This window comes from Fulvia fulva, chromosome 6 (assembly GCF_020509005.1).
Source record: "Fulvia fulva chromosome 6, complete sequence".
Taxonomy (NCBI): Eukaryota; Fungi; Ascomycota; class Dothideomycetes; order Mycosphaerellales; family Mycosphaerellaceae; genus Fulvia; species Fulvia fulva.
The window spans coordinates 969705-1039234 of record NC_063017.1 but is presented as its reverse complement, the minus strand read 5'-3'; the positions used below and the strand labels follow the sequence as shown (position 1 = coordinate 1039234).

Genomic DNA, 69530 nt, shown 5'->3' with positions numbered 1-69530 from the left:
TAGATAGAAGCTTGCATATTATAGAACCGTAGCCGGCGCGTAAAGTGTATTAGATTGTACTTTTCTAGGACAAACCGAGCCCCGTGCCTCCTAGCCTAGTCCTCGTAGATCTTGTACTTCTCTTCTAGTAGCCTATAGTTCTCCTTAGTCGAGGAAGACTACGCTAGGATGTTTGTGTCGTCTACGAAGCCGCTCGTAGCGGTGTTCTGGGATTCTAGGGCTAGGAGTAGCGTCGCTATAAAGAAGAGGAACAGAATAGGTGCTAGCGTTAAGCCTTACGGGATTCTAGTATAGACTACTTGAAATAGGCTTCTGTACTAGCCGACTAGGATCGACGTACTACGGTTTTGGAGGTAGGACCGTACGAAGTTGATAAGCTACTTAGGGAGTCCTTTCGACCTTAGGATGTAGAGAAGCCGCGGGTATGACACGTAGTCGAAGGCTCCCGATATGTCTAGGCTAAGTAAGGAAGCCACCTTGTCCCTATTCTTATACTAGATGGCCTTTACCTAAGAGGTGATAAGTTCTATCGCGGATAGCGTCGATCGCTATAGGCGCGTACCTATCTAGGTGTCCGGGAGTAGGGAGTGTTCCTCTACCGCCTCGGAGAGTCTCGTTATAACTAGCTTCTCAAGCGCCTTCCTAAGAGTGTTAAGGAGCGCAATTAGGCGGTACGACTTCACCTACGTATAGTCTTCCTTCTACGGCTTACGTAGGACTACTGTCGTCGATTGTTTAAAAGCTATCGGGTAGTATCCGGTCTGTAGGTAGGCGTTAAAGATCGCTATAACTGCTAGGGCTAGTTGATCTCTATACTTCTTTAGTAGCTCGTTTAGGATCCTATCCGGCCCCGGGGCTTTCTTCGCCGGTAACTTCCTTAGTATAGCGGTAACTTCTCCCTCGGACACCTCCTATTAGACCGCGATGCTAGGGGCTAGGGGAGTAGAGCTGTTTATGTCGCTTAGATCAGCCTCAACTAGGGGTAGGAAGAACTTGCTAGCTAGTAGACGCGCCTTGGCCTCGGGGTCGCTAACCGGGCCACTAGGCGATTGTAGCGCTAGGATAGAGAAGGAGGGGCCCTATATAGGGTCCTGTCGGGCCCATTTCGCTAGCTTCTACATCCTCTCTAGCTTGCCGGCGATTTCTTCTACTATAGCCCTCTAGCCGACTGCTTTCTCCCTCCGTATTATAGCTTTCTTCTGTTAGTATGCCTCCCTATATACGTTCTAGGCCTCCTCGCTATAGCTGCTCGTCTATACCCGGCGGGCTCTCCTTGCTTCTCTTACTACCGTAGTACACTCCGGCGTCTAGTATAGTTTAGACTATGTCGTTAGTTAGGTAAGCGGAACGTGAAGTAAGGTCGCTTTTCTTATTTCGTCTGTCAACCCCTAGACTGCTTCGTCTATCTCGTCTTTACTATTATATTGCTACTACGCGATCTAGACTAGCCTCTTAGAGTCATCGAGGTACGCCTAGATGTTGGCCTAGTAGGCCTTTCCCTAGTTTGGCTTAGGGGTTCTCGCTAGTATACGTTATATCTATGTCGTAATAGAGGTCCTAACTAGTATATAGTCTAACGACGCCTCGAGTTCATATTCGATCCTATAGTAGGTTACCGTATAGTAGTAGCTATCGGAGATCTAGGAGAGGTCGATCGTGCCTTAGAGTCCCCCTCTCTTCTAGGTGCCTAGGTCCTTCGGGGTATTAAGGGCAATTACGTTACTCGCTATCAAGTCGAGTACTTCGTCGGCTATAGGGTACGGCTATATAAGGCTTTCCTAGGAAGGGTAGTATATGTTGAAGTCTCCTACTACGATGTGGCACCCTTGTCTCTTAAGCGCACTGTCTAGGTGTCTATAGACCCCTAGGTCGCGGCTAGACCTCGAGGCTAGCGGTTGTATATATAGGTTGTGTATCTAGGTGCTACCTACGTAGAGGGAGGTAATATCGCCCCCGCCTTCTTCGTCTACGTAGTACACTACCTCCTAGTCGGATTCTAGTATGTCCTTGCTGATATAGAAGCACGTACGGGGTCTGCCGTCGCCTCGTAGGCATGTCGTATAGCCTAGTAACTTATAGGTCGTTAGTCTCTTATAGTACGGGTTAATCTATAGCTCCTAGATTATAAGGACGTAGTAGACGCGCGGGTCCGCCTCGTATAGGAAATGGTTCTATACTATATCCTTGCTATAGTTGACGTTATACTAGATAATGCTAAGCGTGTCGAGGCTAGTCATCGGCATCGACAATCATTTCCTCTATATCGTCCTATGTCCTACTGCCCTATACGTCCTAGTCTACGCCTATCGGCTATATACTAAAGGGGAGCCGGGCCTAGTTAGATTCCCTCGCCGTAGCTAGTAGAGCACGTGGCCTCCCGTACGCCCTAGGCTACGTATCCTTTACATCGTTCTCGGCCCTAGGGCGCTTATACCCGACCGCCGCTAGTTAGTTCCGGTATAGGCTAGCCTTACGGTCGCCGTAGAATCTTAGGGCGACGGTTCTGTTTGTGATTGCCTTGTTTTTCGCTAGTTTCCGCTATAGGCATTCCGTACTATACGATAGGTAGTGCCCCGGACAGTTCGCGTACCGTCTCGTAGTCGATATATAGTCCCTAGATATATAGTCTCCTACACAGTTCGAGCAGGCCTACTTGTTTGTGCACGTATAGGTTTGGTGTCTATACTGTTAGCATTTGAAGTATTAGAGGACACGAAAGGATAAGGAGTGCTTTTCTACTGTCTTAAGGCTATATTGCTAGACTAGGCCTTGTTCTATCGCTAGATCCGCCGCTTTCGCGTCTTGTAGCTATACTATTAGCGCCGAGGCCTTCTTGCCTTCTGGCCATTTCCTATAGAGCCAAGTCGCCTTCTAGATTAGAGAGTTAAGAGTGACCGGGTTGTCCTCTTAGAGAGCGCGTAGGTGACCCTAGTTGGTTAGGTCAAACTCCTTAGGCATGTCGTAGACTAGGATCGTAAATTGTTTCGTTAAGACCTTCGCTAATGCCGTAACCTTAGATGCCTACTATAGCTATGCCTCTAGGTGCCTCCTAGCAGTAGTAGAGCTAGTATAGATCTATAGAGTGCCGTTAGACTATTAGTTCACTACGACCACCCCTAGTTAGTTAATTCGTTAGGCGAGCTCCTTGTTCGATAGCTTCGTAACTTCGGCCTAGTCTTCCTTTACTACAATACGGATCGTAACTATATCGTACGTTAGGCGGGGGCCTAGTATCGATGCCGCGACCGATACCTAGCTATAGGGGTGTTGATTCCGGGTGGCCTTACTAATCGCCTAGGACGTCGTCCTTATTTCTTGTTACCCTCGGTAATACGACAGTATAAGCGCCGTGCGTAGCTAAGTGATTATTACCTATAGAGACCGGTAAGGGAGCTGATCGTTAGTTTCTATGCTTTTTACGTCCTCTATAAGTTGCTACTAGTTGTCTTAGGGGGCTTCGCCTATAGGGCCGTAGGCGCCGTTAGTGCCGTAGCCTAGGCTACTATTGCCTAGGAGTTGCCTAATGTAGCTAGGCACCTCCGCGGCGTTTAGAGCTGAAGAAACAGGGTGAAGAGAGCTTCAAGCTGTCCAGATTAAATGAGGTAGAACTCCCTTAGTCCTAGGGGCAGTGGCCTGCTTTTTATATCGTTAGAATAGCCTTAATAAGAGCTTTCGAATATGTCGTGTTTTGGCGTAGAGATCGATTAGTAGCCGCGGTAAATAGAGGACTGCCGCTCGATAATACTTAATACGAGTACGAATATTAAAAGTTGAGATAGTGCTTAAGCTAGACAAGGTGGACTAGAGGATGATATAGTTTTCGTAGATATACTACTATAGTGACAGAGCCGTCCGAGGACAAACAGCGATCTAAAGGGGGGGTACTGTCACGGTTCACTACTACCGTGACGTCGCGCGCCTTAGCGCTTCCTTATATATCTCGCGCGCTTCGCGCTTCTCTTTCGTAGCCTTACTAAACAACGCTTGTTTTACGGCAACCCTATACTATCGTCTTATAGATCACTACCCGTAATAGATGTTAAGGAATTAGTACTTAGGTAGTAACGTCTATTCTTAATACTATCTTCGTAGGTCGTTATTGTTTATAGGGACGTCCTATAGCCGCCGTATTAGAGTATTAGGTTTGACATTCGTCTTACTAGGGATATAGACAATCTTAAAGTAGAACTACGATAAGAACTCGGACTAACGTACCTAGTGTTCATTTAGGACCTTAGTACTCGTGAACTATTTAAGGTTCTTATAATCGGAGTATACTAGGATTAGCTTACCGCTTTCGTCGGTAAGGTTTTCGAAGTTGGCCTTATCTCTATTAATGTCTCTAGACCTAAGCTCTAGCTTCTATTCCTTAAAGGCTTTTATAATAGCGAGTAGTTCCTTATTATAGATATTGTAGTTATATTCTTACCGCGATATCTTCTTAGATATAAAAGCTACTAGGCGCTATATACTGTCTTCTCCTCGCTACGACATTACTATAGTAGTGACGAAGTCCGACGTATCCGTTTCGAGCTTCATTTTTCGCCCGGGTACGAAATGTACGAGCATAATATCGTCCTTAGTAAATACTTATTTTATGCGTTCAAAAGCGTTCTAATATTCGTTACCCTATACCTATAGTACGTCTTTCTTAGTAAGCTATATTATTAGGTAGGCGATGCCTAAGTAGTTACGAATAAACCGCCTATAGAAGTTATAAAAGCTAAGGAAGGACAGAATATCTATTAGGTTACGAGGGGTCTCCTATTCTTAGATTACGGCGATCTTGTCCTTATCTATCTTAATGCCGTCCGCGCCTATAATTAAGCCAAGGTACTTCGTCTCTTAGACGTAAAACTCGTACTTATTAATATCGAGTTAAAGTCCTACCTCCTATAGCTTCGCTATAACCTTCTCGACATAAACGTTATACTCCTCTAGGGTATCGCTAAATATAAGTACGTTATCGAGGTACGCGGAGGTAAGATCGTCTAGGTACTCTCGGAGCGCGTTATTAATATATAACTAGAAGGTACCGGGTATATTATAGAGACTAAAGGGTATTACTAGATATTCGAATTGACCGTAGCGCGTAGTAAGTCCCGTTTTCTACTCGTCCCCTTCCGCGATACGTAAACGATTAAAGGTAGCGATTATATCGAGCTTAGTAAAGTACTTCTTACTACTAATCCGGTTAAGGGTATCTTAAATAAGTAGGATAGGGTACCTCGATTTTATAGTAATAGCGTTTAGGGCGCGGTAGTCGATATAGACGCGTAGTCTACTACCTAGTTTACGTACGATAATTACCGGTAATACTATAGGTAAGTTACTACGTTAGATATTACCTTTCTAAAGTTAGTTATCTACCTAAGCTTTTACTACTTCTAACTCTCTATTCGAAATCGAATAGGGCCGCTTAAACGGTAGCCGAGTATCCTTCTTTAGCTTAATCTTATAATCTAGGCTAGAGCGATAAGGTAGTAGCTTATCTAACTCTAACTTTAAGAATAGAGCTTACTAATAATAATATATAGCCGGTAGCTTACTAAGTACGTCGGGGTCCTTCTACTTCCGGTATAGCTTTTCTATAAATATGTTATAATTAGCTATGTTTATCGCGTAGGCTTCTACCTAGTACTCCTATTAATAACGGAGCGTTCTATAGTAGCTATCTTTAATATATATAGCGTACGTAAATATAGCGTTACTGCCTATAACCTTTCGTACTATTATAGTATAAAGCCCTAACGCTTATACTATAACTAGATCGGCCGCGCTCTTAGCCGTATATACTTCGCGTAGGTTAATCTATATAGTATATACTTCCGTACCTCTTATACGATAGAGTCTCCGGAGTTCGTATAAGTTGATCTACTTAATATCGTCTCTATACCTAGCCCTAACTCTTTCGGCGCTAACTTCGAGGGGCTAAGGGACCGGTATATCGCGGATATTAGGTCACTTAAGGCTATCGTAGTCGGGTACCGGCGTTAGTAGTAACTCGGAGATAGGTAACGTTACTAGTAGGCTAACGTTCTTATAGAGAGAGTAATTCTAATAGTTAACGTCGTTAAAGGTAAGCACGCTTCGCTTCTAGTCTTTATAAGGGCTATACTTCGCGTACTATCTAAGGCTAAGGACTATATTGTAGTAGGTATCGGTAACTAGGTAGTTAACCGTCTCGATATAGCCTTAAAGGTTCAGTTCAATATTCATAGCTTTAGTAATAATTGTTAGTACTTACGAGCTATTACCTAGGCCTAGCGTAAAGGGCTTAATATCGTAGAGCGGGAATCTGGGTTTTTACGTAAAGGAAGTGTTTACGAGTTTAGAGTTAGTACTATTATTAAGGAAGGTATATATATATATTCTATTTGCCCTATCCTCTACTTTAAAGTAATGCGAGACTTCGGGTCCTTTATCTACTTCTATAGAAGAGGGCGTGCTCGCTCGGGCTTATAAGGAAAACGCCTATACGGTACGGGTATATTTATAAGGTTCGTAAGGGTATTAGTTCTAGTATAAGACTTCCTAAGGCGGACTATTATCTATTACGCTTAAATAATAGCTTAGGTATTTCCCGCCGGTACTTTAGTAACCGTAAGGCCGTTATTGTTAGCCTTCTTCTTAGGACGCTCGTATAGCTTAAGTAGGTAGCCGGCGGCGCCTAAGACGTAGCTAGTACCCCGGTAGCGTAGGTAGCTACCGCTAGCGATAATCTAAGTACGCTAATCTTTAGTAAGTTATATAAGGTTCTTATACTAATTAGGGCGGTCCTTCTACGGAAGGAGCGGCTAATTAGTATAAGGAGAGCGGCCGAGAGGTATACCGTTATCTAAAGGGAGTACCGGTAGTATAATCTACCCTACTATAGGAGGTACCGATACCGTACCGTTACCCTTAGGTATAGTCGTCTTCTTGTCCTTCTTCTCGTTGTTCTTAGTACGTAGTAGGTCGTATTTAAGTTAAGCTAGCTCGCTCTCTAGGCGGTAGTATTACTAAGTAAGCTCCTTAACCGACTTCGCGTTAGGTAGTACGACTAGTAGATTACGGTACTTAAAGCTTAGCTTCTTCTTAAGCTCGATAACCTCGTACTTACGGCTCGCGCCTTATAAGAGCTAGGCGCGCTTACGTTAGAACTTAGTATAGAACTTGGAGAACTTGTTATTCTCTACTATCTTAAGCGCGTCTATATTATTACGCGCGGTGCCCTCGGGATTATAGTCGCCGAAGTTCTTATCTAGGAAACGTAGGTATTTCCTTACGCTCTTAAATAGCCGGCTCGCGGAGGGAACCTTAGAGAAGACGATCTTCTAGGGAATATAGTTATAGAGTATAGAGTATACTAACCCTATAGTAGTTTCTTATACGAAACGTAGAGCGGATAGTACGTCCTAAAAGATAGAAGCGGTAAGCTTATTACCGAGTTAAGTAGTCTACTTATTAAGTGTCGGCGAGTCTTTACTACCTATATTCTCTCCTAAGAATTTAGGCTTAGGTACTTCGATACGGAAACTCGTCTTAAAGTCTTCTACTATAGTTAGGTTATAGCGTACGATATCTACGCTACTATCTATAATCTCGAAGTCGTCGTCGTCGACGATAACGGTCTCTTATCTCTTTCTCGATCTCTTGTCCTTACCCTTACTCTTACGGCGCGGACGCTCTTCGAAATCGGAATTAGAGTCTAAGGACGAGTCGGAGGAATCGGGGTCGGAGGAGTTATTAGCGAATCGCTCCTTACGTTACTTCCGCGTAGGCTTCGTAGCGGGTTATTCGGCGGGCTTCTTAGCTAGTCTATCGCCGCGTCGACGTCGTAACTCGGAGAGGGAGCGGGCGCTACGCTCCTTAGGTTTCTCGGTAGTGCGGCTACGCTTAGCTTCCTCGAGATCCTATTTAAGCGTAGCGATAGTATACTATAGCCCTACTACGTCGGTAGCCGTAGAGGCGGAGTCGTCCGGTACGAGTGTTTCTAGTTTAGCGACTTTAACCTTAAATATATCGACCTCCTTTTCGGCTCTCTTAGTAGAGCTATACTAGTTATTAGCCTGCTTCCTATACTTAGTAACGTCCTAGTTAGCCTTTATAAGGTCCTTATTAGCTTGTTCTAGGTCCTACTTATATTCCTACTTATACTTTTCTATATATTATAGTTCGGTATATACTTCCTTAAACTTCTTCTTATTTAGCTCGTTAGCTTAATATAGCGCCGCTATATCTAGGATAGCTTGGCGGTAATTAGCCTCGAGTTTGCGAAGGGCGTAGGCAATTGCCTCTAGTTAGTTCTAGACGTAGTCGTAAAACTAAGTCGCGTTAAGTAACCGTAGTTAGTCGAGTAGGATACGGTATATCCCGGTACGACCGCGGTAGTCTATATAGTTAATAGTAAAGTCCTTACGAGTATTGTCGGTTGACCTATTCTTATTAAGGTAGTCTATAATATCGCCCTTATAGAGTAATACTACGAGGTTAAAAGTATCTATAATTTTAGGTTAGGTATTATCTCCTTCCTCCTCTTCTAGAAGTCTATCGAGAACCGCGCGTTCCTTATTAGCGTACTTAGTAAAGGGATCTAGTAGGACGGTATCGTCGGACTAGGTATACTAATCGGATCGCGTAAAAAGTTCTAAGTTTTAAGTTAGTCGCGCGCGGCGCTCGATACGTTAAGTATTTACGCCGCCGCCGCCGCTAGGGCTACCGGTACCCTATAGCCTAGCTATAATATAGTGATACGCCTTCTAAGCGTCTTAATCTAGGGAGAAAGAGAGAGCACTACGCTACTTTTACGCTAGTACGAGTCGGAGATTTTGAGGAGTCGTAATATCGCGATTTCTAGAGTCTTAAGCGGCGCTAAATATAGTAGCGTCCTTAATATAAGCTATTAAAGTATTACGAGACTATAGTACGAGAGTATAAGGGTGTAGTATTAACGAAGTCGATAGCTAAAGAGAGAAGAGAGTCTAAGAACGAGGCCTATACTTAAAGACCGAGGTGTTAGGCGTTAGTATCGGGCCGAGCTTAGTTATCCGGGTTACGTAACCCGGGGTCACGTAATCAGATTCGAATCCTTTACTTACGGAGCGGTCGTAATAGGTTAAGTCGCTATACGTTAGGATATTCGTATCGTCGATAAAGCCTATATAGGAGTTAGTACCGCCGGCGCTACCTCTAAGTAGCGGTAGGAGTATAGAGACGAAGAAGAGGAAGAGGATTAGGGAGAGCGAAGAGCCCTACGAGATTCCCGTTTCTATAGGCCGTATATAGGGTTTACGCTACTCTCTAAGGATAAGCTTCGTAGATCGGTTAGTAAGGAAGGACTAGACGAACGCGACGAGCTAACTAGGCATACCTTTCGCTCGGAGGTTATAAAGTAGCCTAGTATAGGAGACCTTATTAAACGCCCCTAAGATATCGAGTAATAGTAGGGTAGCGAACTATTATTAGCGTATTACCTATAGTATATAGACCTACTCCGTAACGAGTTCTAGGGCCGTCGTAGTAGACCGCCCTAGCCGGGCTCCTATCTACTCGGCCGGGAGGAGCTAGTACTCCTCGGCTAGCTTAGAGATACGGTCGGCCGCGATACGCTCTAGCGCCTTCCTAATCGTACTTAGTAGGGCTATTAGGCGGTAGGCCTTCCCGACGTCGTATCTAGCCTTACCCTCCTTACGGAGGACGACTATACTCGAGTATTAGAAAGGGGTCGGTATATAGGACTACCGGAGGTATATCGTAAATAGCCCCGCGAGGTACGGAGCGAGCGTCTAGCGGTAGTATTTAAGGAATTGGTTCGGGATCTTATCCGGTCTAGAGGCCTTATCTAGTAGCGCTACTTTTAGTACTATTAGTACCTCCGCCTCTATTACCTCTTAGCTAGTCTCGAGCTCTATTAGGTATATAAAGCCCTTAATATCGTCGAGCTTAGCCGTAACCGGAGGAGGGAAGAAGGCTTCTACTAATACGTCGGCTCTACCTTACTAGGTTTCCTAGAGGATCCCTTATCTATTATAGATAGGCGGGAATTATAGTAGTAGCGGCGGCGTCCCCGGCTTTCTCGTACGCGCCTACTTAGTAAGCTTCTAGACCTTACTCTAGTCTCCTATAGCTTTCCTAACGGCGTCGTACTACGCGATATTACCCTAGCGCCGGATAATCCTACTCTTCTTATTATCTAACCGGCGGTATCGGGCGTATATAGCGTCCTATTTCGTCTCCTTCTACTAGCGCCTCGCCGCTACCGTAGAGCGGACTACGTCTACGTATTCCTATAACTAGGCTAGCGACGCGTACTTAGAGGGTCGGGCTTAGGGAATCCTATCCCGGATTACTCCCGCGATATACTACTATAGGTTCTCTACTACCGCGTCGAGTTCTACCTCTAAGTAGAGGGGTACCGGCGGTAGGAGGGCCGTTATTCGTTTCTTTAGGGCCTTAATAACCTCCTTCTAGTCTATACGCTTCTACTAGGGCCGCGGTTCGAGGGCTAGTAGCGCTTATAGGTATACTATATCGAACGTCTTACGGATAGCTAGGTAGTCTAGGTAGCCGGTATCGAGTTCTAGCTCCGTATTATAGAAGACTATCCGCTAGGCTAACTATTAGGTCGCGAAGGTTAGGTTAAGCGTCTAGGTCGTATTTTACTATTAGTACGTAACTATACCTACTAGGAGTACTAGATTAAGGCTAGATACTTCTATTAGGCCGATAAGTATATCGGCGGCGGTATAGGCCGAGAGTACGCTATCCCCTCCCTATCTCGGGTAGTAGAGGTTAAGGTTACCGACTAGGATATATATATCGACGTCCTCTTAGAGGGCTCCTTAGAGCTAGTAGAGGGTAGCCGACTAGCTATCGTCTTCTATCGAGCCCGGTACTAAGTACGGGTTATAGGCGTTATAGATAGCTACTGTCTTACTATCGGTAAGGCGTAGCGTAGAGAGGCTATATCGCTAGAGTAGGTATAGGTCGTCTACGTTATTATCGCGATTTCTTTACTTACGTAGAAGTAGACCCGCGCTACCGGCTAGTTACCTTAGGATACTATAAGGTAGTATCTCGGGTCTACGAGTATCGTCTTTCCGTTTATCTACTACTCTTAGATAGCGACTATATAGTACCGGCTAGGGTATAGTAGGCTAAGGAGTAGCTTCTAGGCCTTATCCTTACTCTTATTAGCGTTATACTATATAATAGTTAGTTAGGTAAGCGGATTATTTATAGTAAGACTATTGTATTAGCTATAGTTCTCCGTTCTATCTTCGCGGTTAGGCCGCTACCGCTACCGGGGCTACTAGTAGGAGTACGTTACCTCCGTAAGTACGGAATATCGTCGTATCGAGGCGCGTCTATCTAGGGGCTTAGGCTTAGGAGTCGGTAAGCGCTAGTCGACCTACTCCGTATACTAGGCGTCTATTGCCGTTCGGTCGCCTCTTCTTACCCCCTCCTATAACTAGCTAGAAACTATCGGTATCGACCCTCGGTCGGTATAATACGGTCGCTATTTCTCCTCCTACCTATCGTACGCCTAGGCGCGCTCCTACCGCCTACTCCGCCGCCTACCTCTTTACTCTATACCTACCTATCTACGCCTTATAGCCTCTACTATAGTTAGCGTACTTACTTATCTCGGGTTAGGGGTAGTCGCGGATATTATACGCTATTACGTAGTATAGATAACTAACTACCCTAGTAAGTAAGGGCGCGCCTAGTTACCTTAGGATAGCTTACGCGTAGGTATATATACTTACCGGTCCGCGGGCCGTAAAATGTATAACGTACTTTACTACCGAGCGGGCTATACTACCGAGCGGGCCACTTTTACTAAGAACTATACCACTTCTATAGATATAGCTATATAACTACTATTATAGCGTATATTGTCTTTAAACGTAGCCAAACTGACCTTAGCTGTCTAGGCTACGAAACGCGACGCGATAATTACGAATCGCCTTGCTATAAAGGTATACGACGCGTCTCGAACTATACTAGGGTATCGATTAAATAGACGACCTCCTCGGGGTGACTACGAGCCTAATTCGAAGAAGCTTATAGAGCTAGAAGAGAGGGTAATACTTAAGTATATACTCGAGCTAGATCTTAGAGGTTTTCTACTATTAAAGGCTAGTATACGAGTAATAGCCAATTTATTACTATAAGAGAAGGGTCTTAAGCCCGCTAGTCTTAACTAGACAGACAGGTTTATTAGGCGGTATCGTAAGCTAAAGGTTTGTATAATATATAGATACGATCGTTAGCGAGCCCTAATAGAAGATCTAGACGTTATCGAGAAGTAGTTCTTACTTCTACGTAATATAAAGGAGAAGTATAGCATTCTTAACTAGGACACCTATAACTTCGACGAGATAGGGTTTATAATAGGTGTCAATACGTCTTAGAGCGTCGTTACGGGTTTAGAAAGGCGTAGTAGAAAGAGGAAGGTCGTTTAATAGAGCAATAGAGAGGGAGTAGAGAGATAGCGTATTAGATAGCTCTTATACGAAGCGAGATTAGTAAGCTATATAAGTCTAACGAGGCCCTTATATAGCGGAAAGCACGAAAGCGCAAGTATATTCAGTCTAGAGGGTCTCTAACCTTCGATAAGGCGTCGCAATTAATACCTCTAGAGGATACTAGGAGGTAGGAAGTGAGTAGAGAGTCGCTAGATAGTGTTCGGCTAGTACTAAGGCTACGACGCTATAAGCGATATAGCGAGTCGGGGCATAACGTACGTACCTATTAAGTAGACTCGCTAGATAGTAAAGAATCTAAAGAGGAATTGTCCTCCTAGTAATAATTCTATAGGATGTCGTCGTATTAAGATACCGTCGTAATTAAAGTAGAAGTAGTATAGTTCTTAGTAAAAGTAGCCCGCTCGGTAGTATAGCCCGCTAGGTAGTAAAGTACGTTATAGTAATCCTAAAAGATAATAAATCTAAATTCTTAGATTCCCGTATTTTTACCTTATAGAGAGATTCTTCGTAAATCCTACCTTCCTACTAAGGTCGCCTCCTAACTATATATCCCTACTATATAATTAACCGTTTAAGGTTAACGAGATTCGACGCGTAAATTTTAGGGTCTAAAGGGGCCCTCGACTCGTTAATATATCCTCCTCTATTATAAGACTATCCCTAGTTTTACCTCTACTACGCCTAATATAAACTAAGAAACTTGTTACGGATAGCCTACGACCCCTTACTATAGCTACGTCGGCCCGGGTAAACCGCGGACCTTCCGTATCGGGTTAGCGCGGCTTAGCTTTACTTTATAACTTCGCCGCGCCTCGCGCTCCTCTTTCGTAGCTTCGTAGAATAATAACTCTCTTATTCGGACCCTACGGTACGCGCGCCCTTATAGTTTATTCTACTACCCTACCTAGATCGCGGATCTAGGTAAGGGATGCGTAATAATAGGAATAGATAGAACTATAGAACTCGAAGAATGCGTAGAGTCGTATTAGAATATAGAATATAGTAAGGCGTATAGCGCGTAAATGCCTAGAGAACGTAACGCGGCGACATTATTAGTGGGTACTCGCGCGCTCGTAGATAGTTAGGAAATAGGTATCGTTACGTCTCCCCCGAACCTAGACAATATAACTTTATAGACGAACGGCGGTATACTACCGCTACTAAAGCCTAAGAGTAAAGGTAAGTAGCGTATATCTCTTTTCCTTGACCTCTCCTCTTTTCCTTTTATAGTTAGATATAGGACGATAACCGGCGGGTTATAGTAGACACCGGTATCGCGCTATAATAAGAAATTGATAAAGCTTACTAGAAAGCCTTTAAGCGAGAAGAAGGTAGTAAGATTGACTTTATAGAACTGTTCGAGTTCAAGCTTGAAGAGAACCTAGGCGGCGACCTAGACGAGGTATACCTATTACTCGACGAGGTAGAGCATATTCTCGTATCTAAATACTAGAATATTATACTAGACAAACTTACGACCCTCGTATCCTAGCACCCGAAGACTACCTACGACTTCGTACTATAGGTAGTGAATATAGCGATTACTAAAGGTAGACAACTCGATATAATAGAGCGAGCTAATAACCTCTAGAACACCTAGTATAATACGCTATATACCAAGTATAGACTTATCTAGGACGAAGGTAATACCTATAGCGGACGAGGACTATTCATTCGATAGCCCTTATTAAGGCGAGCAATCTACTTAAGTAGTAGCGACCCGCCTACGCTAGCGGCGGCGCAATCGTAGTATAAAGAACCCTAAAACTAAGGTTCCGTTCCCCTAAAGGCAGACCCTAGAGTTACGGAGTTACGGAGGACAACTGCCTAATTAGGAAGCGCGACCCCGAATAGTAGTAAAGGATAGTAACTAACGAGAGCTATAGCCTTACGAACACTCTATACTAAGAGTCAAACCGGGGAACAGACTAAGGAAAAACCTAGGACACAAGCCAAGGCCTACTATAAAGAAAGTAGAGGCTAACGATAAATAACATAGCGTAGACGACCCTATATACGGAGGCGGAAGACTTACTAGGGGATAGCGAACACCTAGCCCGGATATATAAGAACACTATAGCATAGCTACTAGGAGCGCTAAAAGCGCTATCACATCAAATCCCGAAAACAATCTAATAAGCAATATAGAAGGTAGCCTAGAGACTAACTATATAGGCAATAGTAGTAGTAGGTAAGAATTAACCCCCTACGAAGGTAAGTAATACGGTACGCCTATATACTACTAATCCGGTAGAGAAATAAGAAATCGTAGCCCTAATAAGCAAGGAGATTATCGATAGAATCGGCCAAAAGGAGGTAGTTAGAGCGAGGGTAGAGGTAACAGGCGTAGTAAGACTCTTTACCGTATAAGAGTCTAATAGATAAAAGCTAGAGACCTATAAGGAGTGGACTACTAAAGTCGCGAAGTCGGTACGAGTCTCCTACTAATAGTATACCGTCATCGCCTACGGGGTCCCTAGGACATTCAAGGTCGAAGACCTTCCCTACCTCTAAGTATAGAACTAGAACACCTCCCTAGGAGTACGACTAACGAAGGCGGTATAGCTATATAAGACAGTAGACCGAGAAAAGACATACTTATCGCTTATTATCTAGGTAGAGATAGCGGAACAAGCTAACTAGATACTAGACAATAGGCTATTCTAGAACTACGAGAGAATAGACACGGAGATCTATTAGAGTAGCTATAGGGTACTATAATGCTTCTAATGCTAACAGTACGGTCATATAGCCCTAAAATACGGAGAGAAGACCCTCAGGTGTCCTTACTACGCAGGCCTATACTAGGGAAGGGAATGCCTAAAAAAGGAGAGTAGGTATATATACTACGGTAGAAGGCACCTAGCGTATTCAAGCTAATGCCTAACTAGAATAGTAGCATAAGAACGAGCGAGACAAGTAAGGATTTCTATACTAGCTAGGTACCCCTAACGGCAGTAGGAGGGACCTACCGTATATAAGGGCTTCGAACCGAGCAAAAGGAAGAGGGCAGAAGAGACGAACAAGGGAACCTAACCGTAAACGCATCTACCTCCCGGTAGGCCTCGATACCTTAACCGGGCCGCTAACGAACTAGGCCAAATGTGAATCTTTAGGGCGCCCTAGCGGCCCTAGGGCTAGCCGGACAGCGAGATATAGGCTTAGGAGACACAGTAGGTTAGTACGGAAATGGACCTTAGGGATAACGAATAATACTATACGACGACATTACTATCGTACAGTACAACGTAAACAAAAGTAGGGACAAGGTCTAGCGCCACTTTCTATAAGAGCTAGACCCGCTACGGCACTACGTTATCGCGGTACAGGAACTATAGGTCAACCCCTACGAAGGACTCCTAGCTACTTGTAATGACCGGAGATACTATACCGTAATCGCGGGCTAACGAGGCGTTATCCCGAGGACATGTATATACGTAAGCAAGAATATAGACCTTGAGTCGTAGAAGGTTATACTACCGTAGTAGGGTAACCTAGGAGACATAACATCAATCTAGATCGACACGACACAAGGCCCTATCTAGATCCACAACGTTTATAACCCGCTACCGCGGGGTCGGACGAGTAGGGAACTAGGATCCCTCGCCTACCTAGAGCGGACCCTAAGCTAAGACATAAAGCAAGTACTCCTCGGCGACTTCAACCTCTACTACCTACGGTAGGGACTCGAATTCACTCCCCCGTACGCGTTTCTAGGGGAAAAGCTACTAGATATAACCGTACGCTACGGAATGGCCTTAGTAATACTAAAGGGAACAGAGACGTAGAAGGCCCGTTCAAGTATAAGCACGATCGACCTATGCTTTCTATTACGAGAACTTGAAGAGAGACTAGTCTAATACCGACCGAACTACGCGCTAGAAGCCTCCTCAGACTATATCCCTATCTAAACGACGCTAGGGGTGAAGGCGATAGAGGAGCTAGCAAGCGAACTACGCCGTAACTAGATAAAGGCACGCTAGGACGACATAAGAGGCTTCCTAATAGCGAACCTACTATAGCATAGAGAACTCGAGACGACAGCTTAGCTAGATCAAGTAGCGGAACAGATTACCTCGGTTATATAGTAAGTAGCGGAACAATATACGCCGTTACTCCGGCCCTTAACGTAGCAGAAGGCCTTCTGGACCCCTAAATGCTCTACGAAGGTAAGGGAGGCTAGAAGGGCAAGGCGACAGTGGACGAAGGAGCATACCTAAGAGACGTAGGAGCAATACTGTCGCGCGACACAAGAGAAGAAGGCACAGATAAGACGCGACAAGCTACAGGACTAGAGAGCGACGATCGGGCTCGTTATAGAAAACCCGGAACAGATGTAGAGACTTACTAAATGGGCACGACTACCTAAAGAGCAGCAAACCCCTCACTTCCCCCCAATCGTAGACCGCGAAGGGATTGCCTAGGCTACGCCCCGGAGCAAGGCAAAAGCATTAGCCGACCATTTCTTTTCGACGCAAGTAGAGGCAGACCTTACGGATATCGACCCGAGCATATACCCGGAACCCCTGGACATAGATTGGGCGGTTAGCTCTAACACAGTAACAGGAGTCATAAGTAAGCTAAAAGGACGGAAAGCCCTAGGCCTAGATAGGATACTAAACATACTGCTAAAAGAGTGTAGAGAAGAGATCGCGCCGAGCCTAGCAAACCTGTTTACCGCGTGCCTACGGCTAGGGTATCACCCGAAGCCGTATAGAGAGTCTATAACAGTAGTACTACGTAAGCTATAGAAGGAGGACTATACTTAGCCCAAGTCGTATAGACTAATCGTACTTCTAAACACGATAGGGAAGGTCCTAGAAAAGATAGTAGCCTAGAGACTTACGTAGCTAGCCGAGGACAACTACGTACTCCTAGTAATATAGATAGGGGGAAGAAGCTAGCGATCGACACTAATAGTAATAGAGCTAATTACGGAGCAAATTCAGACCCTCTAGTACTACGGCAGGAACCGAGCGGCGTCCTTACTATCCCTCGACATCGTAGGAGCCTTCGATAACGTCTTATACTAAAGGCTAATATATATCCTATAGTAGAAAGGCATCCCCTAATAGGTAACGACGTTCGTCTACTCCTTTCTCTAGGAACGGACGACATACCTAGTCCTAGGAAGGTACACGTCCGACCCGGTAAAGGTAGAGACTGGAATACCTTAGGGATCTACTCTCTCCCCTATCCTATTTCTAATATTTATGTCTGATCTAATCCCCCTACTCACCTCTCCGCAAACCTTAGTATCGGGGTTCGTAGACGACATAAACATCCTAGCCTAGTCAGACTCGATAGAAGAGAACTATCGCCTCCTCGAAGATAGGCATAAGAAATACGAGGAGTAGGCAAAGAAGCATAGTGCCTAGTTCGCCCCTAAAAAGTACCAACTTATACACTTTAGTAAAGCGAGAACATACTATAATATAAAGGCGGCGGTAAGAATCTAAGGCTACGAGACAAAGCTATTAGCGGAGCTACGAGTACTAGGGATCTAGCTCGACCCGAAGCTAAGCTAGAATGTATAGGTTAAGAAAGCCTAGAGTCGAGCACAAGTTAACGAAGCCTCGATAAAGAGACTTACGGCATCTATATAGGGAGCAACATTCGATAAGGTAAGAGTAATGTATAAGGCGATCGTTAGACTAGCTATACTATACGGGGCATAGATTTAGGGAATAGGAGGCGTAGGTAAGCCGATCCCGAAACGGATAGAGCAACCCCTAAATAGGACATAGGTAGGCAACCTACGTAGGGTACTAGACGTATATAAGACAACGTTAATAAGTACGGTAGAAATAGAGATAGGAACACTACTAATCGGCTAGTATATCCGGGGAATGAGAATTCAATACGCGGTAAGGACGACAGGTTACTCAGTACAAACTACGATCTAGGAGGCAAAGAATAAGATAGAAAGCTACTACCGGAGAGGGGCCGGACATAGGACAAGCCAAAAAGAGGATGATCTTACTACCTTTACGGCTATATAGACAAGTACCGAATAGCTAGCACGAAAAGAGGAGGAGCGTAGGACTCGCTAGGCCGGCGGGAGCAAGGCTAAGACCTAAAGCCTAGCGGAATAGATAGCGAGCTACCTATAGGAGCAGGACTAGAAAAGGAAGCCCCCTAAGACAATAGGCCCGATAGCGCTCCGAGCCTTCTAGAGACACAATTACTAGCTATATAGGGACCTAATAAGGGCCGAGGCAAGCATAGCGATCCAAATCAGGTCCGAACATATTAGGTTAAGGGCCTACCTGTTTAGAAGACGCGTACTAGACATCTATAGCCTAGCCTACTAGTATAGCTACCTATCGCAAAACCTAGAACATATACTACTACGATGCCCGTAGTGGGCGAGAGGCAGGGGAAATTAGAGGCACTAAGCGGGAAGGAGAGACTATAAGTCAATCATTAGGGACAAAGGCAACATTTGCCGAATCTCTCGGTAGATACTATAGTAGGGATACCTCTAGCAGTTTAGCCTCGCTAGCGAGACGGAGGAGTAGATAGATAAGAGGCGGAAGCTAGGGGGTGGCAGATAGGGTAGTTATTAGGGTAGGCCTATAACACTAGCGTACCCCTAACAAGGGAAAATTAAGACAAAAACTAGGAGGAAAAGACAGGCGGGAAGGAGGAGGGGTTTTCACTAATACGGTTTCCCCTCTATATATACGAAAACAAGATAGTATAGCTATATAGGCCAAAGGGCACTATAACAGCTTAATGAAATATCTATCTATATACCGAGTATAACCGTACCTATAAGATGCTACGAAGCGAGGAGGCTATAATATAGAAGATAGCCGTAGACCTAAAGAGTAAGAAGGATCGTGACCTAGTAAAGTTATAAGAGGTAGAGAAGAAGTATAGGGAGGCTAATAACCTATATAAGCAATTTAGCGAGATTTACGAAAAGGAGAAGAAGAAGGTATAGGATGCCGAAGCTAAGGTCTAGGTTCTATAGAAGGAGGTTAACGATCTAAAGACTCGACTCTAAGCTACTAAAGACACTATATAGAATAGAGGCCGCTCTAGTCGCCGACACTCCTATTTACCTCCGCCCGAGACTTTACTCGAGTAGCTAATACGTAAGTATCGTAAAGCTACTAGTAGAGGCGGCGGCGGCGGAGGCGGTAGTAACGATAATATCGGTAATAGTAATAACGACCGAGGACGTAATAGAAACCGTCTACGACCTAATAATAATAACGGTCGCGACTCTCGAGCGCGTAACACCCGTATATAGACTCCCCTAACCGAACTTTTAGAACGCCTATTTACTATTAACCGTACTCTAATACGCGGTATCGAGGTTAGTAAGGGCGTACCTAACCCGAAGTACTTTAAGAACGATAACGACCCTAACTTCGACAGTTAGTATAGTAGCGTACTTCTTAAGCTAACTATAACTACTTTCCGCTCCGAGGTAGACGGCCTACGTTTTATATATAGATAGACATAGGGTGACCCTTAGAGAAGTATTAAGCCGAGGATCCCCGTGCCTAGATAACAATTATTTAACGAGTTCAAGACTAGTAAAGAACTACTAGATTAGATAACGCGCTAGTACGGCACCCGTAACGAAGGAACTAAGGCTATAGTTAATATCGCTACCTATAAGTAGGAGTAGGGCGAGACCTTTATTACCTTCTACGCTCGCTACTCGAAGCTACGTACTTAGATAGAGTAGACCGACGAGACTAAGCTAATACTATTTCGTAACCGCCTGAACCGTAAGTACCTTATTAAGACTTTCGGCGATAGGGAAGTAGATAGACGCTTATACGACATATAGGATGTTATTAAGGAATATACGGTATTAGATAAGAGCTTCTACGAGACCGACCGACTATATCTATAGAAGGAGCGCCTACGTAGCAACCCTAATTCGATCAATAACGGCGTATAGGGCGGTAGTAATACCGTAGGCGCCGTAGCTACTAGTACGACCGCTATAATTGTCTAGCGACTACTATAATACGTAGGTACGAAGAAGAAGGAGGACCTACCGGTTTACTTATAGAATCTACCTTTATTAAACCGTAAGTAGCGTAAGGACCTTAAGAAGTAGGGTAAGTACTACCGCTACCGTATAGACTCGTACGTATTAACAAACCCCGAATGCCCGATATATAGTTACGACGGCGACTACCGCCCTCTACGCCTACGAAACAACCCGAACCTTAGCTCTCTTACTACCGACCTATAGTAACAGGGAAATAGTACGACCGCTGCCTAATCGTAGTAGATAGCGGTTAGTAACCGAACTTTCTAAGATAGAAATAGTATAAGATTAAGAGATATAGAATGTAAGAGACGGACTATAGTAAGGAGCTTAAGATATCGGTATATATACTAGATAAATAACAACTAGCTATATACCCTTATATAGTATTACCCGTAATAATATAACATAAAAAGGCTCGCGGCCTTATAGATTCTACCTCTACCTCTCTCTTTCTTAATTAGAAATTTATACGTAAATATACAACCCCCTTAATCCCTTTGACGAAGAACAGACGATTAATAGTAGGAGATAGATCGGCTACAGCGCGTCAGATCATATATATAGCCCTTATAAACGTGGTTATCGGCGGTTATTACGAGCAAATGCTATACTATATTACCGACCTCAAATACAATATCGTCTTTAGACTACCGTAGCTCTCCGCGTATAACCCGAACATCTTCTAGGAAACTAGTAAGGTGGCGTTCAGATCTAACTACTACTTCGGTCACTATCTATATAATAAGATATCGATAATAGTATAATCTCTAAACTATATCGGTAGAACCTAGTAAACGAAATATAGACTAAAGCCCTTTACTAGCGAATTAGTAGGATTTATAGCCGGAGGGGCGGAGCTAAATGTGTCCGCTCTAGAGGTAGATAAAGAGGTGGATTACTAGGAAGTCTCGTAGCGCGTATAGGAGATGTACGCGTACCGGCCTAGGGCCGAGTGCTTCTATATTATACCTACGGGGCGCGAGGATAACGATAATAACGATAATAGCCTTAAACTAAAGCGCGATAGTAGCTAATGACCTAGATCAGTTCTTAAATAAGCAGTTTAACTACAATCCTAAAGAGAAGCTCCCGCCTATATACTACGACATTGTAGATACTTTCTTAGTAAAGGACTACGAGGGACTCCTCCCTTACCGACTAGGTATCGACTACGAGATTTATATTAAACCCGGTAGACCTTAAGAACCGCTATATCGAAAGCTATACGGACTAGCCGAGAAGGAGAATGAAGCCGTTAAGAAATAGTTACTCGAACAGACTTTAGAAGGTAAGGTACGTAAGGCCGGTTAGAAAACAAGCTAGTCACCGGCACCGGTATTAGTAGTAAGAAAGCCTAGAGGAGGGCTACGAGTATATATTAACTACCGTAGGCTAAACGCTATTACTATTAAGAATCGCTATCCTATTCTATTAATATAGGAAACGCTTAACCGTATATACGGAAAGAAGTACTTCACGAAACTAGATATTATAGTAGCCTTTAATAAGTTACGTATCGCGGAAGGGTACGAGTAGCTAATAGCTTTCGTAATACGCTACGGTATATACGAATGCCTCGTATTACCGTTCGGCCTCTATAACGGACCCGTAACCTTTTAGTTATATATTAATAAGGTTCTATAGGAACATCTAGATGACTTTGTGTTAGTATATCTAGATAACGTCCTTATCTTTAGCGATACTCTAGAGGAACACGTCGAATACGTACGAAAGGTATTAATTAATCTACGAGATACCGGGCTTACTATTAATATCGATAAGTCCGAGTTCTACTAGGAACGTATAAAATATCTAGGCCTTATTATTATACCCTAGGGCATCGAGATAGACCCGGAGAAATTGGAATGTATATAGACCTAGGAAGTACTAACTAATCTTAAGGATGTCTAAGCCTTCCTAGGATTCGCGAACTTCTACCGTAGGTTTATTGAGGCCTTCTCTCGTATTACATCCCTATTAACCAACCTAATAAAGTCAGATAGGCCTAGTAATAATAAGAACCGTAGAATCAACTAGACGAATAATTGCTAGAGGGCATTCGAGGCGTTAAAAGTAGCGTTTAGTAAGGCGGGTATACTAGTATACTATATACCGGGTAGGTAGACCGTCGTCGAGACTAACTCCTTAGACTTTATTAATATAGGTGTGCTCTTATAATACGACGAGTAGGGAGTGTTGCATCCTATAGCTTTCTATTCGAAGAAGCTAAGCCCCTAGGAGTATAATTACGAGATCTACGATAAGGAACTCCTCGCGATTATTAAAGTATTCGAAGAGTAGCGCCCGGAGCTTACTTACGAAGTAGACGAGGACGGCGATCTAGTCAAAGTGTTTATAGACTATAAGAACCTCGAATATTTTATGACTACGAAGTAGCTAAATCGCCGATAAGCGCGATAGGTAGAATTTCTATTACAATTTAACTTCTAGATTATATACCGCCTAAGTATATAAGGAACGAAGCTAGACAGCCTAACGAGACGTAGCTAGGACCTTCCGTAGAGGGTAGACGATCCGAGAAATTAGTACTAGCATTAGACATTACTTCCGCTAGAGCGATTCCTTAAGATCGACTCTATACGAGCTACTATCGAAGATACGCCCGAAGAAGAAGAGACGACTCCCCCAAATCCTAAAGTAACCGAGTTTATTCTAGAACTAGAACAGGTACTACAAACATAGCTAGTACTAGCTTCGGAAGCATAGACTACAAATAAAGCCAAAGTCGAAGCTAAACTCGAGTACCGTATAACGACTACTTACGCCCTAGACTAAGAACTTAAGGCGGTAATTAAGATATTACGGAAAGATAGTGCTATCCCTCTACTCTTATAGAAGGCGAAGATACACCCTACGCACTATAAGGTAGATAGTAACATATTATATATACGAAACTAGTACGATAGTTAGAGCCTATAGGTACCCGATAACTAGGCCCTACGGACTCGACTTATTAGAATAAATTATAACGCTCTAGTAGTAGGACATCTAGGACGAGCTCGAACCTATAAACTCGTAGCACGAGAATTCTATTAGCCTAGCTTAGTAAGATTAGTACGTAGATATACCGCGAATTGCCGTATATACCGTACAACGAAATCTCTATACTCCTAGCTACCTAGATTATTATACCTACTTTTAGTACCGGACCGACCTTAGAGGCACATCGCGGTAGACTTCGTAGTCGGACTTCCTAATAGTACCCTCGATAGTATAACCTATAACAACATTATAACCGTAATAGATAGGCTAACGAAGGAAGTCGAGCTAATTCCGATCGGAGCGATAACTATATAGAATACGGCAAGACTTTTCCTTAAGTATATGTTCTCCCGACGCGGATTCCCTAACACTATTACTTCAGACCGCGGTAAGTAATAGGTTGCTACCTTCTAGAAGAAACTTTATAAGATGCTTCGTACAAGTCGTAAGCTAAGTTCTTTATACTACCTAGAAACTAATAGACAGTCGGAACGTACTAACTAAGCAATAGAATAGTATCTCCGTATATTTACTAACGAGGTATAAGATGACTAGGTAGAATAGCTTTGTCTAGCTTAGTTCGTAATTAATAACTACCTTTCCAAAACTACTAGTATATCGCTATTCTACGCTACTTTAGGCTATAACCGTAAGTTTATAGAGCGCGTAGACCTAAGCGCTAGAAAAGAGGGAGGACTGACTACTCTCTAGCGACTAGATACGCGATCGGCTAAAGCCTTCGTACGCCGGATTTACGACCTTTATAAGTACCTCTACGAAAATATAAGGATATTATAAGCTCTCTAAGCTAAAGTAGTAAACCGCTACTAAAGCATCCCGCTAGACTATAAAGTAGGCGGCTAGGTATACCTAAGCACTAAGAATATTCGTACGACTTAACTATCTAAGAAGCTCGATAGAAGATACGCTAGCCCGTACTAGATTATAGAAGTTATACTAGCTAAGCTCTTATATAAACTAAGATTGTCGGACGCTATAGTAGGACTCGACAACTACTTTTATACCTCGTTACTTTAGCGAGCCGATCATCCCGACTTCCTACTACTCGAAGGCTAGTATCTAGTACTACTCCCGCTAATAACTATCGAGGCCGATACTACCAAAGCCAATATAGTCGCTAATATAGTCGTAATACCTATATATATATAAGGTAGAGAAGATCTTAGATATATATACCCGTAAGCGAGTAGGCAAAGTAAAGAAGGGGTAGAAGCGTAAAGTAGACACTTAGTATAAGGTAAAATAGCTTAGATATTAGAATAAGGAGGATAGTAAGACCTAGTAACCGGCTAAGAACATGTTTAAACACGCGGCCGCCGCTATTATAGACTTTTACTATAGCCGGCCGGAGTTGTCTACGCCTATAGGCTTCGTAGCTCTATCTAATTAGGTCTCCCTAAGCATTTCTCGAAGGGAGCCGGTCGCGGATAGGCTAGTTATAGATAGACTAGATATAGATATATTACTAGACGATAATAAGGCATTAGAGGATAATTAGACTTTTATACGGTTATAGAGTAGTACGGGTAAGTAGCCGTATAAGATAGATAACGCTTAGAGGACTAAGACGCGTTTTAAGAGGGGGGGTACTGTTATAGGTAGCCCGCGACCCCTTACTATAGCTACGTCGGCCCGGATAAAGCGCGGACCTTCCGTATCGGGTTAGCGCGGCTTAGCTTTACTTTATAACTTCGCCGCGCCTCGCGCTCCTCTTTCGTAGCTTTATAGAATAATAACTCTCTTATTTAGACCCTATAGTACGCGCGCCCTTATAGATTTTAGTGCCTTCTTCTAGTAAGTTATTAGAGCTAATAGACGAAACGAACGATATATAGGATAATAAAGCTTTTATATTTACGCTAAGAGAGATTTAAGGATATACGCTTTGAGACGAAGGTATTTTAGAGGGGGGGTAGTATTACGGCCGCTCCGTAAGTGAAGGATTCGAATCTCATCACGTGACCCCGGGTCACGTGACCCGGTTGACTAAGCTCGGCCCGATGCCGACGCCCGATACCTCGGCCTTTAAGTATAGGCCTCGTTCTTAGACTCTCTTCTCTCTTTAGCTATTAACTTCGTTAATACTATACCCTTATACTCTCGTACTATAGTCTCGTAATATAACCGAAACTAACTATTACTAACTCGAAGCGGCGCTCGAGATATATAATGACTAGGCGGAGCGGTACGGGGCGGTCTTTATACCCGAAAAGTACTAGATAATCTACCTTATAAGGACCCTAAAGAAGTATAACCTCTAGGCTACTATTAAGGCCGGAACCGGCGGAAGCTAGATCACTCCGTAGCTATCTATCCGAGTCCTAGGATTCTAAGTAGATACGTAGCTCCGGTAGTACGCCTACCTAAAGTAACTCCGGTAGCGTAGGGACTAGAACAAGGCCTTAGTTATACGTCTCGCGGCCTCTACGTAGGGTATAGCCTTTATAAAGGCACGCTAGCTATATAGCTCTATCGTCCGGCTAGTAATTACCTTTAGGGCGCTAGTCTAGTATCTCTCCTACGCGACTAGCTAGCTAAAATAGATCTTAAACGTATAGACCGAATACCTCCGTAAAGTAATAGAGGTATACCGTACTATACTAACGTAGGTCCTAGAGGCGGATACGTAGATCGCGCTACTAGACCTCTACCTCCGACAGCTCGCTATAAGCTATACGCTATAGACGGCGAATAGTAAGGTAGAGAGCGATATCTACGCGGTATACTAGGCGATTGCGATACGCCTTCGACCGGTAGCGTATAGATAGAGGGTACGACTATAGCTATAGCTATAGCGGCGGCCCGAAGCGTAATAGACTCCTAGAATAAAGTTCTAGGCATAGGCCCTAGTAAGTAGTATACCCGTAATAGGAGCGGGATAGGGACGTAGAAATCGGAAAGCTACGGTAGACGCGGTCCGCGGATATATATATAGAGGATATAGAACGAGCGCTAGGAAGAAGGCGAAAGGTACCTAAACGGGTAACTACTACGACGACGAACGTATCGAAGGGAGGACGAGGTAGTAGCGAAGATAGGACCTATTAGCCGAAATTAAGTAATACTCTTCCGAGCTCTTACCCGCCCGTAGGCTATAGTCGCGATACTACTCCGCTTAGAATATATCGGCTTTAAGGACTACCTATACCGCCGTAAGATACTAGGTATCGATAGTAATCTATATAAGTACGGACGCGTCTAAACGCTAAAATATGTCGTACTATTCTACCTACGCCTCGTAGAAGCCCGGTAGGTAATACGCCTCGAAACCGGGGTAACGAACTTCTAGTATATAATAAATATAGTAAACGGGATACGAGCGGCGGCGAGGATAGTAATATAGACTAGCCTACTCTAATAGTTCTAAATAGCGAATAAGATAGTAGTAAGGGCGGGAGAGGTAGCCTAGGAGGAAGAACTCTAGGAAGCCTACGAGGGTATCCGGCCTACTAATTTAGTAGGGCGCCGACGACAGTACTAACAATCCCGCGAGAGAGTAGACTATAGTACGCGGCGACCCCGACCGCGATAGTAGCTATTAAGGGAGGACTAGCCTAGAGCGACTAATAAGTTAGCGGTTTAGCGACTTAAGCTCCGCCTAACGGGCGACCGGCTAACGGTAGGCGAGTCGGTTAGCTACTAACACTTTCTCTTAGTACTAGGTAGATTAGTACTCCGGGGCGGCTAACCGCTTAAGAGCTTTCCGCTTCTAGTATAACGGATCGACCGATAAGTAATAGAGAGAACTTACTAATCCCCGAAGAGGGTTTTACTCCGTACGACGGTTTTCCCCTCTCTCTTCCTTAATAGCCCCTAGCCTCGTAGACTATTTAGGAGCTAGATAGGCATTATAAATTTATTATTATTATGATATATCGATATCGTACGAGGTCGGGTCGTCGATACGTAAAGTCGCGATGTTATTATCGCGGTCAAGTCTTAATTAAGCTTACCAAAAGACGGCCCGTTTGACCTTAGACTCCCTACGCGAATTAAGTCAACCGCCGTCTAATTGGACAGTGCCGCCCCACAATCAATTCTCGCAGCGTGTCTGAGAAACTGAGGCAAGTGCTCTGCAGAGATACGATGCGTGAGGACATATCTATCCTCGTCGATACTTTAGTCAATTTCTTCTCGAGATCGTGTTCTCGATGTTCCTGTAGTATTGTGCTTCTCACCGGTCTGTGGCTGTTTTCCTAGTATCTCGACCGCAGCTTCCCTCTTCATCATCCGCCGACTGCGTCTCCATGACGATCCCGTGCGAAGACCGCTTCATTGCGCAAGCATTCCCTCGTATGCCTCATGCCCTTCTTGGTACTAACGCCGGCTGTGACGCTCAAGCATCATTGCGGAAGTCCGCTCACGGTCTCCGTGATTCCAGAAAGCGATCCCAGTCCAACCAGGACTTGGTGCTGGTATTTCGTAGCTCGTCCTTGTGGGTAGTCATTAACGGGGTCATGCTACTCGTGATCTTCTCTCAGTCTTCCTTAGTAAGTGATCACCCAGCCTTAAAGTCCAGCATCTCTCACTCGACAGCAGTATAAACGTCTCATACCTCATCCCGCGCTTGACCCTCTGTCCCGTCACCGCTTCATGCCACAACCTCGCCGGCTCAGAGACCGTTCCATACCCTCTCCACAGCGCTCGCCAATAACAAGCCTCCGCCGCATCGGTCAAGTCCCTTTCACGGAAAGTCCTCACACTGTTATGCGCAATCATTTCCGCTTTCTCAGGATGGTCCAGTAAATCCCGCATCTTCACATCCAGATCCGAGAAATCTCGCTCCACTTCGACGTAGTTCTGTTGTGGCCCGCTTGATACCAGGAGGTAGTGATGGTGCTGGATGTACGACAGCTTGTGCGCTACGACCACAGAATTGCAGGCTTGTCGATACTTCAGCGACGCAGAGTAAGATCGCCCTTCCACGTGCGCGATGAATTGGTACTTGTAGTGATCCTCCAGTGTCAAGTAGTTCTCCCGGACGTCCCAGTTCAGCTCCTTGACATCGCTCCATTCCCTGTCACGACTAGCGTCCAGAAGACCTCGCCGCAGCTTGGGCGCGAAGCTGAGTTTGCCGCGCCATACGAGTTGTGGTATCTTACTCGTGAAGGGCGTATTCTTCTCGATCGCCAAAGCCTTCTCAACGATTTCATCGTAGGGTCCGATCTCGTTATTCTCGCCTGTGATGATATTATCCCATGCCCAGAGTCCAAAATCCGGGACGAGGAAGAAGGATTGCTCATCAGCTTTGCGAGCAACGACCCAGAGCGGCTGCATGTGGCCCCCTGTCACATCTGAAGCTTTGTCTTCAACGGAGAAGACAAATTCGATATCTGGTATCGACGCCTTGTCGTGCGCAGCTGCCAGAGCGCGATGCATAGCGCTCAAGACTGCGACGATCTTCCTTCGATGGTCCTCGGCTAGCTATTTTGTTGCAACGATATACAAATGCCCCTCGTAGATCAAAGCTCTGGTCATGCCATTCTCCAGCTGGATAGCGTTCAATGTCACAGCGGGGACCATCTCGTTCTTCTTCCAGTATGCAACACCTTGATCAACATCCTCAAACAACCCCGGAAAGGCCGAGGCGCACTGAGTATCAGATAACCCTTCGTTACCCGCATCCCGAGCATACTCATATGTCCAGAGATCACTTTCCGTCTGATTGACATATGCCATCACCGGGGTCAAGCAGCTCGAGCACTCAAAAGTCGTCGAACTCTTGCACGCCGCATGTCCAGCCGGCAGCAGCTGCGTGAGTAAAGGCGGAATGTCATCGCGGTCAGAGTTGGTGCCGTACCAGAAAGTCAATATGATCACTATTGGCAAGACCAGTCCAAACAAGAGTGAAACTAGGCCTCCTTGTCCAGAAGGCATGAACGAGGCGTTGGCAAGCATATTGTTCGAGTGCGAGAGAATGCTTTGTCCTTCTAGCTACGGGCTTGCTCCAGAGTTGTAGGGTTGAGTATATACTTTGGGAGTATTAGGCAACAGGTAACAATTTCTCCGCAGTCCCAGGCCCGGCATTTGTCGACATCGTGGGGTACACGAATCCAGGTGTGCATATTGAGATTGGCAAGTTGTTGTGAAAGATTCGAAGTTGGTGCTGGTGGCAGGTTTCACACGTTGCTCTCGTGCTCTCCTTAACCAGGATCTCGAAGCTGCGCCACGTCCTCGGCCTCGGCAAATGACGGCAGTCACGTCTCACATGCAATGCATACTGGGGCCTTGCGATCCCACTGCCGATACGCTCAATGATCCTTTCTCTCACTATCTAATGCCATGAATCTTCCCAGCCCGCTACATGCAGGCTGTTGTCCATCACTAGTGCTGCACCTCAACGCCACGCAAACGCAATTGTAGTACAACAACTCTAGCTCAACCCACAAAAACTCCTGCCTCTGCCGTCCACTCATGTTCGCCGTCGCAACCGCATGCGAGTATCTGTACAATCGTCAAATCCAGCGTGCGTTATCGATGCACGTTAAAGCCGCAGCGCCATCGCAATGCATGGGCTATCTGATGCTATCTGATGTTCAAGCTCTCGTATCTCGCCCAGTTGTTGCGGTTCCTGTTGGGATGCTCCAGGCCGAGGTGATCATCTGGGCTGAGCTTCTCTGATAGGATGTCTTCTGCAAAGGTGTTAGTACTCTGTCGAATGATTACATCAATCGGCAGGCTTACCATCTTCCACCCACTGAGGCCGGCTATAGTTCTGGCCTCCCTTGATGACGGCAAAGCGCACCTTCTCCAGATTCTTGCCCTTGATACCAGTGCGTTTCGAGATGCGCTCCTTGGTCTCCTTGAAGACTTCACCATCCTTCAGCAGGAATATGAAAGGCACTCCATGCGATTTCGATGGCTCCTTCTCGAAGTGGAAGCAGTAGAGTAGACGGTCGCCCTTTTCTTGATCGAGCTCTTTCTCCTCTTCGGGTATCCGCTCGGCATACACCGACATGAATTCATTGAGCGCAAGCACACCGTGAGTCCGAGGAATAACCTTGTACACCTTGTTGCTGTGCACTTCGTAGAAACGGATGTGATCGATAATTTCGTCTGGCAGCTGAAGCTTCTTGTGAAGTGCATCGAGCACGGCATCGAACTGCGACTGCTTGTGTACTAGCAGGTCGACTTGCTCTTCCTTAGTGATGCCTTCCGACAGCCAGGTGATACGAATGTTCTTGCGCTGCTCCAGATCCGTCAAACTCATCTCCAGTACTTCGTAGAAGAGATGGTCAGGTGCCTGAGATGGTGCGTAGGAGTAACCGCCATACCCGCTGGTTCCCAGGAGAATCGTACTAACTGTGGCCCCTTGCACTCGCTTCACCACCGCTCGGGGCTTGCCCGACTGGATATTGGTGGTGGTAAAGCGCAGATGTGTGGGGTCGACAGGCGTTGCGTTGACTTTTGACAGATATTCGGCGACCTTGTGGGCAATAGCGTCGTAGGTGTCTTTCTTCGATAGTGCGAGTTTGAACCTCTCATCACCTTCGTTCTTGACTTGTAGATTCTGCACTGGCAGTGTCTTTGGCGTGAATTCGACAAAGAGGCGGTTCATCATGAAGTCGTAGTAAGCTGGCGCAGATAAACTGGCGCCAGGGCTCTTCGCTTTGATAGCTTCCGCTTCGGCCTCTTCAAGGTGGCGCTGGAAGCAGATGATGTCTCCATCTTGTATCTCCGAAGCAATCAACGTATTGCGTGGCTTCATAGGCTCGATGTAGTTCTGCTTGATTTCCTCGAACAGCTCGAGATGGATTGATCCAGCTTCCCACTTCATGATCTCCAAAATCGGCGTCGCCAAGTCTTGTGCTTTGTCGAGAGGGCTCATATAGACGTGGCCGACGCCTGTAAGAAGCTGCTGATCAACGTCAAAGTACTTCAAGAACAAAATGATTGGCTTTTGTTGTTTGGCGCCGTTTCCATTGGTTAGGTGGACGGGTGATGATGGCTGAACATGTTCTTCGTCATCCGGCCACGCAGGCAAGCCCTTTTCGTCCCGAGTGGTTTGTTCAACGAACACGCGGAAGCCACTTTGCCTGGTGCTGAACTTATCCGCCGCTTCCTGCAAGGTCATATCCGGCCAGGAGAGCGGATGATCGGGACGCACAGTACCGTTCTGTCTATTGACCATGATCCATGGCCGTACAAGATTCTTTTCGAGCCCTTGTTGCTCCGCGAGGAAAGTCGTGAAGTCTTTGATAGTCATGTCCCGCAATAATCTGTGCACCTTGGGTGCTGCTGGATCATCGGCCTGTTCGCTGGCCCAGGGAATGAGATCGACTCCTTGATATGCCTTGAAATTCGTTTCGGTTGCTACATGGACGTTCATGTAGAGGTGCGCTTCTTCTTTCTCCTTGCGACGTCTCTCGTTCTGTTCACGTTCCTCTGCAATCTTGGCGGGTAGATGCTCAGGTGGCTTGACTTCAGCGTCGGGAAGGAGTATTTGGTCGAGTCGGCTCTCGCGGACATACACTAACATGTAGGCATTGTTCGAGCGTTTGGTGGACCATTGCCGGGTGTACGGGTTCTGGCCTTTTTGTCCGTAGGTTCCGTTAGCACCATAGTCACCACCAAAGTTCTCGTCGATTGCCTCTCGCTTCGTTGCTCGAGTGACACGGTCGTCGTCGAAGCGATAGAACTCGCCGTTCTTGTCCGGCTTCAGAAACGCGTAGTAGTGGCCAGCGTTCAGGTCGCCTGAGTGCACCAGGACACCATGTAAATGGTAGACGTAAGGTTCTGACTTATCTGCAGTCTCGTCAAGGTATGGCGTTGCGTCGAAAACCTCGGGGAACTCATATCTGTCGTTGACTTTCATCATGGCATCCCGCTGGAAGTCGTACTCGAAACGCTTGAGCTGTAGATGCAGGACGTTTGGAAAGCTCTCGAAGATGACTCCCTTCTCGGCATCTTGGAGTCCATAGCCTTCGGCGGCGTACTTATTGTCGCCTTCCAGCAGTTCCTTCTGGATGTAGTCCTTGAAGCTGTCGTCTAGGCTCTTGCATCCGGACACGTTTAATTGCAAGTCCCAGAACTCTTCGATTCTGCTTGATTCGTAGTCGACGTTAACGCACTTGAGATAGGTCTTCATCTTGCCAACGAACATGTTGTTGAGAGCGTTCTCTGCTTCGGTTCCTTTCATCCGTGTCTCCAGCTTCTCCATCAAGATCCGGGACAGTTCCTGGACATCTTGCTGCTCAAAGATTTGCCTGCTTTCCCAACCGAACGAGTGTGTGAGCTCCTGTGTACCGACGGCGGTGGCGTCGGCCTGCAAACGGTAGAACAATCTTTGCAGTGCGTAAGCAGATTGTGACGCCTCTTTATCTTCTGGCGTCTCTGTCGGTATCTGGTATACTGCTTTGCGGAAGGCACCAGTGAGGTATAGCGACTGCAGAAGCGAGTTGAGGTAGCAGGTAGCTCCCTGATTTCTCAGTCCAACCATGCCGGTCTCTTTCTTGCTGTCGTAGTTAACGAAGTTGTGCCACAGAACACCTGTTGGATCCTTCAGCACGCGCACGTAGGCCGTCATCCGCGCTCCGTCATCCTCTATTAGCGGACGATCCTTGTCGTCGAACTTGGCCGCAAAGATCCTGTTCTTGTCGGCAAATCTGGTGAAGCCCCAATCGCCTTCCTCCGCAGTAAACCGATGGTTCGCTACATGGTGGAGGTAGATTGATGGATCTTTGGGGTTGTGCAGTACCAGCATGAACTGAGCACATGCATACCAGTCTTCGGGTGGCTTCTCGTCGCCGAATCCTTGCTCAAGGTAGAAGGAAACGCTTTCCGACGCAGAGTTGCCTGCTGGAAAGAAAAGGATGCGCCACGGGTGGTTGCCACAGTGGAACACGGGACCATGTGTCCGCTTAGGAAGGGTCCGCCAGTTTGTGATGTCCCATGTGTGAATTGTCTCTGCTTCTGTCTCGTAATCTGGTGACGCCGGCATGAAGCGGGCCATCATCGCCTCGTGGTCATCGGCGGGCGGTTGTGCGGGTTCGGCGCTGGGGTCGGGGTCGTCGACCATGCTGTCGGCGTCGTCGGGCGATATGATGGCGACGTTGTCGTTGTCATCGTTGGGTGTAAGGCGCTTCTCATCGTAGTCGGAGTCGAGCAGCATGTCGCTGCCGAGCTGCTGGAGCGCCGTTACGTCAGCTGGATCGTGGTATGTGGTGTTTATGTGGGTGTGTGGGTGTATAGGCGCGAGCGGAAGCGTGGGAAGTGCTGTGAGCAACAGAGTGGGCAGTCAGAGCAGCTTACCTGGTCCATTGCGACTTCTATGCGTGCCTGCGTAGGCTGCAGGGAAGGTGCTGCTTCCTGCTTCGTACACACTATGCTTGCTGTTTGCCGCGGTTTGGCAGCTGCAGCTGGTGCCAGCAATTTGTATGCGCCGGCGCGTGATGATTACGTAGAGCGGCGGGATATGTCGAGATCGCACTGTTCGAGCAGACGCGCAAGCATGTAGAGAGGTACATGTATGAAGAGTGGTGCCTCAAACTGTGTGCAGCGCCGGAATTCATAGCTCTGTCGTCACTGATTGGCTCTGATTGGTTGTCGTGCTACAGTTCGAACAATGAAAGATTTCCTGGCAGGCCACACAAGGAGCAGACATGCACGTGATAACCGGCAGCATTCACTTGCTCATGTCGAAGCTCTTCAGCCTCATCACAGGGCTGTCGCACCTGTTACGGGAAGGCATGCGTCAAGGTGAGCATGAGACAACGTGTTTGTCAATACATGTAGTTCTAATCATGGGACTCGGCAAGCAATCGCTCTTTGCCCCGCCATTGAGGCAAAACTCTCGGTCGCGACTGCGCCACACTTACATTCTTGCCTGATGAAATGTACATGTAGCTCTGTTGAACGGTCATATCATGCCTTCAAGCTTGAGACATGGCGAGGTCTGACTACAGACCGACGTTGACAAGGCATGTCGGTGAGTGAGGTCGGGACGGCCACCTGCACGTTCCACGAGGACGCCACATGTGGAGCTTGACTATTTTCAGCCCACGCGTCCAAGCTTGTCAAGGTCTCTTCAACGTTCTCATGTCTGTCATTAATGAACTTCAATCAACTTCAATGATCTTTTGATGGCAGGACCTGCCAGCGTTGGAGCGCTCGGTCGCCTGCCATCATCGATACGAGCAAGGGCATACGCAACTGCAGCTGCTGGACTTGGCCATGCGGATGCGTCACAGAGAACCTTCCCACCTCCCTGGAGGCCATCGACTATTCTGGACGACTGGATTCAGCGCGAAGCAAGGCCCGTCAGTTTACGGCAGCTCACTTTCTTCGGTCGAAGCCTGACGGAAGACCGCCTGATCACCTCTGCCAACTATGCCCGTCTTGAACTACCGACACGTATCGCGCACAGATTGCGTAACATGCAGACGCTTCCATACTCGGCAGTCACAAATCAGCACATCAGCCATGTCTATGAGCTGTACTACCAAGCTTTTGAACGATTCCGGAAAGTACCCGAAGTAAGCACGCTGGAGGACAACGACAAGTATTGCGAAGTGCTGAAGCAGACGCTGAAGGAGCACATGACTGTGATACCGAGGCTCACCATGGGCATTCTGGAAATCCAAGACGCGGTCCCAGGCGAAGAATGTGATCGCTTCATGACCCATCTACTTCGTTCTCGCATCAGTCGGAGAGTCATTGCAGAGCAACATCTGGCATTGACAGAGACCTTCCACTCGCCGTGGCACTTTCCCGATGCCAAGAAGACTGGAGGCGCTGAAGATGAGTTCGTTGGAGAGATCTTCCTCAAGTGTAACGCTAAGGAGATAATCGAGAAATGCGCTGCTACCGCAAGAAAGCTCTCTCAGCAGGCTTATGGTCCACATGTGACTATCCCGGAGATCGTGTTGCAAGGCCACATGAACACAACTTTCCCGTATATCCCCTCTCACCTCGAATACATACTTGGAGAGCTACTCAGGAACAGCATACAAGCTATGGTCGAGCAGAGAGGACTCAAAGACCCACCACCGATCGAAGTCCTGGTGTGCGAAGCAGCGCAGCATGTTATCATCCGCGTATCGGACCAAGGTGGTGGTGTCGATCGAGAAGTTCTGCCTTATCTGTGGTCGTTTGCCAAAGGACCTCGACGGCACAACAGGCTTGAGAATCTCGGAAAGGTGCCTCGTCTTGCGGCGACGATGCAGGAGGTACAAGTGCCATGCTCAGCCGTGGATGTTAGCAGCAGACCGCAGGAAAAGCGACCTGACGCGTCTTTGGCCTCACTTTCAGGACGGCCACCAGATCTGAAGCTAGGCATGGGCCTACCGATGAGCAAGATCTATGCTGAATACTGGGCTGGTAGTCTGGAAGTTCATAGCTTGGAAGGCTATGGTTGCGATGCTTTCTTGCAGATCAGCAGGTTGGGCAACAGGAATGAGACGCTCAGTACGCGGGCGGCGATGGACGCTGTGTGAGAGCGACGCGCACAGGTAAATCATGCGCCTTTCGCTCCAAGCGGCGGTTCAGCTCATTGTACGACAACTGCTGCGCCACAAACGCGTACGCCACAATTTGCAAGCGCATAAATCACCAAGGATACGCGCCTGTTTGCTGGTAGACTGACATCATTCGCCCTTCGGTCGGCGCACCAACACCAACACTTCGACCTTCACTGTCTATTGCTGTTCGGAACTGCCATAAACCTCAAGCCCACCTGCCATAGCGTTCGGCCGAGCTACGACCAGCGAAAAGCAGCAGAAACGCATAGTCATCCACAGTCACCTCTCGGACACGCACTCCATGATCTCAGCAATCCTTCTCGTGATCATAGCGATCTTCCTGCCTCCCGTCGCAGTCTACATCGTCGCAGGCTGTGGAGCGGATCTCCTCATCGTCAGTCACTTCAGCTCGATCCCTGGGCCCGGACGCCTGCTAACAATGCTACAGAACATCTGCCTCACGGTCCTTGGGTACTTCCCTGGCCACATCCACGCGTTCTACATCATGTACGTCTACTACAACCGGAAAAAGCAGGTTGAGCAGGGGTACTTTGACGATAGACCGGCGCTGGGAGTGTATAGCCAGAATGTGCAGACCGGCGGGGGAGGATATGGAAGTATGGGTGCACACTAAGAGCTCATGGTCGAGGTGAAGATAGGGAAAACCCACGTGAAAGACTGCATGGTACATATCGGCGTTTGAACCAGGTGCGAGGGCACGCGAAGGAAATGGAATATGCATTTCAACGCTGCATACCGCACGAGTGTGGACTCCATGGGGTCTGGTCGCGAAATTCCCCATGCATCAGTCATGTACATGGCGACCTGATGAGAACGTTTGCGCCATACGGCATGCACGAATGTGAATCTCAGGTGGCATCGCGCGCGCGAGTCAATAGCTGACGCAGCTACGATCAATCACGCTCAGTCTAGCTCTCCCGCCCAGGGCCACGGCACAGTAAACAGGCCATTGCGATAGACGATCGAGGCGCGAAGGCTGGAGAACGATATTGCACGGATAGCAACGACATCGGCGTGGCGCTTCACCAGACAAGGTATACACTCAGTCATAAACCTCTGGCAGTGTGGGCTTCACACTCATCGGCCGCAGACATTCACTTTTGGAGTACTGCATGCTTGCGCCGACACCGTGCTTCATCCTTCATATAGAGCCGCTCTGCTCTCGCGTTCACTAGGAAATTCACTTCTAGGGCGTTTGCGTTGGCACTATGACACAGTGACACTGCTCATTTACTTGATGAGTATAAAGAACTTCTTCGCGCCTCTTCTTGCTAACATATCTCCCACGCTACTCCTTCCCACCAGCATACCACACTTCTCACTACACTCGCACAAGTACCAACAAATACCACCATATCACCAAACCACCATCCACGACGTCCATCCGACGTTCAAGATGACCACTCAACCACCCATCAAGCGCCGCAAGTAAGTCATACCATCAGTATCCTAATCTTCACCATGCTAACCAATTCGTAGGCTCGATTTCACCGAGGAGTACAAGATCGTGGTCGGCACCGGTACCGAGCAGGCAACATGGACCATCGCCAAGCACTTTCTCGTCAAGCACTCCGAGTTCTTCAAGAGCGCCTGCTCGAAGGACTGGAAAGAAGGGCAGACCAAGGTCATCGAGCTCAAGACACTCGAACCCGACACGTTTGCGATCTACATGCAGTGGCTGTACACTGGTGAGCTCGTGGTAGATGAGCTTGATGACGAGGCCAGAAAACAAACAAATCTGGGGCAGTCATTCTTGTCCATGATCGACGTCTACGTTCTGGCTGACTTCTTACGCGACCTACCTGTGCGCAATGCCGTCACCGACCTGATCCGCGAGTACGACGCCAAGTACGCCTTGGTGCCGGCATCGACTCAGTTCGCGCGTGTGATCGATGAGACGCCCGAGGGCTCGACTCTCGCAAGGCTTTTAACCGACATTTACGCGGCACGCGTGGCACTCGACGAGAAGATGCTGAAATATTGCCCACCATCGGTCATGAAGAGACTACTACAGAAATTCTTCGAGAGTCGCGAGGCAAAAGTCATTCTGGTTGAGCCATGAACCAAAGAGAAGTGCGCTTACCATGAGCACGACGACGCTCATCCAAAGTGTGCGTGAGCACGGCGAGGAAGCCGGAACAATACGAGAAGCACAGAACGAGCAGCAAACAGCATTCCTCGCTTTCGGTTATCAAATGTGCCAACATAAACGAATTGGCATTAGATAAGGTCGACTTCAGGCATGGCTATGGGCGCTCAATGGTAGGGGTTAGTAACGGCATGTAGCTTCCCAAACGATGCAATCTTCCTGATCTCATTCACTCACTCTGCTGCAGCGCTGTCACAAGCTTGCGGCAGACAGCTCGCAGGCAGCAGAGTGGGGCATTGTAACATCACTTTTCTCACTGCTCGAACTACTCCTTTTTCGATTTCATCTGGCTCCCAACATCGACCACCTACACCATCTGACCACCGCCATCATGGCATCTCAACCACCACTGAAGCGCCGCAAGTGAGTCAGTCAAGCAAAGCCACTTCTCCATACCATACTGACATCACTCAGGCTCGACCCATACGAGGAGTTCGAGATCACCGTCGGATCTGGTGAAGCTACCAGAGTTGTCACCGTGGCCAAGAATTACCTCACCAAGTCATCCGAGTTCTTCAAGAAAGCTTGCAACGGCGTCTGGCAGAAAGCATAAACCAGAAACATCCCCCTGCCCGAAACAGACCCGAAGATCTTTGCGATGTACCTGCAGTGGCTCTACACAGGCGAGATCGTCGTGACTGAAGAAGAGTGGCCGCCGGAGGAAGCTGAAATTGCAGTATGTAGTGAAAGGTCCTCGACTCCTCGGTACCTTCTCTGACCCATAACAGATCCACAAGGCTTACGTGCGACCATTCTACCGAGCCCTGGTTTACTTGTACATCTTGGCCGATATGCTGATGGATATGACACTACGCAATTGTACGCTGGATGCCTTAAGATCCTACATTTATCACAGCCCAGTCGTACCGAACAATGTGTTGGTCACCAAAGTCTTCAAGGACACTCCGCCCGGCTCGAAGCTATCGACTTTGCTCGTGGACATCTTCGCCTGCTATACAAATTGCTCGTTCTCCGCGAACCCCAAACACGACTACCCGACATCGTTCTATCGAATGTTGTTGGACAGAGTTGTCCCCGCGGCGAAAGGTACATCAGTCTTGCAAAACCCATACACGGCTCCCAAATGTACCTACCACGAGCACGATGCATCGTGCCCACCTTGCGAGTGAGTACAGGATTAGCTCGAAGGAGGAGATAGAGATTCCGCGGAAGAGGTGGAGACAATGGCTTCAGTGTCCTAACAGGGAGCATGAGATGATGAGCTGGCGCTTGCCACATGGCTTGATGGACATCGGCTACCGGTGAGATTTCCGTGAGAAATGCTGAGCAGGCAAAGGATGAGTGCATCGGCAATATGTGGTGCGTATCTGCAGCAAGCGCGCATGCTGATATGCTGGGCAGTCGAGCTTCTCATCTATCTTCGTAGGTCGAAGGAGTGGTAGTGAATCGAAGGCGGCTAAGCAAAGAAGTGAAGCTGAAGCCGTTCTGGTGGTGGGGCGATCGCTTGGAAGGACTCTCATTCACTCGATTTCGTGCCATGTGTTCCCCACCCCGCGTGTCTGAAACACTTCCTCACTTCTTCCAACAACTTCGCTACTCAGCCGCCACCACTGCAACATCGCAATTTAGCAACCACCACCAGCTTCCTAAACATCTGCAGCACACCAAAAAAACAACATGTCTACCCAACCACCACCAGCTAAGCGTCGCAGGTACGTTGTCTCGCACCGTACTCTAGGCGGACACTGACAGTACTGCAGAATCGACCTCTTCGAGGGATTTTGTGTCACCCTCGGACAAGACGACGAACAGAAGACCATCACAGTCGCGAAGACCTACCTCACCAAGTCGTCCGACTATCTCAAGAAGGCCTGCAATAAGGAGTGGAAGGAAGGCCAGATGAAGACTATCGAGTTACCGGACATCAAGCCTGACACCTTCGCCATCTACGTCCAGTGGCTGCAAACTGGAGAGCTGGTGCTGTCGGCCGAAGAACTCCCAGCTAGAGATGCCGAACGGGTATGTACTACTACAATCCCGCGCCTCACTCGAGGCCATTGTCTCAGGTGGTCAATCTGCCATGTACTAATCAGATATCAGTCCACCATAGTTACGCATTGGGACGTCCTCCAGCCGAAGATCGTCGACCTTTACATTCTTGTTGATTACCTAGCCAACACCATAGTGCGCAACTTAGCGATTGACGAGTGGAAAAGCGCAACGCACGCTTTGAAGTTCGGCCCAAGTATCTCGGAGGTCAAGGTCGTTTACGAGAAGACTCCGCCCAAATGCATGCTCCGCAAGCTGATGGTGGACTGGTCCGTGGCAGGCGTTCAATCTGAATGGATCACGAACAATGGGACAAATCTTCCTGCTGAGTTTCTGGCCGACGTATTCGCCGAATGGACAAGACTTCGAGGTGAGAAGGAATGGCCGCAAGCGCCGTATGAGCGCGAGAAGTGCTATTATCACGAGCATGACGAGGAACGCTTGAAGTTCACTTGAAGGCATCAAAGGCGTTGCAATAAGCAGTTTACACACGGGCATGAATTGAGATCGAAGCTGTTGTGAAAGCAGCATGCGCGTGCATTACTCTGAGATAGACCTGCGAGTGAATTTCATCGAAACCCCGAGTTACATGTGAAGACCTCACACAAGCTGGATCTTTCAACACACAACACGTTCAACCTTACTCTTCTAAGACAAAAGATCGTCACCACTGACCACCTCACATTCTTTATCAAACTACACTTCCCACAACTACACAACCACCACAACCTCTAAGACCTCCACTATTACCCCCGACCAACAGAACATGGCTCCCGAAAACAACCCAAACAAACGCGCAATGTAAGTACAGCCGTTGACCAAGATGTGTACCTATGCTGATGGATCTAGGCTCGACTTCGACGCCTACATTACCGTCCTCGTCGGCAAGGAAGAGAAGTCCTACATGGTCCACGAAGGCGTCATCACCAACCACTCGCGCTTCTTCCGAGCTGCGTGCTCCGGCCAGTTCAAGGAGGCACAAGAGCGTGTGGTGTGTCTGCCAGAGACCGATCCAAAGCTCTTCAGTGCCTACCTTCAACACGTCTACACCGACCGAGTCGTGATCATGGCACCAGAAGAGGCAGCCGCTGACAAGGCTGGAACCAGCCAATACATAAAGCTGTCCGAGCTATACGTCCTAGCCGACAAGCTTGACGATCTACGCTTGCGCAACGACATCGTCGACTGCACCATCCAATTGGAGGCTGCAGTCAAGACACTACCGAGTCCGGCTGCGATTCGGATTGCCTACGAGGAGGTCCCAGAGAGCTGTCTGCTTCGCAAGCTTATGAGAGACTTCTACACGTGCAAAGCGCATGGTAAGTGGCTGCAGAAGAGCAGGAGTAAGCTTCCAGCCGACTTCATCTTCGGCGTTGCCTGTTCCGTTCGGGAGGGACCATCGCCTCGGACGAGACCGCGGTGCGAGTACCATGAGCATAGCGATGAGCATCCGAAGTGTTCTGAGGAAGAGTGAAGGGGGTCAGCAGTTGTCGACCATGCACTGCGGGATATCTGGAGGCCGGATCAGAGACTGTTGGGGTGTGGTGGAAGGCGCTTGAAGACCATGTTCCCATCAATTGTGAGGGCTTTCTGCGTTCGTGTCAACGCTCGTTTGTTAGATGTGCACTGCCTCCTACAGGCGAAGTCCGTCTGCATCTCTGCAGATCAGCAATACCAAGACCACAAGATCATCTCTCCTTACAAGTCACCCCAGACAATGCACTCCATCCTGCACGAATGAACTCTATCTCCATCACGTGTCGTGCCTGCCTCCATGCAAGATCGTTTCGCGAGCGATTCCTCAAGCAGGGTTAGTGCCGAGCTTGTTGCCAGAGCTTTTCACGTGAAGGGCGCTGGATCGATTCTGCGGTGACATATGAGCAGGCTTCGTGCTGAACAAGCATGATCAACGTCCAACATGGCAAAGTCGTGTAGCTTAGCAAATGTTGCTGTCGATGTGGAGCTCTGTGTAAGGTGCCTCGCCCTGTCTTGCTGTGACCTTGATGAGCCTATGTACATATAGTAAGCCAAAGGACCATTCTCGCATCATGACTCCTCGCAAACCAAATCTGCAAACGTCTGACGATCTTCTCATCTGCAATGAATGTGGAACGCAGTACCCAGTCAGAGAGGACTCAGGCAGAAATGAGTGCAAGGTCTGCGACGATCCAAGACAGTATGTTCCTGCCACAGGTCAGGCTTTCACCACGCTTGGGAAGCTCAAAGGAGCTGGGTACAAGAACGTTTGGTGGCAGAACGAGCATGGTCCTAGAGTCTGATCAGTGGAGACATATCCTCCTGTGAGTTGTTAGCATCACTCATGCTGACGAGTCAGGGAGTTTGCCATAGGAGAGCGAGCGGAACTCATCCAGACGAACAGAGCCGACATTCTCTGGGACCTGATACCCTTCCTTGACCAAGAGAACATCGATAAGATCGTCAAGCTAGGTGGTCTTGAGGCTATTGTCACATCACACCTGCGTTACTACTCGACTTGGGCGGACTGGTCCCGAACATTCAGTTGTCCAGTGTCCGTAAGTCTGCCGATGTCTTCCCGTGGTGCTTGTGTGGCTGGCTGAGACCTCTTGGGAGCCGGCATTCTTAAACAGTGCTCGATCTCACAGTTCAAGATGCAATGCTTTCTCTGCTGCGCTGATTTCCAAGCAGGTCGGCGAGCCTGATAAGTCATGGCTGGAGCGCGTGGACACGCCAGGCGCGGAGATCCGGGTTTTGCACGACACGTATACGCCAATCCCTAGAGGCTCAGGAGCCACCGCGATCCTCGCTGGAGGCCATCTCCCTGTCAGTCTGCTCTTGCATTGGAGTAAGATCCTCTTCATCGCGGATACGATCTTCACGTCTCCCTCTGCTACGAATCCTGTGCCCGGGAAAGATGGAGTGATCTCGTCCACGCTGTGGTGTAGTATAGCGAACCGGGTGCCGTTACATCCCGACGAGATCCTGCGAATGTGGAGGGTCGTGAAGCCATACGACTTTGATACCGCGTTCGGTGCGTTTCGAGGACAATCGTGCGAATGTGGAGAATCGTACGACGGCGCAGGGGGAGGAGCGAGGTACTGGCGGAGTCAAGGGCAGGCTGCTGCAGAGCCGCAAGAGTTGCCTAAGCGCGATGGCTGGAGTGGGCATGCTCTACTACGAGAGACAATGTGACAATGATGATGGCGGTGGAGAGAGCTGGGGTGAAACTTTTGCGGGGGCTGTTTCCAACACACATCGTGGCCATTGCTTCGAATTCCGTTTACCTAATTGGATTGTCCAGACTTCATTCACATGGCAGTGGAGCCCATCCGCGTGGTCTGTGTTCCCGTAATACGGTCCTGTAGTCTGTACGTGCAGTGCACGCAGTCCTCCTTCTACATCGAGCGGAGCGTTGCGTTGCGCTCGCATAGCACCGGCGAATGCGACGCAGGCTGGCACCAAGGCCGCACATGAGCGATACGCTTCGCAGGCACAGCAGGAAGTCGAAGGGGCGCATCACGCCTCCCTCCACAGGATCACGGCTATTATCCCAATCATGGACTGCCAACCCGAAAGGAGATAAGACTTGATAAGTGTCTCCCCGATCGCATTGGTGCGCTCGAGTAAACAGGACTTGTCGAGGCAAATCGCCAAGTGCATTAGCTCCCTTGGCCCAAGGACCACGGGCAACCATGCTCGTGAACGAGTCCTTGGCCCCAGGGTCTGGGTGCGTGCATTAGTGCGGTCGAGCTGGGAGCGGCTTTGTCGGACTCGACAAAGGAATGTATAAGTACCACATCTGCGGCATGCGCTGGACCTTTCGCCCAGTGCAACCGTTGTTTCTCCACCAACACACGTCACGACAATACTACTGCCCGTCATGGCGACCAGGGACATGGGGCCGACCGATTTCGAGAAGGGGACTGGACCGAAGCTCGAGTCGACAAGCACAAACATCAGCAATGATGGCGAGATCATCTACGACAACCAGGAGCAGCTCAGTTACTGGGATCGCATGGGTGTTACACCCAGGTCTTTCCAGAGACGAACCCTCGCCGACCAGCACAACCAGTTGAACAAGACCCTCAAGACCCGCCATCTTCACATGATTGCCATTGGAGGCTCCATCGGTGCCGGACTTTTCGTCGGATCTGGTGGCGCGCTGTCGAAAGGTGGTCCTGCCTCGTTGCTCATCGGCTTTATGGTTATCGGTGTGGTACGTCCTTTGTCTGCACGTTCTGAGCTTGTCTGCCACATACTGACTAGTAGATAGATGATGTTCAACGTCGTATACGCCCTTGGTGAACTCGCTCTGCTCTACCCAATCTCCGGTGGTTTCTACACTTACTCGACCCGCTTCATCGATCCATCATGGGGTTTCGCCATGGGCTACAACTACGTCTTCCAATGGGCAATTGTCTTACCGCTAGAACTTGTGGTTGCTGGTCTCACAATCAATTACTGGGGAGCCGATGTCAATGTCGCGGTCTGGATCACAATCTTCCTGGTCGCTGTCATTGTCATCAACATCTTCGGAGTACTCGGATACGCTGAAGAAGAATTCTGGGTCTCGCTTCTCAAGCTGAGCACCATCATCGTCTTCCTCTTCATGGGTGTCATCTTCGTCTGTGGTGGTGGTCCAAGCCGCGGCCAGTACAGCGAATACTGGGGCATGCGTACATGGTACAACCCGGGCGCCTTCAACGACGGCATCTTCGGATTCTGTAGTGTCTTCGTCACTGCCGCTTTCTCTTTCTCCGGTACGGAGCTTGTCGGTCTGGCCGCTGCAGAGACCGAGAACCCACAGAAGTCGCTTCCAGGTGCTATCAAGCAAGTCTTCTGGCGCATCACACTCTTCTACATCTTGGGCCTGTTCTTCGTGGGAGCGCTCCTCCGATACGATGATGAGCGTCTCCTCGGTGCGGGTCTCATCGATGTCTCGGCCTCGCCATTCGTCATTGTCGCCGTCGATGCCGGTATCCCAGCTTTCGGAGACTTTGTCAACGTCGTCATTCTGCTCGCTGTGATCAGCATCGGTCTCTCCGGTGTTTACGGTGGCTCCCGAACTTTGACTGCGCTCGCTGAGCAAGGTTACGCGCCCAAGATCTTCGCATATGTCGATCGCGCCGGACGTCCACTGTACTCCACCATCGCTATCATCGCATTCGGACCCATCGCATACGTCTCGTTGGCTAGCAGCGGTGTCACCGTCTTCGCCTGGCTACAAGCACTTTCTGGTCTCGCCGCCCTCTTCACATGGGGCAGCATCTGCCTTGCGCATATCCGTTTCCGATCTGCTTGGAAGTACCACGGTCACACTACTGATGAGCTCCCCTTCAAGGCCATCTTCGGCGTCACCGGATCCTGGATCGGCCTGATCCTCAACGTCATCGTCCTGGTTGCCACAGTAAGTTGACCTTGCACCCGCAATAGATACACTTTACTAACATCCTGACAGTTCTACACTTCCATTGCTGGTGCCATCCGCGCATCCCGAGGAGAGAACGGCGAGACGCTCGTCGCCGAGGGCGTCTCAGCATTCTTCCAGGGCTACCTCGCCATCTTCGTCGTCATCGTCTTCTACCTCATCGGCTTCATCTGGAAGCGACAGAGCTGGGTGTCGATCAAGAACATCGATGTTGACTCTGGTCGTCGTGAGATCAACTACGAGGCTTTCGAGGCAGAGAAGCTTAAGAGGCAGAACTGGGGACCCGCAAGACGTTTCCTCGACAAGCTTTTCTAAGTCGTAGGATAAAGATGGGATGTGTGCATAGCTCCTTCTCATGAACGAAACGTGTTGGGAAGTTTTCATTGCAGGTGTACACGTCTTCCTGTTGACATGTCATGTGCATGAGATGAAGCGATGTCGTTGCCACGCCCTATCGAACGGACATGAGGTCCGATGCTACATGATTGGCTCACAAACTAGCGTATCCTAACCCTCCTCTCCTTCCCCCTTCCACTTCGCCTTCATCATCCCATTCTCCTCCAACCTCACAGGAACATACTGTACCTCTCCCTCCATACCACCTTTCACGTGTCACGCGCAAAACAGCACAACATCCAGCAATCAATCCTCGAGCTCCACCACCGCGGTCGCGCGTACAGGCCAAGAGTTTCCACGCCGCCTGGGCACTTGGCGTACCTTATCGCCTGCTGCTTTCGGCTGGGTCGTGCTGTTGGTTCTCGCGAAGGCGAAGCAATCCACTGGTCGGATGTCTGATGGCCCCTCATGGCACTGTGGCGTGTTTCTGGAAGGATTGAGGAAGGATGTCCGCGTGACAGACAGCTGTGCTGCCAAGAAACGTGCACCGCGCACTGCGCGAAGAGCCAGTCCAGTCCGTTCCATTGATTCCGAATGGTTCGTCGGGTGTTTTGATGATGAGGCACAGGTTCTGGACAGCTCGTCGATCGTTTCAGGGACCATTGCGGCGTTACCGCGATGTGGCAAGCAGTCACGCGAACAATGGTAGCCACACCACGCCCAGCAGCAGTATATTTCTTTGTCATGCTGTCGACAGAGGCGCACACGATCCCGGATGTGGCACAAGCCTTCTGTCGTAATTTCGCGTGGCGGCCACGAGCACGCGACAGGCACTGACTTTCCCTTCAACGAAGCATTGTGGAGGCATGAGAAATGCGGCGTTTGCTTGTTCACACATGCCCAGAAAGAGCTGAGCATCAGCACTAATGCGACAGGGGAAGTTGATAAGACTGCTATCACAGGATGACCCGTAGATGGCCAGAGCTATGACCGGTCTTGTCGTTGGCAAGATGTTGGTCAAAGAGATCCTATTGCTGGTGCATATTGGATAGACGGCTGGGCCAAGCATCGGGTTCATGTCGCTGTCCGATGCGGTTTACGCCTGGGTCGCGTCAAGGCTGACAGGCTTATCATCTGCATGGAATGTGGGTCAACGTTCTGGAAGTCATCCACATCTGCGGCTAGGTGACGATTTCGAGACAAAGGTGAGAGATCACGCAGCCTGATCCTTCGGCAATGCCGGGAGAAGACCAGGTGCGTCAGTGTCTTGTATTGCCACCGACGCCAAGAAGCGCTGCAGTCAGTTCATCTCTCGGAAAGGGCACGCGTCCGACAGGCGAAGGATTAAGTGGCTGCATAGAGGCGCTCTGCCTCGGCGGAGGTGGATGTAACGTGATATCAAACAGTTCCATCGGCTGACTACGCAATACTGCAGACTACACCCAGACCTCCAGCTGTCCTCCATTCGGTATACCTAAGCAGGGACAACTCCCGAGGTCAGGTCATAACAGCATGTCGCAGCAGTAGCGTCCTGATCGACTTCCAGTGCCTCCTCCGCCACCTCACATTGTCCGCTCGCGGCGCATGCTATACTCCCTCGAATACTCGCGACTAGGGTCCAGAGAATCTGCAATGACGAGCACTGAGCCAGTTCCTCCTTGAAGATCATTGCATGACCAATGATGTCGTAGGGAAGTCCAACCCAAATTTAAGGACCTCCAGCGAGTCCACAGCTTCAGTCGTAGTGCCAGCACGATGTATGTTGGTTGTAGTGATATGGTACCGCTTCCTGATGAGGCTATCAGGACGCACAAATCCTTGTCTGACGAGACGTATCTCTTTATACCACCAGCAGATGCCGCCAGTTACCACTGTCGCTCACATGCGACCTTGATAGATGATGGTTCTCCCCGTCGTGCGTAGCGTTCAGCGAAGCAGCAAGAACAAACCATTCACACTATACCCCTCCAAATCATCAACCACATCAATAATCCTCTGCGCCTTCTCCTCCCCACACACCGGATCAACCAACGAATGGAACTTCTCATCAACCCTATCCCTCGTGAACGGATGCTGTACCTCCCCAAGCGGATACTGCTGCTGATACTCATCCACCCTCCCATTCATCCACTCCACCTTGACCTTCGCCGCGAGACCCGTCATGTCCGGATCCATTACAACCACCATCTCATCGCACAGCGCCCTAATCTCTGGATCCTCTAGCTTCTGATATGCCTGCACCCCCGTCGTTGACCCGTGGATTAATGCGTTCGCCATCTGGAAGTATACCGAGAACTGCGCATCAACGGCGTTATCCGGGTGCACCTTGTTCGGCGTCGGATCTCCCACCAGCAAGAAACTCGCCTTCGGCATCCTCATCTCAACACTCCTCACCAATTCCCCCGCCACGCCCTTTTCCGCATCACAGATCTTGCCCCCAATTTCAATGAAACAATGCGTCATCCTACACGCCGGATACGGCTTCAAAGAAGTCTCCAACCAACACCACTCCTCGCCCAACCCACCCACCAGCCTTCCCAAATCTTTCTCCCCAGGACTATAAGCCTGCAAAAATCCCATCTCCCCCTCAATCGCCCTCGTCGCACCCAGGACTCCATGCTCAGCGAGACTGACGCACATGAACGCATCACACACCGCAAAGCCGGGATGCAACCTCTTATTCCACGCCCCATTGTCGAGATACTGCATACTCCCACCCGCCTTACTCCCCGCCAACCCAAACGCGCACTCCACATCCCCCGTCCCCAGTCCCTTCAACACAGAGATGGCAGCAACAGCTCCAAAAATCCCCGCCGTGGAAGTGTTATGAAAACCTCTCTCGTAAGCGACCATGCCCAATTCCCTCCCTAGCCGACATGTGACTTCGTACCCTACACTAACCGCCAACATGAACCACTCCGAGTTCCGCTACACCCCCATCACTTCCGCCTGCGTCATCGCCGCAGAGACTGCCGTAACGCCCGCATGCAGCGTGCCCGCCGCGTAGGTATCGTCGAAATCTAGTGAATGAGCCAGAGCAGAATTTAGGAGAGCAGCGTATTGGGGCAGCATGTGGGGGTTCCCATGGCCTATGACTGTACTCGCAAGTCTCCCCGCTGAGCTTGCAATAGGTCCACCCTGGAGGGCGAGGATGGTGTTGTAGATGGGTTTCGTGGAGGGCGCGTTGGTGATTGCGCCGAGGGTTACGGCGATGTAGTCTATTAGGACTTCGTTTACTTTCGTCTTGATCTCTGGTGTGAGGTGGGAGGAGGGTGTTGCGGTGGCGACGAAGTGGGCGAGGAGTTTTGTTGCTGGGATTGGTGCGGTGTCGGGTGAGGGTGTTGTGTCGTTGGGTTTGGGGGTGGTGGACATGTTGCGTTGAGGTGGTGGCGTGGTAGCTGTCTTAAATGTTGATGGATACGACTAGAATATGTTGTTAGATGTGATGTACAGCTGTACAGCTAAATGTAGCTCCGACAACGGCTGCTCGTGGGACCCCTCATCTGCTACGAGGAACACTTGCCCAGCACTGATACCGACACGAAGTTAACGATCATGGCAATGAAGACAACTCGCGTATCCATTGACCACGACCCTCCCCATCCTCACCACCATCTCCACAGCAAACCTGCACCAGAAGCAACGAGCACGCCAACTAAAGGCGATTACACAACAATAAACTTCCCATTAACACTACTTGCTCTCTTCTATGCTCCTCATCATCCTATGGTATCACTATGCAATATGCCAACTCTCACTGTGTTTGTGTCCAAGACTCGCGCACAGCCAAAACAAGCCAAACCCAAAGACCATCACTCTCCATCCAAGGTCAAGTGCTGTCTCGCTTTCCAAAAACTCCAGCATAGCGCCTGATTGCAACCTATTCACAAGTAGCCACCTCCACTCCAGCCTCTTCACTCTTCCTCAACGGACTCATCCTCCCCATCCACCAACTCTTCAGCATGCGCAGCCGCCCCATCGAAACCAGAGTCCTACTCATGCTTCCCGTTCGGCTGCTGCTGCTGCCCCTGCTGCCGCTGCTGCCCCTCCTTCCCCTTCTCCCCATGCAAATACCGCTCCATAAAACGAACATAATCAAACTTCGGCAAATCGCGATCCTCCTGCAAATCCGGGCCCTTATGCGCCGGCATAGTCTGCACAAGCTGCTCCACAATCTCCTCCGGAATCAGGGAATGCGTCAGATCCAACTCCGTCACATACGGCTTCCCATCGGCAACCTCTCTGAAACTCTCAAAGACCTGTTCTGCAGTATTCTGATCCTCGGTCACATCGACCATGAACCTGATGAATTGCTCGAAGCTAACGTTTCCGCCGCGACCGGCGACTTCGATGAAGCGTTCGTGCATTTCTTGTTCGTCGTAGACGAGGCCTAGGGAGGCGAGGGCGGCGGAGAATTCGAGTTCTTGTAGGGAGTTGGAGAGGTCGCGGTCGAAGTGACGGAAGACGGACTCGAATTCTTCTAGTTGGATCGGGGTGAGGTTGGTCATGTTACGAGCAACCATCTGATTCTCTAGAAAGGCGAGTTTCTTTTGTACGCTGGAGCGGACGAGGCTGAGTTCGTAGGCGAGTTCGTCGTACGTGTACGTGGTGAAGTCGTTCTCTTCGATGTTGGCCTCGGTACAACGCTGATCGAGGTCCGAGATGATGTCGAGGTATTGGTCGAGGGGCGGGAGGTTTTGTGATATGCGCGTTGTATGTTCGAGCTGGTCTTCCACATCTCCTTCTAGACCTGAGATGCTGACGCTAATGGTCTGGAGTGCCAGCGCAAAGTCGTTAGCTTTGTCGGCGAATGATCGCCGTAGATTGTTCTTGATGTCACGGATCTTCATGTTGATGACTTGACTTCGAGTTCGCTCTGCCTCCATGAGGCCCATCCAGGACTCGTCGAGAGCTTCCAGACTTAGCTCCGCTGGTGGCTGATATGGTCGCAACCGGTACGTGTTGAGCTTCGTCTTGATGTTCCCAAGCAGGCCAGCAAGATCGCTCTTCTCAGCAACCCAGTCGCGCTTTTCTCTCCGCTTGTACGCCGTGAAGTGTCGACTCTGCTCTTTCGCATCTGCATATGTGTCGTCAAACACGGCTGCTGTCCAGTCCTCACGCTGCTTTGCGATCGATGCCTTCAACGCTCGGATCCTTCGCTCGTAGTCGTTCTGCATCTCCCACGCGCCCTGCATATTGGAGACAAACTTCTCGACTCGTCTCCCAGCGTTCTCCACCTTCTCCATCTGCGAGAAAGCATGGAACCAGTAGGCGATGTATGTCATAAGCGACCTCTCATCCGGCTTCGCAACATCACACACATCCTCGACGTCAAGCAGGTCCGGGATCCCAATCTCCTTGCTCGCAATGTCGAAGGCCAGCTGCATGTTGCCCTTGTGGTCGGACTTGTCCAGCTGATCATAATCGATCAGGTCCGGCCTGTGAATGTCCAACAACGCACAGAAAGCCAGTCCATCATTCCAGCTATTCGAGAAGTCCCTCACCTCCACCTCATCATAACACGCCGTCTTCCTCTGACACCACAGCAGCAGACCTTCTCTTGCACTCAGGCCCTGGTCGTTGATGTCGCTGATCGTGAAGCGCAAGATGAGCGTCCATATCAGACCGAGTATAATCTTCCGGTTTCCATCCACCACATCCTCAGCGCCGATGTTCGTTAATTGGATCTTCCGTGCTTTTATAAAGTCCAGCGCGATATTGACATTCTCGAATCGCTGTACCCGCAGTTTCGGTCGTGCAGCATATCGGCCTAACGAGTCCTGTGAGAGAATCTCGAGGAGGTGGATGAGGGCGATGCCGTCGGAGAGGTCGGTGACAAGGTTATCGATGTGTACATTTCGCGCTTTGAGTTTGTTGTTGAGCCTGAGATGGCCCGGTCAGCTCCCTTCTCCTGGTACATGTACTCGCAGTCGCAGCCAAACATACCATTTCCCAAACGTCTTCTCCTGGACCTTGACCCTACAGACACATCACCGTCAGCTTCTTCTTCACCATCACCCATTACCCCTCTATACGAGTGCTGTGACCCACCAAGACTGCTCAAGCACCGCCATGACACTCTCTGCAAACTTGCATGTTATTCCAAGACAAAGTGCGCGGAAGTACTGGGGCGATTCGCAAAGATACGCTGGTAAGGAATATGCGCGACTCGAGAAAGATGCTCGGTTATGCACGGTCAGGAGAAGTCACAAGTCAGTCACGGTGGGTAGTTTGGTTATTAGGAGGTATTGAATTGCGCAAGGCGCTTGCCCAATCATCAATTGGAATTGGTTGGTGAAGCAACCACTTCCAGTAAGGTTCTGGGCTGCAGCGCGGGCGGGCCTGTCTTGTGGGGGGGGGGCTGAGCCACACGTATTTCAACCACGCGTCCTATCACGATAGCCACTGCATGTTCTTTCGAAGTACTGGTGCAGATGCATCAAGCTGTTAGTATCAGCCATATACGAATGTGCTTCTACAGGATCAACTCCCCCGCCAAAGAAAAGGGTATCTGTGGTACTCGCGCCGCCCGAACGCACAAATCAGCAATCAAATCAGATCCCGCTCATTCGCAACAACAGTCAAGGCAATAAAACGCATCATCAAAGGGAGTGTTCATTCTTCGTATCGCTCGTACTTTCGCCTCATTCATCTCATCATATCCATCCAGCTTCCTCCTGCGTGGGAGGCGGCACACTGGTATTGCTCCGCGACCTATGCCTCGGGTTCGAGGGCGTCGACGAGCGGTCCCTCTGAACAGTCCTTCCTGCGGAGAGGAGAAGTGACGTGTCGTCTCCTTCTGGCCTGCGCATCACGATAGGGTCTGGTGAAGCGCGTTCCCAGTTCGATGGGAACTTCAAGCTGTCACGCTGGACTACGCCATCTCTGTTGCAGAACTCCACTAACTCAGCGTCTGGACTGTGAGGGACGGACTCGAGAGGTCGGGAGACTCTACCACGTAGCTGTATGCTCGATCTGCTTTTGCGCTTGCTGTGCATGAGATCTGGCATCGAGCTGGTGGATGCTGATGACCAGCGCGTCGTGTCGCTGCCTGTTTGCAAGGACTGTGTTGACTTTTGGCTGCTCTCGAATGACCCGTACGAGCTGGACTTGCGATGCCGCGCGCCTCCGGGTCGATCAGACTCGGGATCGCTGAGGTATTCTGGGATTGTGCTGTCAATGATAGGAAAGTGCGTAGTGCTGGTAGCTGGGCTGTATGTCGACCCACCGACTGTTTCGTCGGCTTCCGTCAAGCTGAACTTTGGAGGTGGTGTCTTGGCCTGGGAGGATGTGTATTGGGGTGAGAAATCGGGACTTTTGCGTAAAGGCTCAGTGGACACGCTGCGAGCAGCCAGGAATCCTTTATGGCCAACAGAGGTTCCGCGCTTGTGCTGTGCGTTGACGGACGGTGCCTCACTGTTGGTGCTCGCTTGGGTATGCACGGACGTATCAGACGTTTGTCTCGTGCTCAATGAGCTATTTGAAGCGAACGCGGATGGTCGATCTATCCACGCTGACAGTCGTATGCCACCGCCTTGACTGCTCGCGCCACTTCCATTGAGGTCAGGCGATGGTCGCACAGATGGTAACGTCGACTCACTCTCATTCGTCTTCTTCGATGATATGACAGAAGCAGTCTTCCAGTCGAAGTTGCACATCGCTTCCGCTGCTTGCTCGTAGGCAAAGTCGATGTCATCTTCCCAGCTCGAGTCTCCTAGAATGTCCGTACCAAGCGAGCTGAAGGACTTCGATGTAGTTGTTGCATGTGTTGACCGAGACGACCGTTTAGTCTCGCTGGGTAGAACGTAGTCGGGCTGTTTCCCTTTCGATCCAGATCGAGATCGTGCAGATTGTCCAGTCTGCTCGGATTGTTCCTCCACTGGCTTCTCCGCATCTGTCTTCGTAGCCGCCGAGGGGAATAAAGAGTAAGAAGGCGCTCTGTGAGGCCTGTTTTTAACCTCCACTGTGGCAGCCGGGGTCGATGTCGCCTCTTGCGGAATGGCCGGCAATGGCTGCTTCTCACGGAAGCTTTGTCCCGCAAGACGTCCTTTTTTCAGAGTACTGCCGCCCTCCGCATCTGCTGCAGGCTGAGAGATGGGCCTTTGGCCAGCCGGAAGACTGGTTCGTGCTCTCCTCGCTTCACTTCGGGAAGAACTCCGAGGTAGAACCGCATTGTCAAAAGAACCTGACGTACGGAGCCTCGGTGATTTGTTAGTCAACGTAGGTGACCTCAAAGCGAGCATAGAAGAGTAGTAGTTAGGCGCAGGTGACGAAGGCAGTGCTTCGGCCATTCCAAGTTTGTTGACCTCCTCCAAAGATGTGTAGGCATCATCTGGGTTGAAGTTCGTCTCCTGTGTCTCATCGAACAACGTTTCGTCTAGACTGCGAGTCACTTCGGGCACGACAGGTGTGGTGTTCGTCATCGCTGGCTTGCTACTTTGCTCTGGAGTGACTGGTCTTTGCGCTGAGGAAGCGCTTCCTGTCCGAGGTCGGTTGCCTAGATCGTCCGCTTTAATCCCAGTAAGACGCCCCTTCGGTCTCTGATAGGCATTGAGCTGCCAAAACTTCGTCTTCAGGTCCCTTTCGTCCACAGTCTCCAGTCGCGGTAAATGCTTCCTAGCGGTGTGTGTGAGATGCTGAAAGTTGAATGGTGGTGAGATACTAGTCTTTTTCCGGTGGTGATAGACTGAGACAAGTTAGTGAAGATCGATACATGGATGCTTCGAACTCGAGCACTCACACTCTTTTTCTTGATCTTCAATGGGTTTTGGATTCGGCCTCTCGAATCTGGCTAATGATCGCAGAGTTGTACCTTGAACATGGCGAGTTAGATCGATCTTGACACTCTCACAGTCAATCAACTCACTATGCCGAGACCTGGATCGAGTTGCGTCTACGGAGCGTGAAGTCGGTCGCGGTGGATTGACTTCGCCATCAGCACCGTCAGCATTGGCACGACTTCGTCCTCGAAGGAGAGAGTTACGTATGTTTTCCAACGGCTCTGCAGTCCTTCTTCGACTTTCACTTCGAGCAGTGCTGGGTCGCGAATCGTTGTGAGAGCTCATGGTGGAATGGATTGAGGGAGCACCTTCCTTCGTCGCCTCTGAGCTCGACCGACCAAAGAATGATAAGCGTTTCCTTCGCGTCGACGCCGGTGAACGTGACGTCTGGCTCGAGGTTTCGGCGCGTGACCATGACCGGCCCGGAGTATTTGCTCTCTGTCCAGCAGAATCCATAGGTCGCGCTGTGTCGTCTGAAACGTGGTGACCTGGAGGATCTGGAGGCACCAATGCTTGGTTCGTCATGGCGCGGCCGTGAAGATCATCGCTGTCCGTGGGTCCATGTACGTTGCGCCGCCAACCGCCAGAGTGCTGAGAGTTGTTGACCTGCAGGAAGCTTATGTGTGACGGGCAGCGGGAGATCGTCTTGACGCTGTGAAGTGAAGAGCAGCAGTCCAACGGAGAGAGAGGGCGCAAAGAGTGGCGGCGGCGGAGGCGTCAGTAGTTATGACGGTAATGGCAAGAGCGCGAGAGGATAGTAAGCTTCATCGGGGTGCTCGACGTCGTGCAGATAAAAGTGTACAATGTACGACGTCCCACTGGTGGGTGCGACTGGGGTGCTCCCATCATTTGCAGACTTGCAGTGGCCTGAACACGAACATCGATCATGCTGGTCGGGTACGCAGGAACAATTGCGGAGACTTGTGTGGATGTCAGCCCCGTGTAGAGTGTCTGGCTGGAGCAACCATGTGGAAATCGGGTCAACGTGCCAGTACAATTGGGCGTGTGTTAGAAACAGGAGCCGTGCGGCACGCGCGTGTCATGGGCAGCATGTCGCCAGGTCGCGCAGCCAATTGCCGGCGCCGCGAACGAGCATCCTGGGAGCGCCCGTTCTCGTCCTGCGTCTGAATGGGCATCATCACTGCTACAGCCTACAGCCTACAGCCTACAGCCTACAGCGCTGTTCTCGCTTGGAGAGATGAGCGTCGCTTGTGGGCGAGACATTGGCACATGTACGTACTTTCAGTGGTGCTCGAGTGCCGTGAGCGAGCGGCTTCTGGCAGGTGCAGGAGGGGAATTGCACAGCGGCTGGCTGCAGCAGCGTGCTCGGGCTGGGAGGACCCATGCTGTGGTGCGGGCGTGCTGTGAGGTTGTGGTGAGAGTTGCACGCTTCCCTGCTGGCTCTCTCAGCCATCCGCCTCGGCCATGCATAAGCGACATATCAGCCGGTCCGGGAAACTTGGGAGGCGGGTCGTCAGAGCGTCCGGCTGTCTGCCCCTACCGCACCAAGTGGGAGCGAGTAGTGGAGAGCTGTTGCATGGCAGCTTATTAGAGATGTCGAGATTCAGATGAGAGTCTGAGATATATGAGGGAGGGGACACCACCGCCTCCGTTCTCCGCCCCGCCGGTATCATGTATGCGACGGCAACCTCAATGAATGTACAGTGACCGGTCAAGGTTGGGCCACAAGCTTCGCCGCACCCCAGCAATCGCCGCACCCCAGTGACTTTTTATCATCAACACCACCAATATTGCTCATATCAACTTGATTCTTTTCCCAATGTCTTCGCAGCTATCTGTTTCCATATTCTACATACTCATATCGCGTAAAAACACGTTGTGTTGCCGAGAGGTTGGTGTTGACGCTTCGGCATGGGATTTTGGTGAGAGCCCCACCAAAGCTTCATGCGCCCGTGTCGAGATTCACGCGTTTCTTGCTTTCTCACCACCTCACCACATACAACAACACACCATGGAGCCCACTATAGTGCCCACAGGCTCTCAAATTCTGTATTCGCGATGCTATTCTGAGCAATTTGAGCTACATATCGTGTATTTTGAGCGTGTGTGGCAATTGATACAAGCCAGCAACACCATGTGTCGGAACGCGAGAATCCGAGCTGGGGTGCGGCGATTGCTGGGGTGCGGCGAAGCTTGTGGCCAAGGTTGGCAGCAGCAGGCGGGCAGAGCCAGAGCGTCGGGAGGCACAGTCTTTGGCAGTTCTCGTGTCCAGCGACTGCGAAATGCTGCCGCGGCTAGAGTTACGCGGCAGCCCTGCCCAGCCCTGCCCAGCCCTCACCCAACAAAGTCGACAGAACTCAGAGGCCACTTGCTATTCACCAAACCACGGGTAGCTGTTCGCCAAGCCCGAAACCAGGCTAGAGATAGTAACGGAGACGGACATTCACTCCGATTAACAATTGATTAGACATTTACTAGCAATTGATTCAGAAACTTAATTACGTAATTTTTATTAATCTCTCTCTATATCTCCGGATCTTTACGACTTTAACGACGCGTCGCGCCTAACCTTAATTCTAACTCTCTTACTAGGAGCACTAACTTTTTAGAGCCTAGCAATACTGTTACTAATACTATAGGTATATTATAGTAAGTATCGTAATCTTATAAAGAGTTTATAAGAGATCTATTATCCGAGTTAGACGCTAATTAGCTAAGAACTAATACTATATAATATACGACTAATATTATTCCCCTATTACTTAAGAAATGCCTACGGGAGAGTAAGATTAGTCCTTAGACGGCCTTACTAACTCGGATAACGACGATATCGCTATAGGTATAGCCTTATATATCTATATACTACTTCTACCTAAAAAGTAGTCCTTCTCTTTCTTTACGGCTATAGACTAGTCTATCCTTAAGTATAGGCGGTAGTATCGCTACGAGCTATATCGTAACGGTAGTAAGCGATATAAGCCTACTAGATAGTAGAAGATAAGATAATATAAATACGCTAAGTTCTCTATAAAGAAGATAAAATAGAAGTATTAACTATATACTACGAGGTATACTACGGCTAGAGACTACTTCTAAGTGATCCGGTTACTACTTTACCTTAAATACGTACCTCAATAATATAGATAATTCTAAAGGCTCTTAGATACTACGTTATAATAGTAATAGATATAAGTATAGGCCGAAGCCTATCTATTTACTTACTAATCTTCGGCGAGAAATATAGTCTATTAAGATAAAATTATTCTTCTTATCTTATTATACTTCCGGTGCTAAGATAAGTCTCGTATTATCTATAACTAGGGACCAATTTCTAGATTTAGTACTATCTAAAGCAAAGGATATTAGTAACGTATAGACTACTTATAGGGCTATTAAGATTAGAGGTTCGATACCGATAGTATATAATCTACTAAAGCTAAAGAGTAATAGCTACTTTATAGAATATAATACCGATGGCGAGAGCTACTTATAGTAGTTATTCTAGGTCTATCCGGACCTTATTAGTAACTATAAGAAGGGCCCGGAAGTTATAATAATAGACTTTACCTTTAAGGTAAATAGATACAATATACTACTACTTTAGATATAGAGTATAAGCTAATTTAATATAGTAGTACCTCTTACTTAGATATAGATACTAGGTATAGCTAAAGCAGACTTTACTATTACTATAGTATATCCTAATAAGCTCTTTATAAAGTATAATATCTCGGAGCTACGCGTTATTATTATTAATAGAGATCTGACGTATATTAACTCTCTTAAGTCTTACTTTAAGGGTATTGATATCCTTCTATATTACTAGTATATTAGAGCTACTATCTAAGCTAATATATAGCGAGCCCTTAGTATTATAATACATAATAGCCGTAAAGAGCCTTTACCTAAATATAAGGAGTCTATTATAAAGATGTAGCATCTTAAAGGGAGTCAATAATCAGGAAGTGATCTAGTAGCCTAAGGCATCCACGATGACTCAGCTTATAGGGAGATACCTTCTCTCCCCTTTAGCTTAGATAGACATCTAACACAATCAACACATTAGTTCCTAATATATCACTATATGCTCGTGCTATTAGTCAGTTAAAGATTGATCTCTTACTCCACTCCGCTACTATCTACCTATACCTGTTTAATATCTATTCCAATTATCGACCGTATGCTTATAGTAAAAACGGAAGAGGATTAGCTTAAGGTATACGGTAAGATATAAGCTCGTAGTAAGATATATCTAGACTATATTAAGCTATAGTAGTAACGTGAATATAAGTTATACCCTAAAGGCTAGCGGAAGCTATTTATCTATCTTAATAATAACTACGTAGTAGCCTTATAAGGAGATATATATAAAAGCCTAGATAGATAAGATAAGGTGCTATAGTTACGATACTATATTACCTATTAAAAGAGCTTATACCGGTCTTAAGGGCTAGCTTACTATATTACGTAACAATATCTATAGCTTCTTCTAACGTATCGGTACGTATATAAGATACTAGCTTAATCTATATAAGGCTAGGTACGGTAATAAGTTAGATAGAGGTAGAAGAAGCTTTATAACGAGGAAGATCTTCCGCCGCCTTAATTATAAAGTCTCGCTATACGGCCTAAAGTTAATATCTACTTAGTTATACCTTATATATATACAGAGTACAAAGTATAAGGCGGGTTAAAACTACGTACTAAAGGGGTCCTCTAGTCGCTTCCGCCGTATCTATAGCTTACTAGATATAAGTAAGCTTATAGATATACTCGAGACTTAGAAGCCTACTATTCAGCTTAAATACTATAAAAAGTACTAGTTTATACCTAGAGCTAATATTAATAGTAACGTAGCTAAAGATAGCGATAAAGTAGTAGACAAATCTCTACCTTATACTAAAAGCGCCGTAACGAGATATACTATTAATAGCTATATAAGCGAGCTCGTAACTATAGAGTAACTAGTACTAGCCGTAATCTAATAGGCTCTAAACGACTAGATCTGAGTAATAGAGTAATACCTCTACTATATATTAACGAGGCCCTTAGTAATATAGATTATTGATACGTAGAGCCTAGCCGTCTAATCCCTCTACCTCCGCTAATCTAGACCCGTAGCTATAAGTATATAATAGGCTGTAGCTCGCGGTATACTTATAGAATAAGGTAAGTCGAGTATATAGATAGGTACTATTAATATAGTAAGAATAGCTACTATCGTAACCGTACGGTTACTATACCTACTATATTAATAGTACCGGCGGCTTAATCTAACCCTTAGCTTATAATATCTTTATAGATACTAGTAGAGTAGGGCCTATTTAATCTAACTATAGTGATACTACCACTAGTATTTACGTAACTATTGCTTTAGATATAGTAGTAGTAAATAATACCGCCTCCGCCTAGTAATTAGGTATAGTATAACGTACTTTACTACCGAGCGGGCTATACTACCGAGCGGGCCACTTTTACTAAGAACTATACTACTTCTACTTTAATTACGACGGTATCTCAACACAACGACATCCTATAGAATCGTTACTAGGAGGATAATTCCTCTTCAGATTCTTCGCTATCTAGCGAGTCTACTTGATAGGTACGTACGTTATACCCCGACTCGCTATATCGCTTATAGCGTCGTAGCCTTAGTACTAGCCGAACACTATCTAGCGACTCTCTACTCACTTCCTACCTCCTAGTATCCTCTAGAGGTATTAATTACGACGTCTTATTGAAGGTTAGAGACCCTCTAGACTGAATATACTTACGCTTTCGTGCTTTCCGCTATATAAGGGCCTCGTTAGACTTACGTAGCTTACTAATCTCGCTTCGTATAAGAGCTATCTAATACGCTATCTCTCTCCTCCCTCTCTATTACCCTATTAAACGACCTTCCTCTTTCTACTACGCCTTTCTAAACCCGTAACGACGCTCTAAGACGTAATAACACCTATTATAAACCCTATCTCGTCGAAGCTATAGGTGTCCTAGTTAAGGATACTATACTTCTCCTTTATATTACGTATAAGTAAGAACTACTTCTCGATAACGTCTAGATCTTCTATTAGGGCTCGCTAACGATTGTATCTACGTGTTATACAAACCTTTGGCTCACGATACCGCCTAATAAACCTATCTATCTAATTAAGACTAGCGGGCTTAAGACCCTTCTCTTATAGTAATAAATCGGCTATTACTCGTATACTAGCCTTTGATAGCGGAAAACCTCTAAGATCTAGCTCGAGTATATACTTAAGTATCACCCTCTCTTCTAGCTCTATAAGCTTCTTCGAATTAGGCTCGTAGTCACCCCGAGGAGGTCGTCTATTCAATCGATACCCTAGTATAGTTCGAGACGCGTAGTATACCTTTATAGCAAGTCGATTCGTAATTGTCGCGTCGCGTTTCGTAGCCTAGATAGCTAAGGTCAGTTTGGCCTCGTTTAAAGACAATATACGCTATAATAGTAGTTATATAGCTATATCTATAGAAGTAGTATAGTTCTTAGTAAAAGTAGCCCGCTCGGTAGTATAGCCCGCTTAGTAGTAAAGCACGTTAACGTAAAGTACTAGTAAGCTAGGAACACTAGTAAGCTAGAAATTTTGTCTTAGTACGACTAACTTCTTAATTATCGTACTATGTCTTAATAACATAATATATAATCGTCTAATAAATAAGGCAGAATTGCTCTTGCCCTCTCTACCTATCGTTAGGCCTAATTTCCGAGTCTCCTACGCGTAGCTATAGTATATTACGTACCTTATTCGATACTAATTAGCCGGTACTACGGAATTACTCCTCGCGTCGATACTCGCCCTATCGAGTATAAACTTACGTTAACTAAAGAATAGACGATTGTTTAATATATCCTCGACCTTAATTTGCGAGGATTTACGCCTACCCTTAGCGAGATAGTAGATATAGCGGACAAGCTACTCGGTGAACGCGACGCGGATCCGGTAGGTAAGAACTAGGTAGAGAGATCTATTTCGCGCTCTACCGAGCTTAAAACGGCCTTTAACCGAGCGAAGGACCGTTAGAGAATACTCTAGGAAGATCTAGAAGTTATAAGCGCCTAGTTTAAGCTTATATAAGACACGCTTACTAAGTATAGCGTATATAACGAGGATATCTATAACTTCGATAAGACGGGCTTTTAAATAGACGTAATTAGCTCTATAAAAGTCCTTACTAGCTCAGAACGACGCTCTATATACTGGCGTATTTGTCGTATATCCTCTAGCCTCTTAATGTAGTTTGTTTTACGCCGTTAAAGCTAAAGTACTTATAATAAGTACGGGACTTAGCGCGTTAGCGCGTCCTCTATATTAATAAAGAAACCTTCCTTCCGGCGTTTTAAGACGCGTTTTTCGACGTATTTACCGCATCAAACTATAAGAAGGCCTTTAAGGCTATAGGGTGAGTTCCTATTAACGCGTAAGTAGTACTTAATCGCCTTAATATACGCCTATAAACCCCGCTAAGACTACCCCTACCTTAGACAGCATTATAGTAGTCTTAAACTCCGAGTAATTTAAAGGAGTTTACGTCGTAATCTAAGCTTATATACGACGCTATACTAAGTAACTCCAAAACAACTTATAATAGCTTCTCTTAGCTTATAAAAGGCGGCGAAGTAATACTATAAGAGAATACGCTTCTTAGAGCTCATAACTCTAAGCTTAAACAATAAGTTAAGACTGTTATAAAGCGCCGATCTTATAGACGAAAGCGTCTCTAGTACGGCGGGGTCTTAGAGTATAGAGTTAGCTCGTTATAGGTAGTTGTCGAGTCGTTAAAGGCTATAGAATAGTCAAAGAAGAGTCGTAGGTCAGAGGGTACGAAAGAGGCCTAGCTAAGTAGACGGCGGTATAGTAACTACGGTCGGACTAGCTATAATATATAAACGTACTAGGAAGATAAAGAGAATAATTTTAAATCGTATAAGAGTATTGAGTTCACTAGTTCTCTATTGAATAGTAGTAAAAACGATTAATAAAGAATACGAGTTGGTTATACTAAGACAAAATTCCTAGCTTACTAGTGTTCCTAGCTTACTAGTACTTTACGTTATATTACCTAAGCTTTATCTTTATACCTATATCTAGCTATCTAGTAAGTATAGTATCAATATATTGTACTACTATAGTATAGTATCGTCGTCGCCTGAGTCTATATTTCTAGCTTGGCGCTAGGCTTAAGCTCCTAAGCTAGGAAAGCTAGGACGGGGGATCTAAAGTTTAGCCGATACGGCTTTAGAATTTGTAACTTAATCTGAGCCTATTAAGAATACTATAACGTAGCAATATAGCAATATAAAACATAATTATTCTTTATTCGCGACGCAATTCCAAGCAATTTGAGCTACAGAACGTGTATTTTGAGCGTGTGTAGCAATTGATACACCTTCTGAGGTTGACGCATCAGAACCGGTGCCGAGAACGCCGAAATGAGGTTTGGCGAACAGCTACCCGTGGTTTGGTGAATAGCAAGTGGCACTTAGAGTCACAGCCTTACAGGACAAGGGGCTCTTCAGGAACAAGGTGATCCCAACTTCGCATTCGGCCAGCTCTGCCGGCGAGACACTTCCGAGCCCGGCGTTTCCAATGCCCGTCTCGAACCCGTCATCGCACTGCCCAGAACACGACCAATCCACACACATCACAAAACACGCAATCTGACTTTCACTGGGGGACACCAGACGGTGCGCGTGCTAACATCCGAATTGTGCCGACTCTCCGTCGCCAGCGGTCCATGCCACATCTTCGTAGCGAAATGCATTGAGACATTGTCACACTGCCACACTGGCGCATCGACACCACGAGCATAACAAATCGATAAAGATACCACGCCCACTTTCCCATTTTGGCCGCCTGCTTTCGATGACCGAGCACTGCAAACATCACATGAAAGACGCTGCACCTATCGCCGTCAGTGACCGCTCTGTTGTGCGCGACTTTCAGCGAGCCAAACAGGACTCGGCGGCTTCCGGAACTGCTGTGGTGCAACAATGCCAATTGATCTCGGGACCGGTATAGGACGTCATTCTGCACAGGGTGTGGTTGCACAGTAAAATGCCCACGAGACCTGAGCCCGCGCTTAGCAGAGAGGCCGTCTGCATGATTGATCGGTGCACCATCTACCTAACGGTTTGGAGTTGTCGATCAAACGTCAGCCTTCTTTTCTATATGCCGTTGAGACGGAATGCTTCTCTTGACTTCATGCTGTCCTGAGATGTTACCATGGAAGGCGATGCATAAGATGACAACGTATTAGGGTATCCCCGTGGATGGCCCCTTTTTACGACCTGTCCTTGCTGAGTTTATTGCTTGTTCGGCAACTATACCAACCAGGTCCTACAACGACATCCCGGCGGGAACTGTGGTTGTTCTGTTGATCTGCGGCGAGAGACTTCTCGATACAGCTGAACGAGTTGCACCTGCGACGGCGAAGCACGTTTATCGCTGGCAGGTCAACAGCCTGGAGCTGACAATCGTGCTCTGCCAAGAAGCAGAAGACAAGACTCTGCTTGCGTAATGACCTCTCCGACTTCTTGGAAGTCGGTCCCAAGTTTTCCTCGCAATTCTTGCCGCTGACCCAGAGCTCAAGTGGGAGGTCAGCATCGACTCCCTGCTTCTCCACTCTGCGCGGTTTAGTGGTTGTAGATGCCAACCGAACTGGACCTGTCACAAATCTTGTTCTTTCCTGCGTTGGCAACTTTTCATTCGCCCTCGCGATCAGATTTGCACAGGACATGGAGCAGCGGCACAAGGTCATTAGGGGGCTTATTCTGAACCTGGTTTACACGTCGACTCCTGGCTAACGCGCATGAATCTCGCAGAATCTAACAATCGGCTACGATTTGTAACAAAACCGGGGTTTCCACTGCGCTGAGTTGGAGAAGCCCGCGGAGCTGTGAGCACATCACGACCGAAGAAAGAGGCATTCGTTGCGTAGGGGTGCCCACTCTCAACAATCTCGACAACGATCTAGCATGCTAAACGTCGAGCTTCCGTTCGGCCTAGACTGAACAAGCCATCCCTACCACGAAACGCTTACTGTCGGGCGTCCAGCTCTGTAACGTCTCAAGAAGTGGCTTCGAAGCGCTGTCACTCTGTAGTGACGCCGCACTCGAGCCACGGCCAACGCTTGTTGGCTCCGTGGAGCATCGTGTTCAGGTCGAGACCAGGAGACTGGTGAAGCATAGCAAATGAATTTGGGCAGCAGCCGAAACGCACAATCGCTAACATGCATAGAGTTCTGTTCCAGGTGTCGAAGTCAGTAGATAACATTGCACGCAGCCAATCGCTGGAACGGCTGCGGAACTTGGCTCGCTACATGGCTTTAGAGCATTAACACAACAACAGTGGCAAGTGCACACAACAGTCAGAAGAACTTGGAAGCCGTACACCTGGATCCCGTCCATCGCTCGCCCAACTACGTGAGCAACTTCACCCTCGGAGCTGCATGTGCGCCGTCATCAACATCCATCACAACCCAAAACCTGGATGCATCAAGTAACAGTACTTCTCAGAGCCAAGTCTCACTCTACTTTGAAGCCGAAAAAGGCAACTCGACAGGACGGCGTTCTAGACTCCAACATCGGTCGCCTTCTATTGCAGGCCTGGAGCTTGATACCAACAGGTCTTTAACTCTGAGGAACGTAAGGTACCGTCAAGTTGCCGAGTCATTGACGCGCAGAGCGGGACAAGGGTACTTGTTTCACCAAGGTTATACCCAGCTCGGTTGGAACGCATGCGTGACAGCGACGGGTATGCATGAGCGTCAACGGCTGAGCGCGAGTCAGGGACGTGATTCGTGACGTCGGATGGGGTGGTGTTGGTGTTGTGACGACGGCACGTTTGGACATGAAGTGTCTCCAGACTGGGCTCAACAAAACACTTCGACAGGTACAGTCCTGGGCATAGTTTTTACAACCCCTGTTCTTCTACCTTTCCTCATTAGGAAGGATGTATCCACTGCTTGGCGTAGCTCACCACCTGGTGTGTCCTCCATTGTTGGCTATGCCTGCCTCGCAGCGTTCTCGCATACTCTTGCATATACGTTGTATGTCCTCAGGTGTGAGCTTGGCCCATTCTTGATAGTGAGATTGAAGGTAGCAACACCTTCTGAGATGGACATGGATAGCCGGAAGGGGTTAGCGTAAATACAGGGGTTGTAAAAACTATGCCCAGGACTGTAGCATGACAGATCTCTGGCAGGACTTCGAGCAGCTGACTCCTCAACGACGGCATCTGGTACACACCGACTAATGTATCCTGTGCGCAGAGACCTGTATCACGATCAACTAAGCCTACTCGCAGCATCGACATGCAGTGACGAAGAGCCCCTTCGAAGACTCCGCAGAGATAAAAGAGACTCTAAACACGATGCCATCTTCAAAGTTGCTTCAGACTGGGTACAAACGCAACTATGTTTCCGAAGCGCAAGAAGGCAGTCTTGCGCGGCTCCGCGGCCGCGAATGTCTCGAACAAAGGCTGTGGAAAAGTCGTGTGAAACATCAGTTTCAGTCAGCAGTTTGGGGATGTCATTAAGCATACACCTTCGCCTTGCTGAAGATGTTTCATGTGTGGAACGCATGTCTCGGATGTCACCACAGTTATCGACTGTCTGGTGCCATCTATAAACCAGATATACGTATATCTAAGGCAAGAAATTGTGTTGGCCTAAGCGTTATAAGTAGATTTTACAAACGTATATCGCTAGCTACCTCCGAATTATAATGTCGGCGACGAAGTTTACATTAACACTACTAACTAGTTAATAACATGCCCGTCTAAGAAGCTCGACATTAAGAACGTAGGGCCGTACGAGATCACCGTAGTACTCCCGTATCAGTATGCTTACCGCGTTATAATACCCGATTAGTTAGGCAATCTCTATAACACTTTCTACGCCTCGCTCCTATAACTAGCTACTAATAACCCCAAACCTAGACAGATCCTAGTACCGCCGCCTCTAATCGAGATTACCCGCGATGACGACAGCGAAATATCCGAAGAGTACTTCGTAGAGGATATACTCGATAGAAAATATTTTAAGCTAAAGGGAAGACTACTAAAACACTTACTACCGAAGTAAGACGAGTATAAGTACCTAGTAAAGTAGAAAGGATACCGCGAGCCGAGCTAGGAGCTACTAGAAGCATTAGTAGGAGTAGCCGCCTCTATTATAGACTTCTACTACAACTTTCCGACGAAGTCTATACCCGCCGACTTTAAGCTACCGTACGACTAGGTACCTAATAAGGACCGAGTTACTAGTATACTACGATCTTATACTAAGTCTAGGTAGTTACCTACGGAGAACGCGAGTACGTCTATACCGGTAGTTATACCGTAAACTAATACGCCCGTAACGGCGTCTAAGCTATAAGTAAGGATGTTACGTCGCTCGATAAGACTTAATACGAGTACGATAGAGTTTTATCCTATAGCCGCCGTCGTTACACCTATAGTTAACCTATAAAGCTCTATAGAAACGAACGCTATAGATATAGGCTCGGATACTTAATACGCTAGGGCTACTATAGAACCGCGTATACCTACTTCTATAAAGATAATAACGGATAGAAGTCTCTATAATAAGCGTTAGAACAAGGATATCGCTAGATACCCTAAGCCTCTATATAGCCGTACTAGCTTAGCTACCCGACGGATATAGTAATCGATAGTAAGGAGGATATTAAGGGTTTAGAGGATGCTTAAGTTAAATAAGGTAGACTAGAGGATAATATAGTTTTCGTAGATATACTACTATAGAGACAGAGCCGTCTAAGGACGAATAGCGATCTAAAGGGGGGGTACTATTACGGTTTATTACTACTATAACGTCGCGCGCCTTAGCGCTTCCTTATATATCTCGCGCGCTTTGCGCTTCTCTTTCGTAGCCTTACCGAATAACGCTTATTTTACGGTAACCCTATACTATCGTCTTATAGATTACTACCCGTAATAATGCCGAAGTATTTAAGAAAGTAGTTACCTTACGGCCTAATACTATATATCTTAAAGTTAAGAGTACTATAGATAGGTACGCCTACTAGAAGGTTATACTCGCCTACTCTCGAGCCTAGGTACGACGCTATCGCGAGGAACGCGATCAAGTCGACTCTAAACTCGCGAAGCTCTAAGAAGAATATAATATCGTCTTCGAAGACCGATAGGATATAGCGACCGAACGAGAAAAGATATAAGCTAATACTATAATATATTAGACATCCTAGGAAGACGCTAAGACCCGTATCTAGATACTATAAATAGCCTTAGACGATACCGTAACTAAGGAACACTATAAGAAGATTACCGATAAGCTAGTAGGCCGTATTAATACTACTAATAGCTATCTCGAGTAAGTAGAGGACGAAGTCGACTAACTTAAGGCTAAGATTATATAGTAGGACACTAAGATCTCGTAACTTAAGACATAAGCCCGGCTTACCGCCTTACTAAGCGAGCGAGACCGCCCGCCTACTTTTTCTAAGTAGTTACGACCCTAGTAATAGCCGTAGTAGTAAGAATAGTAGACTACTAGTCTAGAGGGATTCCTATAAGCCGGTACCCGTCGTTCTTAGACTCTAGTAGGTAGCGGCTATCGGGCCCGTACCTATAACCGTACTACCCGCGCCGGTTCTCTCGTACCCTTAGTAGCCCGTACTAATAACACTACGATATTCGCCGCCTAAACCGACTAACGTTTCCCCTATCCTAAAGAGTTCGATAACTTAGGCGAGCTCTCCTATATCGACTAGAAAGAGAGCTATAAGGACTCTCTCGCGGTATAATATACTATATAAACACCTTAAAAAAAGCTCTCGAAACTAGTACCGGTATTAATAGAGGATAACGAAGCCTTCGTATATATACTAAGGAAAAAAACACGATATATTCGAAAGCTCTTATTAAGGCCATTCTAACAATATATAAAGTAGGCTACTACCCCTAGAATTAAGGGAGTTCTACCTTATTTAATCTAGATAGCTTAAAGTTCTCTTCACCCTATTTCTTTAGCTCTAAACGCCGCGGAGGTGCCTAGCTACATTAGGCAACTCCTAGGTAATAGTAGCCTAGGCTACGGTACTAACGGCGCCTACGGCTCTATAGGCGAAGCTCCCCTAAGACAACTAGTAGCAACTTATAGAGGACGTAAAAAGTATAGAAACTAACGATCAGCTCCTATACCGGTCTCTATAGGTAATGATCACTTAGCTACGTACGGCGCTTATACTATCGTATTACCGAGGGTAATACGAAATAAGGACGACGTCCTAGGCGATTAGCAAGGCCACCTAGAATTAACACCCCTATAGCTAGGTATCGGTCGCGGTATCGACACTAGGCCCCCGCCTAACGTACGATATAGTTACGATCCGTATTATAGTAAAGGAAGACTAGGCCGAAGTTACGAAGCTATCGAACAAGGAGCTCGCCTAACGAATTAACTAACTAGGGGTAGTTGTAGTGAACTAATAGTCTAACGGTACTCTATAGATCTATACTAGCTCTACTACTACTAGGAGGCACCTAGAGGCATAGCTATAGTAGGCATCTAAGGTTACGGCATTAGCGAAGGTCTTAACGAAGCAATTTACGATCCTAGTCTACGATATGCCTAAGGAGTTCGACCCTACTAACTAGGGTCACCTACGTGCTCTCTAAGAGGACAACCCGGTCACTCTTAACTCTCTAATCTAGAAGGCGACTTGGCTCTATAGGAAATGGCCAGAAGGTAAGAAGGCCTCGGCGCTAATAGTATAGCTATAAGACGCGAAAGCGGCGGATCTAGTAATAGAACAAGGCCTAATCTAGTAATATAGCCTTAAGATAGTAGAAAAGCACTCCTTATCCTTTCGTGTCCTCTAA

The 69530-nt window shown here is 47.7% G+C and overlaps 16 protein-coding genes across 16 annotated transcripts; 9 read left to right on the top strand and 7 right to left on the bottom strand.

Annotated features, from left to right (window-relative positions):
- Window positions 1-27975: 27975 nt before the first annotated feature.
- CLAFUR5_06803 (uncharacterized protein) lies at window positions 27976-29418 on the bottom strand (the record flags this gene model as incomplete). The annotated part of the gene is made up of 2 exons (XM_047905951.1): window positions 27976-28920; window positions 28960-29418. The coding sequence occupies 2 exons, from the start codon at window positions 29416-29418 to the stop codon at window positions 27976-27978; spliced, it is 1404 nt and encodes a 467-aa protein (XP_047763317.1).
- Window positions 29419-30045: 627 nt separating this feature from the next.
- On the bottom strand, window positions 30046-33780 carry CLAFUR5_06802 (Ubiquitin carboxyl-terminal hydrolase 21; the record flags this gene model as incomplete). Its single annotated transcript, XM_047905950.1, has 3 exons — window positions 30046-30152; window positions 30205-33646; window positions 33772-33780. 3 exons carry the CDS (start codon window positions 33778-33780, stop codon window positions 30046-30048), a joined length of 3558 nt encoding a protein of 1185 aa, XP_047763316.1.
- An 821-nt stretch (window positions 33781-34601) lies between these two features.
- On the top strand, window positions 34602-35954 carry CLAFUR5_06801 ([Pyruvate dehydrogenase (acetyl-transferring)] kinase 2, mitochondrial; the record flags this gene model as incomplete). The annotated part of the gene is made up of 1 exon (XM_047905949.1): window positions 34602-35954. One exon carries the CDS (start codon window positions 34602-34604, stop codon window positions 35952-35954), a length of 1353 nt encoding a protein of 450 aa, XP_047763315.1.
- Window positions 35955-36279: 325 nt separating this feature from the next.
- Window positions 36280-36612, top strand: CLAFUR5_06800 (Plasma membrane proteolipid 3; the record flags this gene model as incomplete). Its single annotated transcript, XM_047905948.1, has 2 exons — window positions 36280-36372; window positions 36427-36612. 2 exons carry the CDS (start codon window positions 36280-36282, stop codon window positions 36610-36612), a joined length of 279 nt encoding a protein of 92 aa, XP_047763314.1.
- Window positions 36613-37236: 624 nt separating this feature from the next.
- Window positions 37237-38061, top strand: CLAFUR5_06799 (uncharacterized protein; the record flags this gene model as incomplete). The annotated part of the gene is made up of 2 exons (XM_047905947.1): window positions 37237-37427; window positions 37479-38061. 2 exons carry the CDS (start codon window positions 37237-37239, stop codon window positions 38059-38061), a joined length of 774 nt encoding a protein of 257 aa, XP_047763525.1.
- Window positions 38062-38479: 418 nt separating this feature from the next.
- Window positions 38480-38701, top strand: CLAFUR5_06798 (uncharacterized protein; the record flags this gene model as incomplete). The annotated part of the gene is made up of 2 exons (XM_047905946.1): window positions 38480-38511; window positions 38563-38701. 2 exons carry the CDS (start codon window positions 38480-38482, stop codon window positions 38699-38701), a joined length of 171 nt encoding a protein of 56 aa, XP_047763524.1.
- A 45-nt stretch (window positions 38702-38746) lies between these two features.
- CLAFUR5_06797 (uncharacterized protein) lies at window positions 38747-39278 on the top strand (the record flags this gene model as incomplete). The annotated part of the gene is made up of 2 exons (XM_047905945.1): window positions 38747-38824; window positions 38877-39278. 2 exons carry the CDS (start codon window positions 38747-38749, stop codon window positions 39276-39278), a joined length of 480 nt encoding a protein of 159 aa, XP_047763519.1.
- A 508-nt stretch (window positions 39279-39786) lies between these two features.
- On the top strand, window positions 39787-40614 carry CLAFUR5_06796 (uncharacterized protein; the record flags this gene model as incomplete). Its single annotated transcript, XM_047905944.1, has 3 exons — window positions 39787-39821; window positions 39870-40128; window positions 40210-40614. The coding sequence occupies 3 exons, from the start codon at window positions 39787-39789 to the stop codon at window positions 40612-40614; spliced, it is 699 nt and encodes a 232-aa protein (XP_047763518.1).
- Window positions 40615-40924: 310 nt separating this feature from the next.
- CLAFUR5_06795 (uncharacterized protein) lies at window positions 40925-41632 on the top strand (the record flags this gene model as incomplete). The annotated part of the gene is made up of 2 exons (XM_047905943.1): window positions 40925-40959; window positions 41008-41632. The coding sequence occupies 2 exons, from the start codon at window positions 40925-40927 to the stop codon at window positions 41630-41632; spliced, it is 660 nt and encodes a 219-aa protein (XP_047763517.1).
- Window positions 41633-42206: 574 nt separating this feature from the next.
- On the top strand, window positions 42207-43329 carry CLAFUR5_06794 (uncharacterized protein; the record flags this gene model as incomplete). Its single annotated transcript, XM_047905942.1, has 3 exons — window positions 42207-42391; window positions 42494-42692; window positions 42826-43329. The coding sequence occupies 3 exons, from the start codon at window positions 42207-42209 to the stop codon at window positions 43327-43329; spliced, it is 888 nt and encodes a 295-aa protein (XP_047763516.1).
- Window positions 43330-44017: 688 nt separating this feature from the next.
- CLAFUR5_06793 (Amino-acid permease inda1) lies at window positions 44018-45880 on the top strand (the record flags this gene model as incomplete). Its single annotated transcript, XM_047905941.1, has 3 exons — window positions 44018-44353; window positions 44411-45544; window positions 45596-45880. 3 exons carry the CDS (start codon window positions 44018-44020, stop codon window positions 45878-45880), a joined length of 1755 nt encoding a protein of 584 aa, XP_047763523.1.
- A 1947-nt stretch (window positions 45881-47827) lies between these two features.
- CLAFUR5_06792 (uncharacterized protein) lies at window positions 47828-49273 on the bottom strand (the record flags this gene model as incomplete). Its single annotated transcript, XM_047905940.1, has 3 exons — window positions 47828-48699; window positions 48736-48817; window positions 48851-49273. 3 exons carry the CDS (start codon window positions 49271-49273, stop codon window positions 47828-47830), a joined length of 1377 nt encoding a protein of 458 aa, XP_047763522.1.
- Window positions 49274-49893: 620 nt separating this feature from the next.
- Window positions 49894-51975, bottom strand: CLAFUR5_06791 (Alpha-actinin-like protein 1; the record flags this gene model as incomplete). Its single annotated transcript, XM_047905939.1, has 3 exons — window positions 49894-51784; window positions 51848-51880; window positions 51953-51975. The coding sequence occupies 3 exons, from the start codon at window positions 51973-51975 to the stop codon at window positions 49894-49896; spliced, it is 1947 nt and encodes a 648-aa protein (XP_047763521.1).
- Window positions 51976-52557: 582 nt separating this feature from the next.
- Window positions 52558-55206, bottom strand: CLAFUR5_06790 (uncharacterized protein; the record flags this gene model as incomplete). The annotated part of the gene is made up of 3 exons (XM_047905938.1): window positions 52558-54587; window positions 54642-54713; window positions 54768-55206. The coding sequence occupies 3 exons, from the start codon at window positions 55204-55206 to the stop codon at window positions 52558-52560; spliced, it is 2541 nt and encodes an 846-aa protein (XP_047763520.1).
- An 8742-nt stretch (window positions 55207-63948) lies between these two features.
- On the bottom strand, window positions 63949-64404 carry CLAFUR5_06789 (uncharacterized protein; the record flags this gene model as incomplete). Its single annotated transcript, XM_047905937.1, has 1 exon — window positions 63949-64404. One exon carries the CDS (start codon window positions 64402-64404, stop codon window positions 63949-63951), a length of 456 nt encoding a protein of 151 aa, XP_047762968.1.
- A 1643-nt stretch (window positions 64405-66047) lies between these two features.
- On the bottom strand, window positions 66048-66236 carry CLAFUR5_20221 (uncharacterized protein; the record flags this gene model as incomplete). Its single annotated transcript, XM_059463057.1, has 2 exons — window positions 66048-66146; window positions 66210-66236. 2 exons carry the CDS (start codon window positions 66234-66236, stop codon window positions 66048-66050), a joined length of 126 nt encoding a protein of 41 aa, XP_059319022.1.
- Window positions 66237-69530: the final 3294 nt, after the last annotated feature.